The sequence below is a fragment of the Acinonyx jubatus genome, chromosome E2 (assembly GCF_027475565.1).
Source record: "Acinonyx jubatus isolate Ajub_Pintada_27869175 chromosome E2, VMU_Ajub_asm_v1.0, whole genome shotgun sequence".
Taxonomy (NCBI): Eukaryota; Metazoa; Chordata; class Mammalia; order Carnivora; family Felidae; genus Acinonyx; species Acinonyx jubatus.
In genome coordinates this window covers 43,137,046-43,205,079 of record NC_069396.1, presented here as the reverse complement: position 1 = coordinate 43,205,079, position 68,034 = coordinate 43,137,046, and the positions used below count along the sequence as shown (strand labels likewise).

The window sequence follows — 68,034 nt, the reverse complement described above, 5'->3', positions numbered from 1 at the left end:
TAAAAATAGATTGAGAAACAGCAGTGCAGCTGACGTAATACTTTACTACCAGCTCTCCGAAAAGTTTATATGAACTAAAATCTACATGTTGAGTCACACCTCCCCCCCCCCCCCCCCAGCTCCTTCATGGCCAGAAGAATTCAGATCCCTCAGTGAGCAGTGAGGCTTTTGTGAAGAGAGGTAGGGCGAGGAGCACACAGACCGGGTCTTCGTGTTCAGGGCTTTCCTCTTTCCCCCCTGGGCCCTTGCTCTGCCGGAATAGGAAGCCACAGCGAATCAGCACCTAAGACTCCCCTGTGTCCTTGCCACGGACAAAGCTAAAAGCCTTAGATCTCTAATGAACCTGGAAGCCCAAACCACAGAGGCTTAAACACATACATTTTCTCCTTCTCCTGTCGCATGAAGGAAACAGGAGTGCATGAAGGCCACGAGGCTGGTGCAGCTTCTCAGACGCGGTCCTCAACAACCCGGGCTTTAGCTTTCTGCTTCACCATCCCTAGATTTGACTTTTGCTTCATGACCTTAAGAAAAGCATCTACACTTTGAGCAAATAGGAGGTGGAGAGTATAAGGAGTAAAGGACATGTGAGCTGAATGACTGAGTGACTTTATTCTGTAAAACAGGTCCACAGCAAGACTGAGCAGAAGCCATGGAGAGTCCCCGTATCCCCGACACATGCACAGCCTCCCCCATTATCCACATCCCCGACCTGTGTTCCATTTGTTACAATGATGAACCTACGTTGACATATCATCATCGCCCAAATCTATCCCTTTTTGTAACCAAGAAAATGATAGCTTCTCTAGAAGCCCTCCTTAGCAGACTTCTTATTTCTCATTGGCTAGCGCTGTATCTCATGACAACCCCTGGCTGCAAGGGTTTCTGGGAAAGTGAATATTAACTGGGCCTTTTCCCGATCTGACAAAACTGGGTAAAGAGGAAGGGGAGAATGTCAAAATTATAGAAATCTTGAATAGGACATAATAGGGAGGAAAAATACTTCTAAGACTAAAATGTCTGTGATGACATACAGAGGCATATGATTTTACAGATTCAATGCAATCTCTATCAAAATGCCAATAGTATTTCTCATAGAACTAGAACAAATGATCCTAAAATCTGTATGGAACCACAAAAGGCCCCGAAGAGCCAAAGCAACCTTGAGAAAGAACAAAGCTGGAGGTACCACGATCCCATATTTCACAATATACTACAAAGCTATACTAATCAAAACAGCATGACATTGCCACAAAAATAGACACATAGATCGGTGGAACAGGATTGAGTGTCCAGAAATGTATCTATACTTATATGGTCAGTCCCCCTACAGCAGAGGAGGCAAAAATATACAATGAGTAAAAGATAGTTTCTTCAACAAGAGGTGCTGGGAAAACTGGACAGCTACATGCAAAAGAATGAAACTGGACCACTTTTGTACAGCATACACAAAAATAAACTCAAAATGGATTAAAGATCTCAATGTGAGACCTGGAACCATAAAAATCCTAAAGTAAAACCTAGGCAGTAATCTCTTGGACATCACTCTTAGCAACATATTTATGGCTATGTCTCTTCAGGTGAGGGAGAGAAAAGCAAAAATAAACTATTAGAATATTAGAACTACACCAAAATAAAAAGCTTTTGCACAACAAAGGAAACCATCAACAAAACAAAAAGGCAACTTACTGCATGGGTGAAGATATTTGCAAATGATGTATTTGAGAAAAGATTAATATCCACGATACATAAAGAACTTAGACAACTCACCACCAACCAGCCAACCAACCAACCAACCAACCAACAATCTAATTAAAAAATGGGCAGATACCTGAATAGACACTTTTCCAAAGAAGGCATACAGAAGACCAACAGGTACATAAAAAGATGCTCAATATCACTAATCATCAGGGAGATTCAAAACAAAACCACAATGAGATATCACTTCACACCAGTTAGAACGGCTGGTGTTAAAAAGACAAGGAAGTGTTGCGGGAGGATGTGGAGAAAAAGGATCCCCCGTGCACGTTGGTGGGAGTGCACATTGGTGCCACCGCTGTGGAAAACTGTGGAGATTCCTCAAGAAATTATAAATAGAAATATCCTATGATCTAGTATTTCCACTACTGGGTATTTACCCGGAGAAAATGAAAACATTAGTTCAAACAGATATATGCATCCCCTGTGTTTACTGCAGCATTATTTATAATAGCCAAGATAGGGAAGCAACCCAAGTATCCAATGATAGATGAATGGATAAAGACGTGGTATACATGTGCAATGAAATGTTACTCAGGCATAGAAAAGAATGGACCTAGAGGGTGTTATGCCAAGTGAAATAAGTCAGACAGAGAAAAGGAAATGCCACATGATGTCACTTATACGTAGAATCTAAAACAACCAACCAAACAGACTTGTGCAGAGGACAAACGGGGGTTGCTGGAGGGGAGTGAGGTGTGGGGGTGGGTCGGTGAAATAGATGAAAGGATTAAGAGGTACAAACTTCCCCTCATAAACAAGTCATGAAGATGAAAAGTACAGCACAGGGAATATAGTTAATAATATGGTAAAAATGTTGTGCAGTGACGGGTGGTAACTACCCTTACCGTGGGGAGCATTGAGTAGCGTTTAGTTATCAAGTCGCTATGTTGTACACCTGCGACTAATATAACACTGTATGTCAACTATATCTCAATAGTAAATATTTTTTAAAAGCTCCAAAAAAGGTGTGGGAGTTGAGAAAGGACTTTTATAAATTGCTTTTATGGAAGTGTAATTTATATACAATAAAGCCTACTAATCTTAGAGATGCAACTGATAACCGTCAACTTATGTATGTGTTTGTATAACTATCACGTAGGTCAAGATACAGAACATTTTCAATGTCCTATAAGACCCCGTTGTGCCCCTGCTCAGAGAGCAAGCCTCCCGCCTCTGAGATAACCACTACTCCAATTTCTACTGCTAAGACAGGGATGTTAACCGTCATAAATCTCGGAAGGAAAACACGATGGATACAGAGGAACAAAAGGGAGGGAGAAGAAGGCCAAATTAATGGTTGCTTTTGTAATATTACTGCTCTCCTTTGCCTCTTAAATTGTTCTGATTCATTTTGAAAACTTTCCTCTTAAAACGTCATCCAAAACTGAACACAATTTTTAGTTTGTGTGAAGTTGATATAAGCTGAAACTCCAGTCAGTTGGGACTGGATTCTACTGTGTGTAATAGAATAACTCTAAGTAATAGCTGTGTAAATAGGACAGAATTTTATTCCTCTGTCATATAAAAGCAGCCTGGAGATTTGTAGTCCGGGGCACCCAGGATTGTCTTTGACAGCCTCAGGAAGACTTCAAAAAGACCCATTCTCTTCCAGCTGTCTGCCCTACCAATCCTAGAGTAGTAGCCTTTGTCTTCATGGTCCATAATGGAAGCTGAAGCCCCAGCCATCACATCTGTGTTCCTGGAAGCAGAATAAGAGGAAAGGAAGAAGAAACATTCACTTGTTCTCAATTTCTTAGACTTCTTAGAAGTTCCACACAACACTTCTGCTAATAACTCACTGGCAAGCACTTAGTCTAATGACCACACCTGACCGTAAAGAAGGCTGGGAAGCAGCCTTTCAGCTGGGTTGAGCGCACTGGTAAAAATCAGACTTTTTTACTAAATGAAGAAACCAGTAATCTTTTCCAAATTGGAGTTGTACAGCTTTTGCAGATGAGCCCTCTCTCCCCCAATTCTGCAGCCTTTGCATCACGTCCCCAAAGGCCTGACAGATGCCTAAAGAAGAGTACATCTCCGCTTATGCCATCCCGTCGGGCCTTGTTCTCAGGGAAGACCTCAGCACGTGGGAAGGAATGTACCACGCAGAGAATTGCCATCAGCCACACTACTGTCTCTTTCCACGGTCCCTGGGGTTGGATCAATATAATTCGACCAGTTGCAGAGGTCAGTTTTGTCCTGGGAACACAAAATCAGATGCGGGCATTCTATTAGCATCCCAGGCAGCTATCTGTGGGCAAGTCTTACATTATCTATATTTGCATTTGCTTTGACACAAGTGCCATTCATCTCCCAGTGAAAGAACTCAGCCACAGCACTGGGAGACAGGAGCCGGGAGCCCAGCTGCCCACGTGGGGGACAGAGGGAGACCAGCTGGCCGGGAAAGCTGCCCTGCCATATCCTTCCATGTCGGTCCAGCCAAGATCCGTGGGCCACAGAGCATGCTGCTCTGGAAACAGGCAAGACCAGGCAAAGGCAAAGCTTTCCTTTGTCAGAGGCATCTGAGCTGGGCCAGGAGGCAAGGCCTCAGCTGCCTTGAAAGGGTGGAAGCGACAGGTCCGGCAGCATTCGGCCAGGGATGTGAATGAAGTTGCCAGACTCATCATAGATGAAGAGAATTGTGGAATCAGGTGAGGCTCTCTGAGAAAGTCCTGCTTGAGTTAAAAAAAAAAAAAATTAGGATAAGGCACCTCCCTGATTTTGTGTTCCCTTTCCTCACGCTTAACCGACTGAACTTGAACCATTTGCCTTGTTTGTTTGTTTGTTTGTTTATAATTGAAGTATTGTTGACACACAGCGTTACATTAGTTTTGGGTGTAGAGCATAGTGATCGGACAAGTCTAGATGTTCTGCTGTGCTCACCACAGATGCAGCTACCTTCTGTCACCACACAGCGCTGTTACAAGCGCACTGACTGTATTCTCTCTGCCGCACCTTTCATCCCCATGACTTACTCATCCCGCGTCCGGAAGCCTGTATCTCCCACTCCCTTTCACCCATTTTGCCCGTCCCCCCCCCCCCCCCCTTCCCTCTGGCAGCCATCAGTTTGTTCTCCGGATTCATGGACCCGCTTCTGCTTTTTGTTTATTAGTCTCCCATTTGCTTTTTTAAAACATCCGTTGGTGCCTCCTCTCCCGCTCCCTAGTAGAACCATTAGTGGAGTTCCTTGATGGGGTAAAGATTCTACTTGTCCGATTCCCCATCCTGTGTCTCAGGAGGGACTGACTCTTTACTCTCCCTGATTCCTCTCCTCGACGCGTCAGACTTTCCACTTCTACTCTTGCTGGATAAGATGTGTTCTTGCAGGATTTTGAAGTTTCAGAAGTGCCCTCCCGCCACGTGAAGTCGGGAGCTAACGGGCACAACTATCTGTGAGTTGCACCTGCGCCCCGTTCTGTCTTTCTCCCCCAGAGGCCTCTCGGGCTCCCCTGAGAAGGGCGAACTCGGGAAGAGAGGGGGTAGGTGACTCTTGCCTCAGTGGGACCGTTCTGCACAGTGGCCTTTGGCAGCATAGGGTTACAGCCTGTGCGGAGAGCGTCTCTCGTCCAGAGGCCCCGGCCGAGATCTCTCGGCCGGGCCTGCAGGCTCAGAGCGGTTTGGCCAGCCGCACACGCCTGCCGCTGTAGCCAAGGGCTTGGGTCAGCCCTGCTCAACCCCAGGAAGTGAGGTGGGAAAGGCACGTTCCCAGAGCCCCGAAGGAAGGAGTTCTGTGTCAGGACCGCTGTGCTCAGGTCCAGTGCAATTTCCAGCCTGCACCGTGATGTTCCCCCTTCTTGCTTACTCCAGAAAGTGATGGAGCACTTGTAACTGGCAGTGACATTAGAGTGGCTTACCTTGTATCCGCTCATTTTTTTGTTTACTTAAACTCACAAACCCTGGTCCTTTCAATATTACTATGAACCGTTGACCTGCATTTCTTGCCTCTGGTTGCCACACACCAGTGTGTCTCAACACTTTTTTGAGAACCGCTGAGTTAGAGGACCGGATGGGCCAAGACGCTCCTGGCCCGGCTAGGGACGGACCAACCCACCTGGGGCTCCTGTGTGGCCTGGCCCCTGTGTAAGCATCTGCCCGCGTTCACCTCCAGACCCCGTTTGCTTTTCTGCCCTGCTGACGCTCATCACACTGGTCCCAAGAGAGGCACCCTCCACGGAGTCCTCCAGCAGTCTCGGTGCTTCTGTGGCGTGTGCTTTAGCACCCCTCTCCCCTCTCCAGACGCAAACAGTGGGGTAGCTCCCCCGGTGCCCCCCCCCCCCCGGAAGGTGTCGGGGCTTCGGGCAGAGGGCGCAGGCCTGCAAACACCTCCATGGCTGTTCTCTCCTGGGCCGCAGAGCCCTCCCATCCAAGGTGTCAGGTGTCAGAGGGGAAGAGCCCTCGCGGGGCCCTGCTGAGGCAGTGGGGCCCTCTTTGCTTCTCTCCACATCTCTGCCCCTGCGAATCTGATCCATCTCTCCGAATCTACATTCTGACTGTTCTCCCAGGCCCGTTTTTACATCCAGGGTCCACGCAGCCCATACTTTCTCTTTTGGAGGCCTCTTTCAGGTCACCAGCTGACCTTTTCCTCCTGGTCTTTCTTCACCTCCCTTCCTCTCCACCCCCACCCTGGACAATGTCAAGTTTGTCAAGTTCCTGTTCCCTTCCTGGCACGGTCCAACCAGAGCAGTTTCCTCTCTGGTTTTGCATCACTCGGCATTCCCTGGTCAGCAGAGCACATTTTGTAGAAATTGGGAACCGCTGGTTTTCAGGTCCAAGGGCCCCCAGCCTGCCCAGAAAAGTGTTCCGCGGCCACGTGGCCTCACAGAGCCCACCGCTGTTTGGGGGAATCCAGCTCCGCTCTTGCTCCCACACATGTTCTCTGCCACCTCCTCTCTTCTCTCCAGTCATCTCCCTCTGAACTTTGTGGGCCCAGGACAGCCCTAGGCTCCTCGGAAAATCCCAAAAGTCTCTTGGATTAGGCAAGTGAGGGCAGGGTGACGACCAGGTCATGCATCCCATCTCCCCATGAATGGACGGGGATAGAGGAGCAAACAAGACAGACACGGCCCTTGCCTTCGTGGACTTTACCTGGTAGTGGGGGCAAGGAGGACAGAAGAGTATATCCATAAACATCGAAGGTATTTATTGTCATGGCACTTTCCTTGAAGGAGATAAAACAGGATGATGTAATAGAATTACGTCGGATGAGAGGGAGGTGCTGGGAGTGGCAAGGAAGTGTTCCCTGAAGGAGTGGCATTGAGGAGAGGCCTGAAGGAGCTCTCCAGGTGAAGAGCCGGAGGAAGAGCACTCTGGGCAGACAAGGCAGTTTGTGCAAAGGCCCAGGGGCAGCACAGAGCACGGTGTGGTGGAGGAACTGAAAGGAGGCCAGCATGGCTGGGGCAGAACAAGCACGAGGGAAAGGAAGTCAGAGATGTGACTCTGGGCAGGACAAGCCCATCGTGCAGGGCTCTGTAGTCCCAACGGGTAGAGTCAGACTTTATGTTCAAAGTAATAGGAAACCATGGAAGGGTTTTGGGCAGAGAAGTGAAATCTGATTTATGGTTTTTGAAGACCCCCTCTGGTTACCTGTTGGGAGTGCAAAAGTGTCTTGCTCCTGTCTGTCAAAGCTTCACTCTTCCCCTGGCTTTCGGGGAGGTCGGGGAGGCCTCCTGATGCAGGAGCCTCTGTAGGACCTCACATCTCTCTCTTACCCCTCCGTTCTCTCTGTGCAGGCTTCACTGTCCTCCCACACGGGCCCACTTTCCAGATAGTAGGAGCAGAAGGGAAGAGACTGCTCGCTGTGTCTCTTGCCTCACTTCCTTTGCATCATTTTACTTTTAGAATTTTTTTAATGTTTATTTATTTATTTTGAGAGAGAGAGTGGGGGGAGGGGCAGGGAGAGAGGGAGAGAGAATCCTAAGCAGACTCTGCACTGTCAGCACAGAGCCAGATGTGGGGCTTGACCCCATGAACCATGGGATCATGACCTGAGCTGAAATCAAGTCAGATGCTTAACTGACTGAGCCACCCAGATGCCCACTTTGAGAGTTTTCTATAGCTATTCATGACTTTTCTAGATTTGTGTGAATGACACAAACTTCCTCTGCAAGAAAGCGTTGGGAGGGGAGAGTGCTGCTTTTCCCCCTGAGTCTTTTTTCTTTAACTTTTTCTTAATGTTTATTTATTTATTTTGAGAGAGAGAGCACACATGAGCAGGGGAGGGGCAGAGAGAGATGGAAAGAGAGAATCCCAAGCAGGCTCCACACTGTCCGTGCAGAGCCTGATGCGGGGCTTGAACTCATGAAGTGTGAGATCATGACCTGAGCCAAAATCAAGAGTTGGATGTTCAGCTGACTGAGCCACAACCAGATGCCCCTCCCTGAGTTGTCTTGCCTTCATTCCTGCCCGCCCTGGCCCACGCAGAACAGGCCACAGCCTCTGAATGTTACCGAGGAATCTCAATTCTGGAGCAGAAGTCAAGTATCAGGCCACAGTGGTTCCCATGATCCTCAGATCCCTGCTGGTACCTCCTTGCTGTCTGTGGTTGTGTGTATGTGTGTGTGTGTCGGGGGGGGGGAGGGTTGAGTGGGGATGGGGGGCTTCCTAGACCATTCCTCTCCAGGTGTTCAGCCTGGATAAGCAGGAAGAGGAGGGAGAGTTTCTGGTGTGGGAGGAACCAAGTGGGGCAAAGCTGAGTTTCCCTGCTTTCCACCCGCTGGCCTCACTTCCTTCCTCTGTCCCAGCCATCCATCTGATACCGTGTGGCTGACCTGCCCCCTCAGTCTCTCTGAAGAGCAAAGGTTTTGGTTGGGGGCTGTTTGGGGAGACAGGGTGCGGGATGGGATGGAGTAAGTACTTTGAAAAAGCGTATTTCATACACTTTTGCATTTGAAAGACAAAATCAGAAACAGTTGTTTTCATGATACCAGTGAAAGTCAGCTTTGGGGTTATTTTTAGTAAGGGCTGAGGGGTACGGAGAAGACAGGATGGGCATCTCACGCCCAACTCGCAGCAGGGGTCGTCTCCAGGATTCATTCGGGCTAATTCCAGGTTCCTCTCCCTGGTGCCATCCCAGCCTAGCACCCCCTGGTGACCGTCACCAGCCACAGCCCACGTGTGCCAGTGTTTAACACTCAGGTGTGAGAGTCGTATTCATAGTCGTGTGTCGGTGTCCGTCCCTTTGCTCGCTCTGTGTCCTTTGGCAAGTTACCTAGCCTTTAGTTACACCCCTGAAGCCCTCATTTCAGGGGTTAGGAGCGTGGACTGTGGACCCAGCCACGCGGGTTGGAATCCTGGCCCTGCTGTGCGTCGTGTGTGTAACATTGGGCAGGGTTACCTTATCCAGGCCTCAGTTTCTTCATTTGTAGAAGGGGGATAATGATATATTGACCTTTTAGGGATGTCGTGAGGATTGGAAGGGCTGTGTATGTGTATGCGTGCACATGCGTGTGTGCACGTGTGTAAACGTATGCGTGTATGAGCACGTTTGGCACGTGGCAAGCACTTGTAAGTGTTGGCTGCTGTTACTATCATTATTTTATTTTTGGTTAGGTTTAGGCTAAATGATATGTGAGAAAAATGTCAATTTTTTAAAAGAGTTTTTTTAAATATTTATTTTTGAAAGAGAGAGAGAGCAAGTAGGGGAGGTGCAGAGAGAGAGGAAGGCAGAATCCCCAGCAGGCTCCACACTTTGAGCACAGAGCCCAACGCAGGGCTAGAACTCACGAACTGCAAGATCGTGACCTGAGCCAAAACCAAGAGTTAGATGTTTCACCGACTGAGCCACCCAGGTGTGCCCTGAAAAATGTTGGTTTTTTCTTTTAATTAAAAAAAAAAATTTTTTTAACGTTTATTTATTTTTGAGACAGAGAGAGACAGAGCATGAACAGGGGAGGGGCAGAGAGAGAGGGAGACACAGAATCGGAAGCAGGCTCCAGGCTCTGAGCCATCAGCCCAGAGCCCGACGCGGGGCTCGAACTCACGGACCGCGAGATCGTGACCTGAGCTGAAGTCGGACGTTTAACCGACTGAGCCACCCACGCGCCCCAATTTTTTAAAAATCCCGTAAGTAAGTCCTACTGCAGGACGGTTGTGATAGTGCTCTTTGGTAACTAAAGTGAACGTTAGCCTGGTCCCAGCCTTCTGTCCTCTGCTCCGTGTCTCACAAGCTCCTCCCGACTTGCTTTGACCTCATCTTGCTGCTTCCCTCTTCACTGGGTTTCCTATCGTGTGCCTCTTGGCAAAGCAGCTCATTAGGTCTCTGCTGAGGTCTCCACCTTGCCCTCTCATCCTTTCTTCTTCTCTACATGAAGAAGTCTCCTCGTAAAGATTCCAGAGTCTCATAACCTCTCTCCACCTCCAGGAGGGGAAGATGCCCATTACATCCCAGATCAGTGGTCCTCAAAGTGTGGCCCCTATGCCAGCAGGAACTTGTTAGAAATGCACCTGGGAACTTGTTAGAAATGCATGTTCTTGACCACCTACCCTAGACCTGCTCTGTCAGAGACTGTGGGGATGGGACCCTGTGATCTGTGTTTTAACCAGTCCGTCAGGAGATTTTGGTGCATGCCAGGGTTTGAGAGCTGCTGTTACATAGGAGGAGTGGGTCCAGTGGCCGTTTTGGGGTTGTTCAAGTTCACAGTTCGGTTCTGGACAGCTGGTGTTCACATGGAACTATAAGGCTCCGTTGTGGAGACAGGGACCACAGGCAGAAGGGGAGCCGGCTGACCACTCTGAATGCCTTCTGGCCTCGTCCCCTCCAAAACCTCCCAAAAGAGGATGTCAGCCAGGCAGCTGGGAAGGCAGCCTGGATTCCCACGAGGGCTGTGTCCTGATCAGCTGCATGGCTCTGGGGAGTCACGTCACCTCTCTGGGCTTTGTTGTGAGTCGTAGCCCTCCGTGAATAGAGCAGGATTGTTTGGGGGAAGAAACGAGGTCACTTAGGTGAAGACACTTTGCAGAACTGCAGCTATTTCTCTACTGTAAATTGTCACCAGACAACTAAACTCTTTATGGGAGCGATTCTCAACTTTTTTCCAGTGGCCACACATGGGACTGATTATGCTAACATGCTAAACAGACTCCCCAAAACATTCCAGCCGTGACTGCTGCCAATCCCTCTCTTGCCCACGAGAGAGAATGTCGACAGCATCTGAGTCAGAAGTTCCAGCGGGCAGTATTGTGGCCGTGACCTGATCTGTTCCGGCCGCTCCGCCCTGCCCCCATTCCAGCCCAGTTCAGCATGCTGCTGTCTCTCTACCCCTGCACTCTCTCTATGATCTCTCCCTTCCCTGTCTGTCTGTGCCCTGGAGGGGAAGCTCTCGCCCTGTCCCCAGCAGTGTGGCGCTGTCCTGATTCCTTCCGTCCCATGCCACCCACAGTCCTTTCCCAGAGCACATTCAGCCACCTGGGGACCTTGCCTTATTCTGATTTTTTGTTGGGCAGGGGACTGACATTCTCCAAAAGGAAGCCTTCAGGCTCCTTAATGAAGGGGCAGGATTGGAGCTGCCTCAGCCTCCTCTGGTTCTGCTCCGGGGTCAGACTGTCACCAAGATGGGCCGTGTCAACAGCAGAGAATCAATGACTGATCATCACTTCCTTCCTCCTCACAGGTTCCTTGCATGGCAACTCCACCTACAGAAGGCCCCTCTCCTCCTTATTACGGTAGTCTGTCTTCACTGTGCTTTACCCAGACGGGAAGGTCTTTATTTACCCTTTGTTCATCAATAGTTCCTGGTGCACAGGTCACAGGCTTGGTTTTACATTGTTCCAGTAAGAACTTCTCGTTTGCTTAATAATTAGACACACTTGCAGGTTAAACAAACAACTATTTTTTTATTTGCTACCTCTCACCACTGCTTGGCCCAGAAACAGGGAGGAGGAAGCCACACTTAACTTGTCAAAATGACATTGTTAGCTGCCTCAGGTCTTTTATTAGTTTGGTCACAGAGTATTCAGTCTGAAGTACTGTGTTGTTTCTGGGGAGCCCAAATGCCCGGCCCGAGGGGGCATACCAGTGTTCCTCAACTCAAGTGCCTTCCGGAAGATGCCCTTCGTGAGAGCCGGTAGCTTCTCTGTCTTGTTCACCGTCGTGTTTTCTACAGCTTGAGCAAGGCCTGCCCTGGAGTAGGTACCCCATCGATGCAGTTGAGTGAAGGAATGAATGACGGACAAGTGAGGGTGCAGGCCCGTGTCTGTCTCCCTGGACAAGCCTTCCTGAGGCCCTGCAATGAGAGCCTTTTGGGAGAGCTGGCATAGCGGTTTAGAGCATAGGAAACATTTAGAGCAGGAAGTACTCGATAATGTTTCCTGTCCCCCCACCCCCACCCCACCACCACCCCGGAAATTCAGGTAGAGTCCCAAGATCCTGGCATTTAGTCCTTCGGCGTTCTTGCACCACACCCAGCTGCTGTTGGACAAAATTCTCACAGAGAAATGGAAGCCGTCACATTCGTTTGTTGTGGCCCTAGGAGCACAGGGCAGCCCAGTTGTAGGGGCAAGATGCGGGCTGGCACAGCAGCCCATCTCCCACAGGGACAGCCCCGCTCCCACATGCCACATGCCACGAAGCCAGAACCGACGAAGGTGCGGACCGCTGGCCGCAGCCTGACCGTGTCGAGTAGTGGCAGTTGCCACTGCAGGAGGCCGTGGGTGGAGCAGGGCAGGGCCTCGTTCTTCCCGGGAGGTCACACGTGGCCAGGACGTTGGCAGAGGGACCGATGGCACGGACAAGATATAGACGAAGAGGACGGTCGGCCTTCTCGGTGCAGACAGCAGACAGCCCTCTCGCTAGTTGAGGCAGAAAGGAACCTTCTTTTTCAAGGACAGGAGGCGGCTCTTGGAATCCCCCGGGCAGCCGGAGAAGCAGATGTGGAGGTCATGCCGGATTACGCCCTCGGAGCTGCCTGTGTGTGCCGCCACCCTCCCCGGAACGGCTGCGTGCACACCACACCCGCGCCTTCACCCCACAGCTTGGCAGCGCCGTGCCCTCCTGTGCGTGTGAATAGGCCACGTGCCTGTGCCCTAGATTCGAGAAGGCTCCTGCAGAGCAAGTTTCCACTTCTACCTTGGGTGGGCACGGACCCCCAGGAAGGGCGTTCGGTGGTGTTAGATGGCCAGAAAGAGGGATATAAACCCCTGATGGAAAAGATGTAGTCGGGTGTCTTCCTAGAGCCGAGTCTTCCCAGCCTCAACCACGCGGTTTCTGTTCTCTGTTCCCTCAAAGCCCTTGTGAGAGCCTCCCCCAGGGAGCGAGCCGGGACTTTCCTCCCAACTGCTGTCCCTGAGTCCCACACACCAGATACTGACTTTTGAGGAAGCTGGTGGAAACGAAGGAGCGCTGGAACCAGGGGACCAACATAGATTCTGGTCCAGGCGTGGCCACTGACCGGCCGTGTATCCCTGAGGAAGGCATTTAGCCTCTCCGGACTCTCTTAGGGTCATTGCTTCTGAAGAGGGCATAAGAAACCAGCTTCACTGTCTTATAACTCGTGTGATGATACGTGTGGAAGCACTTTTGCAAATGCAGACCACACTTCTCCTGATTTAAGGGATTGTCAACTAGGCATCTGACTTATTGGAACAGAGAAGGCAGTCACCGGCATGCCCAGAGCTATGTCCCATCCCCAGCCCGGGGGCCCTGACTCTCATCTTTGCATGTCAGAATGCAAACGAATTGGTGAAATTGTACAGGTAGCCTTGAATCTGTTCTGATTTGTTTTTAAAATATCATAAAAGATATAATTCTGAAGCACCTATTCTTTATTGTTAACGACAAATCGTGTATCAACTGTTTGTCCTAATGTCTTGCTTCTAGGGGACAGAATGTTGTCCCAGCTGATGAAGCAAAAAAGAGAATTTATTTGCTATGTAATTAAAGAGTCTGGGGCAAAGTGGCTTTGGGAATGGCCAGATCCAGGTGCGTAAATGAAGCTGTCGTCATCTGTCTCCGTGTCTCAGTTCTGGATTCCTACACCAGCTTCTTTCTCAGGCAGGCCCTCTCCGGCCTGAGAGTGCTGGCGAAGATGGCTCCCACAAGCTCCAGGATTACATTTTACCAGCCTAACCACCCCGTGGAAACAGTATGCTTCTTTCCAAATCACTCTAGATTTGACACTCTAGAAGAGACTAGAAATCACTGACTCTGGACGGACTGATCTGGACACGGACCTGTCTGGGTAATGTGTCCTCCCCTTGCGGTTGGGTCGGGGCTGGCCTTTTGCCTCTTGCCCCGTGCCACATGGACTGACAGTGGAAAAGAAGTGGTCGACTCAGGGAAAATTGGACTACTGCTACCAGAAGAAGGAAGAATGGATGCTGGCAAAACCCCAGGTCACCACCCAGGAAGTGGGGCCAGCACAGAGGGGAGGCCTGGTACAGCCTAGGCCGACCGAATACAGGCCTTTTTCTAGTCTGAAGAGGAAGACCGGTTCTGCTTGGTGTCCCCCCCCCCCCCCCGCCCCCCACCTCAACTTACATGATCCTCTGCCACCTTACCTCGAGTCCCTGCTCAGTTTTCTTGGTCTCTTACCATTCTGGCCTCACCCCTACTTTGGGAATGAACTCCTCACCTTACTCCCTGGCTGTGACCCTGTGGTCACTTGGGCCTCTATACATTTCTTTTTCTGGGTCAGATTTCAGAGTGCCTTCTCCTAGGATTGCTAGGTACTTTGAACTAACCTGAGCCCGTTCCCAGGCAGACTGATCTTGGAGATCAGGCTGCCACGGACGTTTACCAACTCGTGGGGGAAGGTGCAGAGGCAGGTACTTCCGTCATCTCAGGGTCCCCTAGGAGCCAAGATCGTTTGAACTTGAACTTGCTGTGGGTCACGAAGAGGAAGGTCAGGAGTTGAGCTATCAGGCCACTCAGCCCTCATTGTTTTCCCCAAAACTCTCGTTGGCCATCTCTAGATCTCATGCGGTGATTATTCTTTCAGATTTTGTTCTGCTTTCATAGTTCAGGAAACCCGTTTTACATCCCTGTCTCTGGGCTGCTTATGCCAAATGAACTTGCGTGTGGCCAGCTTTCTCACGTACTCCCATCCCTGCCCCTGGCTGTGTTCCTTGTTTGGTCAGTTGCCCCTAGTGAGGATCTTGTTGAATCGGTTAGTCTTCAGCCCTGCCTCACAAAACCTCTCTAGAGTCCCCGGACACATGAGCACCCAAGAAGAAAGTGGGGCCTTACACAGCCCATCACGTCTGCAGGCAGCACCTCTGATCGTGTCTCCCCGTGTCCCCGTGCCCTTCCTCTGCACCACCTCTGCCTTCTCACCTCTCGTCTGCATGAGCCATATAGATCCGGGGCAGCCCCGGTTTGCTTGGAAGCCATTGGACACAGACACGTGAATGAGTGGCAGGTTGTGCTTTCCCACTCCACAGGAGCTGCATCTGGTCTTGGCCCAGGGCCCAGGGCCAGCAGGGGCTGCATTCTCATCCTCAGGATTCCAGCGTCTTATCTATCTTCCCTTCACTCCATTGTCCATCTGCGCTCGCCTCCAGCCCCCTTTTCTCCGCAGGCCGGGTGCGCTTTCTGCATAAACTACACAGTGGGGGAAAACCCCTCTCGGCTGCATTAGTTGTGTCGTTTTACCTTTATGCTTTTGTTGAATGGTCACGAGAGTCCGGATTGGGTTAGGAAAGGTGAGGAATGGGGAGACGGGCCACTCTTTTATCCCTAGAGTCCTGGAGAGGCTGTCTGCCCCACAGGGCCCCACAGGGTCCATGTGTATGTTCACGAGGTTACTTTGCAGGTCTCGGGCCTCACCTGAACCCCTTTCTTTGTTGACAGGTAGCACGTGCCTAGCCCTTTCCCTCCCACTCATCACCTTGTGTCCACTCCAGGGCCAGACTCGCTGCAGGGCTGGTCTTGGTGGCTTCTGCTAAAACTGAAAATGCACATTCCATGCTACCCAGTGGTTCTCTGCTTCGAGGAATTTTCCCACATGTGTACGAAGAGGCATGCACAGGGATGTCCAAAGCAGCATTGTTATGCTGGTGAAAAATAGATTGTCCAAGTGTTTATAACTAGTGGAATGGAAAACATGAAACCGCTTTTAAACAGGATGGCATTTTACTCAGCAGACAAAGAAATGAATGAGAGCCCCAAGCTTCAGTGATGAATGTCAGAGGCGTGGGTATCAAAGACATGATTTGGAAGGAAAATAGCAAGTCACAGGATGACCATGTGATATTTGTGGACATAAAAACACACACACACACACAGAAGAGAATACTAAACTGTGTTTGTGGGCTCAGGTACATTTCATGGACATGTCCATGGACCAGAAAGATACACTTCAATTCCAAAATAATATTGCTTCTGGCGAAGAAGAGAGGAAATTCAGTGAGAGAGAAACATAATGGGAACATCAACTTAAAAAATCTGAAGAAATGTGGGGTGCCTGGGTGTTGCAGTCAGTTGAATGTCCAACTTTGGCTCAGGTTATAATCTCATGGGTCATAATCTCATGGTTTGTGGGTTTGAGCCCTGCGTCTGGCTCTGTGCTGAGAGATCAGAGTCTGGAGCCTGCTCTCTCTCTGCCCCTTCCCCATGCACGCACACTCTCATTCCCTCTCTCTCTCTCTCTCTCTCTCTCTCTCTGTCTCTCTCTCTCTCCAAAATAAATAAACATTAAAAAAAAATCTGAAGAAATATTGGCGCACCTGGCTGGTTCAGTCAGAACATGGGACTGTTGATCTTGGGGTTGTAAGTTCGAGCCCCACATTGGGCATAGAGATTGCTTGAAAACAAAATGTTTTAAAATATGAAGAAATATGATTGTTAACAAGCATTTACTCTGCATGATGGGTATATGCATATTTGTTCTGTTTTTAAGTCTTCACACTTAAACTTTTGATTTGAATTTTTAAAATAATTGAAGAAAGACTGATCGCCACTGTGAGCACTTGAGGAATGATGTATCTTTTGGTTGCGAGTGACTGACAACCCAGTTCAAACTGGCTTAAGCTCTTAAAGAGGGAGAATTTTTGGTTTTCAGATCTGAATAACCCCAGAGTATGTCTTGCTTTGGGATTTCAAATGCGTGGACTGCTTTCTTTCTAGTTGACCTCAGCATCTCTCCTCAAAGTGGTCCCAAGGTGAGTTCAGTAGAAGAAGGGGTTCTTTCTCCTAAATGGTTAAAAGAGAAGGGCCCGGCTAACTTTCCTTGGCCTGGGTTGAGTCACATGCTCGGGTGTGAACCATCACTGTGGTCAGATGGGCTCTGCTGATGGCTCGCTCTGGCCCTGGGTCACACCTCTACCCCAGAGTATGAAGGAGGGGGTGAAGCCAGCTGCACCAGACATCACAGTTGGGGGTGGTGTGGGAGCGGTGCTGTCGCCACTGAAGGGGGACGCCAAGAAGGCCAGAGCAACAAATGTCCACCTTGAATTGCCAGCTCACTTTTGAAAAGGGATTGCAGAGCGTGTTGTGATAAAGCTGGAATCTTCGAGTCCAACAAACAGTTTGCCCTTCGCCACTTGCGTCTTATCACTCTGCACCCTTTCCCGGGTAATGGGGCTTCCTCATGGGAGTGATACTGGAAATGCCTGAGTAGGGCTCTCAGTAGACGTCCCGTAAGCCATCAGCTCCCCACCCAAGTCGGGGTGGGGGCGTAGACTCTGCCAAGTGAGCTGGGAGCATCGCAGGTGTTTTGCAAATAGGATGGAGTAGATGGATTGAAAGCACGTTTAATATCATTTTGTCTTTGCCAAATAACACTTACTTAATGTAACGTAAACTACAAACAGTGTGCAGTTTATTGTTGTTACTGTCAAAAAGTCATGCCTTCAGCGATTGTGAGGTGCTCACTAGGGGTGTGGTTTCTTGAGCCCAGCTCGAAGAGAAAGCTGTCCCCTACGTTTACATAAACCAAGTGACCTGACTTCATGCCAAAGTCCCTTTCCAGTGGAAGTTTGCCCTCACCACCCTCAACTTGCAAACCAGAGAGGGCTGAGGAGACTCTGCTAATGGTATCTTCGAGCCTTTGTTTTTCCTCCTTAACACCACACTCCAGGAACCGTGGATCTCCCAGGAGGTGCGACGGGAGTAGCCCTGAACTTAGACTGTATGAACTACCTGTTACCGAGGACCCCGGCGGCCACCAAACTGGGGCTGTTACTGGGGCTTTGTGAAGCACCCCCCCCCCCGCCGCCAAAAATAAAGCACACTCAGTATGTTCATAACTTTTGTCCTGACAAGCTGTCTTTGATCTCTGCTGATGAAAATCAAACGTGCAGGTTTTTTCAGGATGCCATAGGCCAAATATAATTAGTATGGAGATTTCTGGTTTGTCCAACTTTCAAGAGAAGGAACCCTACCTGTATTTTGGATCAGCATACCACCACCTAAGTGCAGATGAAGTGATCCTCATCCACGGAACAAGAAGAAAAACGCCAGTTCAAAGGACCTTTGGAACAAGACTCTTGACTAGCATAAAGTGGCGAGCGCACAGTTCTGTGCAGGGCAGCTGTATCTGACCCATCTAGGCCGGTCTGTTACTCTTTTAGCTCATGACGGGGTGGTTCTGGTTTTTGCATCTCCCATTTAAAACATCAAAAAGCTTTGCATTTGGCCAGGCAGACTTTAAACTCACATCTCCAAAAGTTTAAGTGGCATGAAACTTTATGAAGTTGTGAATCATTCAGTGCCGATACACCAGGAAGCACACTGTTTTTCTGGACGTGCAGTGGCATCCAGCAGAACCCGCGGAGGCCCCCTTGGCACACTAGATCAGCAGTTCTCAAACTTGTTCATCGCAGGAGCCCTTTATACTCTTTAAAATTACTAGGGACCCCAAAGAGCTTTTTAAAGTGTTATGTTCCAGCCATTGACATGTACCACATTAGAAGTTAAAACAGAGGACATTTTACTTTTTTAATGTTTGTTTATTTTTGAGAGAGAGTGTGAGCAGGGGAGGGGCAGAGAGAGAGGGAGACACAGAATTTGAAGCAGTCTTCAGGCTCTCAGCTGTCAGCACAGAGCCCGATATGGAGCTCAAACTCACAAACCGCGAGATCATGACCTGAGCTGGTCAGACGCTTCAGTGACTGAGCCACCTGGGTGCCCCAAAACACAACATTTTAAATATGTATTAATTTATTTAAAAATAATCAGAAAACCATTACATGTTAATATAAAGACATACTTTCATGAAAATAACTATATTTTCAAAAGAAAAAATCCTAGGGAGAAGAGTGGCACTGTTTTACATTTTTGCAGACCTCTTTAGACCTCAAGCTTCACAGAAGGCAGCTCTATTGGCAAAGCTGTTATCCTATCACATGTCAGGTAGCTGCTGAAAAACTCCACTGTGCATTCATTCGTGGAAGGATGGGAGTGAAAAAGGCAATTAGCATCTTAATATAATTATGAAAGTAGTTTGGACTCCTCAGATCCCAGAGAAGTTATGGGATCCTAGGGGTCTATAGACCACACTTTGAAAACTGCCCTATAGGAGTCACATAGTTGAATGCTGTCTAGAACACCAAGGGAAGAAGGAAGAAGGGGAGAGAGGAACCAACTAAGGAACGCTTAACATGTTAAAACGTCTAAAATAACCACTAAAATACTAAACACAGAGTATATGATTTCCAATTCAGTGATATGAGAAACAAATATGAGAATGATATGAGAAATGAAAAGAAATAAAAAAAAACTTAATCCCAAAGGAAGGCAAGAAGAGAGAAAAAAGAAATATAAGAAGGTGAAGAAAATAGCACAAAATAAGATGGTAGGCGTTTCATTTTTTTTTTTTTTCTTAAATGTGTTCACTGTGATAATTCATCTGACTGTTACAATTACTATTAGGCCATTCGCAGTATGAGTGTATATTTCAGTATGTGGGTACACTTCCATGGAAGTGTTTAAAAATAAGATGGGGCAGGGGCACCTGGGATGGTCAGTCAGTTAAGCATCCGACTTTGGCTCAGGCCATGATCTCATAGCTGGTGGGTTTGAGCCCCGCATCGGGCTCTGTGCTGACAGCTCAGAGCCTGGATCTTACTTCCGATTCTGTGTCTCCTTCTCTCTCTGCCCCTTCCCTGCTTGCACTCTTATCTCTCTCTCAAAAATAAATAAACATTAAAATTTTTTTTAATTAAAAAAAATAAGATGGGGCAGAAATAAATCCAAGCATATTGGAAATTATTTTTATATAAGTATAAATGAATAAAACAATACAGGTAAAAGACCAATATGGTTGAATTGTCAGACCATATTACATACTAAACATCCAGCCACTATATATATTGCTTGTAAAAGATGCACCTGACCTAAGGATATAGAAAGTTGGAAAGTAAAAGGATGGACAGTGATGTACTGGGAAAATACTAACCACGAAAACAACTTGGTGTGGCTATATTTATATCAGACCAAATAAATTTTAAGGCAAAAGGAATGACCAACATTTCATTTTAGCAGGAAGACAAAACTACGAGGAGAAGAAGACAAGTTCACCATGACGGAGGAGCAGGTAACACACCTCTCCATGTAACTGGTAGATCAAATAGAGCAAAAGTAAATAATGGTTATAAGGATTCGAACATCACAGATGAACAAATTTGATCTAAGGTGTACAGAGACAACATGCGCCTGACGATTGCAGAATCTATGTTCTTGTCACACCTGGAACGTTAGATTGACAATATTCCAGGCCCAAAAGCAGTTCTCAACAAATTTCAAAGAGTTGGAACCATTCAAACCGTATTCTCTGGCCACAGTGCCATTTGGGTAGGAACAAATAACGAAAGGATCAAGAAGAATTTGTATGCTTGAAAATAAAGAAAATGTCTAAACTTGAGTCAAAGGAAAAAAATCCTGTGGAAATTAGGGCCTATAAGAACTTAAAATAGTGAAAATTATGCAAATGCAGGCTTGTAGCATCCCACTGACACTGTACTTCATAGTCTTACATGCTAGTGATAGGAAAGAACAGAGGTTAAAGATGAACGAATGTCAACTTGAAATATGTTAGAAAGCGAGCAACTGAATGAAAAGACTCCATAAAGTAGGAGGAAGGGAACAATCCAACACTGATGAAATAGAAAGCATAGATAAATACCAGAGAAGGCCTTGGGCTTTTGAAAAGATGAGTTTCAACAGACTTCTGGCAAGATAGATGACGCAAAAAAGAAGACACACATACACAGTGTTGGAGACTGAAAATAGGGCAGAACTACTGAAGAGTATCCTGACCCGAGTTTCTTCACACCAGAGCTGACTCTTCCCTCAAGGACTGTTTCTCTTCTTGCCCGTTTCATAGACTTGAGCCAGCAACCGCTTTGGCTGGGGGGCTAGACCTCCGGGCTCCCATGGCAGGATCCTGTCTGACTCTCCAGACTCCTGCCTGTGCTAGACGTTCAGACCTGGAGCGTGGAGCCCCCCCCACCCCCCCCGCCCCGCCCCGCCAAGTCAGGGCCAAGGATCGAGCAAAAAGCTTTGCACCGGCTGAAGGAATGCTACCATCATATAGCTACTGAATGGGGAGAGAATTCCAAGGATAAAAGGGCTGTGGCTGACCAGGAGGCAGTGCCAGCCACAAATAAGGAAATGTCATAACTGCCAGCAAACAAAACAAAAGCACCGACCCAGTGGATGAGTTGGATTTGAGAGGTCTACTGCTCTTCTGTGCCTTTTAAGCTAGGCACAGGTGAACTCACCCCAGTTCTGTTTCACTGTTCCCCATTTGGAGCCCTCCCCGCAAAATGTTTCCCTGAGCTGGCAGAGTTAGTCTCCTGTGAAGCCGACATTGGCCATATCCAAGCTCTCATCTCCTCTCTCTGCGGCGGCTTCTCCAGCTTTTCTCCTGCAGCGCCCTGCCAACGAGGCAGCCCAGCTCTGCAGACTCCGTAGCCTCCTATCCAAGGCTTTGCGCATAACTGAGGAGGAGAAATAGAAAACCAAGGGGTCGATGCAAGCATTGAGAGCACTGAGCAACACAGTGTACACCCGCCATTTTTCACTTTTTCCCTCTAAGAACCCCACCACGTGAGACACATTGTAGGGCCCAAAGCAGACCAGGAAGTTGAAGAGGGTCACGGCGGCCAGCGCCACCGCTCTCCAGCGCTTCCGCGTCCCCACTTGGGGTCTGGAGAGCATGATACGCACAAAGCGCCAGTAGCAGAAGATGGTGACCAGCATGGGGATGAGGAAGAGGGTGAGACACAGCTCTAGCCGCACAGGAAGCAATATGGCCAGTTGCTCTTGGGTGAAGTTGTCATAGCAGAGAGGGAGGCCGTTGGCTCACCCCCGACCTTGTTGGCTGGTAAGTAATGGACGATGACCACAATGCTGCAGCGTCCGAAGGACAAGAGGCAGGAGATCAGAGAGGCGATCACTCCGTCCACGGGTTGACGGGACAGCTTGTACTGCACGGGGAAAGCCACGCTGCGGTAGCGCTCGATGCTGATGCCCGCCAGGAGCCACGTGCTGTAGTAGATGCTGCTGTAGAAGCCGTAAGCAGTGAGGGCGCAGAGGACATCCCCCAAGGGCCAGAAATCGTAGGCGGCCTCAACCATCTTGAAGGGCAGCAGCAGCAGCAGCAGGAGGTCCGCCAGCGTCAGGCTGAGCAGGAGGATGTGGACGGGCGCAGGGTGAGGCTGGCGGACCCGCCCCACGAAGGCCCGCAGGGCCAGGAGGTTGGCAGGGAGACCAATGAGAAAATACATTACGTAGACAAAGAGAAGTCCCAGGCTGTGGGGACTCGGGGCCATCCTTCCTGAAGAGACAGAAAATGAGGTCAGAATCCTCTCTGACCATGGGCTTCCCAGCCCCAAACCAAGGTGACTCCATTGTCAGCCTCAATGTGTCTCCTCTCCCTGCCTTGCCGAGTGGTTGTGGCTGACCCTTCAAAACTGAGCACTGCTCTGCTTCCTGTGCTTCAGGGAGAAAGAAGGCCTCCTTGCTCCCTTGCACAATTACTTCTGGAAGGAAGAAGAGGAAAAGAAAGGAGAGGAGAGGTGGGGAGGGGAGGGAGGGAGGACAGGACGGAAGAAAGGAAGGATGATTAGTCTCCTAAACGTTGTGATGTCTTAGAAGTTCCCACAGGAAAAGTTCTGAGGTCTCCCAAGTCCCCACTAGAAAGGCCCCTTTGTGAGGGCAGTGAGCTCATCTGTCTTGTTCACCACTGTGTCCTAGGACCTGGGACTGTGCCTGGTGCATAGTAGGTGCTCAACACTATCTGTTGACAAATGAATGGCTGTATGAACAGAGGGGAAGGAAACAGCTGCTTCATTACCTAGAGGGACTAAGCCTGAGGCTGTCCCCGAGTTTCTCCAAATTTTGCTCAGCCTGGTTGTGGTTTCTTTCTTTATATTTGCCTCTTTTCTCTTTCTTTTCCCTCCACAAGTCTTTGGGCTTGAACAGAAGACTCTCAGCTTCACCCCTGCAAATGAGAATTTGGTCAGGCCTGAGGGATGGGCATGTTGAGCCCGAGGTGAGTCCCAGACACCCAGCTTCTTGATTCTACGCTGAGCCCTTCAAAGAAAACCTGTAGGTTTTGGGGCGGGGTGGGGGGAAGGGCTAGGGATGGGAGGGATCTGAGCTGGGCCAGGTCGGCAGGATCCCAGCCCCGGCCATGCCTCCTGTCAGTCACGTGACTGGGAAAATCACTTAGGTCCTCGTATCACAGATAACCATGATTTCTCTAGAAGTACCACAATTCCCAGCCTGCTACCTGCAAATGCACCCTTTCTCGCTGCCTGAAGAAAGCACAAGTATGTGAGTTTTATGTCGATCGAGTATAACGTTTAATCTCTTATTTATCACTAGAAGGGAGACATTTAAAATAAAACTTGAGTCCTCAGCCTGTTACTGCTAGCATGTGACTGGTGTCCCATCTAGGTATCACGTTCCCAGAGCAGAGCATCTGAGGTAGAGGGCCAGGTGAACAGGGTCATTCCTATCTAGTTGGGGCTGAGCTCACTTTTCGTTTTCCCACCCCTCTCACCTGCACCCGGCCGCCACCAGCACCACCAGCTCGCCATTTGACTTGTCCTGGCCCCTTCCCCATCTCTCTGACCTCTCGTCCTATCTCCTCGGAGAGTAAACTCCATACTCTGCCCCCCCTTCATAAGTTTATCTACACTCACTCCTTCCTTCTGTCCCATCCCTTTGTGGGCTTGTGATCCCAATGACCTCTTCCCTGAGCACAAGCAAAGTTGGGTGTCTTGCCTTTTCCTGGAGACAGTCGGATGGCTTTTCAAATTCATTGGGTCTCAGGAGCAGGAAGAACTTTGTCTAACTGGACCACCTTTTTCTCTTCCACAAACACGAGACTTTTATACCTGGATGAGTCACGTGGTCAAAGAGAGGAAGGTCAGTAGCTGAGCTCTTCCCAAGGCAGTTTGACCCTCTGGATCCCCCACCAAATTCTGTCCCCACCAAACTTATTTCTTCCAGAATCCAGATCACAACTCTTCTTTTGGGCTTCCTCCTCTTTCCCCGTTTCAAGTAATCAATTCTGTTTTCCTTTGCATGGGAAATTATTCCAGTTTTGAACATGTGGCCTCTTCCTGCTCCTTCCACTCTTTCTGCACCCTTTCCTTCCCCATCTTTTCTCTCAAGGCCCCTGACATAATCAGTTTCCTGTTCTCTTTCTAGGAGGCTCTTCTGAAACTCATTAGTGTCCTAAGCATTGTCTGACTTCCTCTGGCCCATCAGGTCTCTTCCTTTTTTTATTTTTTTAATTTTTTAAAATATTTATTTATTTTTGAGAGAGAGAGAGAGAGAGAGGCAGACTGCAAGTGGGGGAGGGGCAGAGAGAGAGAGAGAGGGAGACACAGAATCCAAAGCAGGCTCTAGGCTCCGAGCTGTCAGCACAGAGCCCGACGCAGGGCTAGAACTCACAAACTGTGAGATTGTGACCTGAGCCGAAGTTGGATGCTTAAACGACTGAGCCACCCAGGCGCCCCCCAGAAAGCATCTCTTATTGCCTATCACTCCCCACGTTGGTCCCCAAGTGATCTCTCTATGTTCCTGTAGGCTGGCCTTCCCTAACCTACCCCGTACCTGTCCTAAAATGGGCATTCAGGAATTGGTTTTGATGCTTGATACACACGGGCAAAGGGAACATAATTATCTTTCACTCTCTACCAAATTAATTTGTACATGTTGCTGTCTGCATTTGATTGAGCGACAGAAACTTACTGGAAAGGTGAAGAGTGCTGCCACATAAGGCTGCTCTCATCCTAAAATGCCGGGGGGGGGTCCTCCTTTCTCCACCCCTGTCCCCAAGGAGCTGATTCCCCAGTCAGAACAGAGCTGAAGAATCGATTAGCAGGTGCTAGGACCACGGGAGACCACGGGAGTCTGTTAGCCTACCCTTGGGATGTTGGCCTTCCCATGGGATGTTGGGGTGGCGTCTAGGTAAGATTGGCTCTTCCGCAAGGGACTGTTTTGAAGTTTGTCCATAGAAAAAAACCAATGTACAATTCCTTGCATGTCACAGGCACTTGCATAACTGTGGAGTGAAAGGACAAGAGCTGGGGGTGCCCATAAGAGCTTGCCAGCTGACGACACAAGCGACAAGGAGGTCAGAACCTGCACTTTTTGTCTTCCCTTTTATCTCCGTTCTGTCACCCAAGCCAGCAGTGTTGGGACATCCTTGGTGCTCAGGTCCCAGGGTCACTGGGGTAGAAAGGGGAGTGCAGACCAAACTGTTTGAGAGAACCAGCAGGCTCTGTGGACCTCGCACACAGCCGCGTCACGGGGGCGGGCCACGCAGCATCCCTGCTTTCCTTCAGTGAAGCGTTGCCCAGGCTGCTCACGGCTGATTGGCGCGTGGGCTTCCTCCACGTGCCTCACCTTTCACATCACCGCACCCCCCAGTCGTCAGACACCCTGAGCCCTTGCTCCGTGCAGACCCTGCTCTAGGCGCCGCGGACACGGGCGAATGGGACAGACAGTAATCAGGGAAACCATCCCGGGAATTTCAAGTGAAGGAAGGAAGCAGAAAGGGAAATCAAGAGGGAGGCTGGTGTGGGGCTTTTGGGGGAGAGAGCTGTCAGGAAAGGCCTGGGCTAAGCAGGGATGTTCGCACGGAGGAGAGGAGCCAGCCATGGGTAGAGCGTTGCAGGTAGAGGGGACAGCAAGCACCAGAGCCCTGCAGCGGGAACAGACTTGCTGCGTCAGAGGAACCGAAAGGAGGCCAGGGTGGCTGGGTGCAGAAGCCAGGTCAGGCCGCTCAGCCTGTGGGCGGCGGTGAGAGGGCCCAGGAGGGAGTTAGAGAGTGCTGACTGTCATCTGGAGTTGTTCGACCTCAGAGGACAGACAGCTGTCACATCTGCATCATTGATCTTATCTCCCTCTCTTGCTCTTTGGTATGTCCCGATAAGCTGCCCTAGCCAGGCAGAAGCTGACAGCCCCCTTCTTGTTCCTCCTAACACACATCACTGTGTCTTCATCACTGTCCTCTTCAGCATCAGCACCAACAGATTGGGGAAAGGCCAGAGGGGGGTGCTGAACATGAAGTCTCTGGGAAACATTTTAAGAGGCTAAGGAACAATGGTGTCCAGTCACACGCTCAGTGGCATGCGCCACCAGGGGAAGGGAAGGGAAGGGAGGGACATGGGCCCATCCAGGGAGCAGGGTTCAAGGTAGTCATTGCTGTACTTGCTCTTGAGCCAGCCCCCTGGACAGCTCAGCCCACTGCGGTTCAGCTGCACCCCTTGGAGCCACGCAGTCGAAGATGGAGAAACCTCACCTGTTAGGAAATTAAGGTTTTCCGGCCGCCACCCCCTCCGCCGGCTGCTGCCTCTGCGTGCCCTGGCTTCCCACGTCTCGGGAGTGGGGCCCCAGGGTACACAGGTTTGCCACCCCCTCCTTCCAGTTACTCAGACAGAGCTGTGATTCTTCTCTTCCTCTGCCATTTATTCCATAAGCAGACGTCTTCGGCTGTCTCTTCACAATATATCCCCAGTCTCACCACTGACCACACCCTCTGCTGCCACCCTGGTGCAGGCTGTCATCCCCATCGCTCGCCTGTGTCCCTGAACGATCTCCTGTCTGATCCCCCTGCTACTCCTGTTGCCCCTTCAGTCTGTTCTCCACACGGCGGCCAGAATGGTCCTGTTAGAACCTAAGTAGTCACGTCCCTCCTCTACTCAAAACCCCGCGACCTCCCCATCTCTTGTCGATGCCACAGTCCTTACCGTGGCCTGCAGGCTCTACTGTGTTGGCTTCCTGTCCCTGTCACTCTCTGACCTCATGTCCTGCTCCTCTCTCTCCCCTCGTTACTTGGGACACTTCTCTGGAGGGTGCGATTTGCTGACGCCTTTCAGAATGAAAAACCCCATACCATCTGGTCCAACACGCTGACATCTATGAGTTTATTATATGGATGTACTTTCCCGTGTGCATGAAGTATATCCTCACAGTGTTCTTTGTCTGTTTGTTCTGTGATAATAAAAGACTGGGAACAACTTGTATCCGTCAGTAGGGATCTGATCGAGTAAAAGCCATGGAGCACCCAGTCGGTAGACCCGCCATGCACCTGCTACAGGTAACCAGGCAGATCTGCATATGCCAGCGTAGATCAAACTGCGAGATGTATTGTTAAAAGGAAAAAGCATGTCGTAGGAATGGCGCGTTGCGCGAGAGAAGGGGACACACGCCCACACATTGACTCAGCGAGGGTTTCCTGAGCAGCCCCCATGCTACCACCCTCACCAGTGCTGGGGAATCAGCAGCAAACAGGCCTTGCTTCGCGGAGCTGACATTCCGTTGGTGCAAGGCAGTCTGCAGATGGATCGTAGCATAAGCCGGGGGTTGGACTGGGGCCAAGAAGGAAGACAGAGATGGGGGCAGAGGGCGAGTCTGCGAAGGCCTCTCAGAGGAGGTCATGTTTGAGCAGAGACCCGCAAGGGAGAAGAGAATGAGGTGTGAGACTGTTGTGGTGTTCCGGACGCAGGGACGGCAAGCCCCGAGGGAAGCCGGTGTGTTGGGAGAGGCCAGGCAGGCCGGAGCGGCAGCAAGGGGACTGGGAGAGGGCAGAGTTGTGCTAATGAAGTCAGGTGCTCAACAGGCCCGGGACCACGTGGGGCCTCGTGGCTGTGGAGTGACACCTGGAATATGGTGGGCAAAGGTGTGAGGTAAGCTGTTTCACGTTTCCAAAGGATCCTTCTGGATGCCGGGTGAGTGTAGATTGGGGACGGGACACGCATGAGCCGTGGTTTGTCTCTGGAAAGGAGAACTGGGTGTTGGGATGGGAGGGAGACTTTTCTGTGTAGATCCTTTTGTGCTGTTAGATCATGAGATCGAGCCCCATATTGGGCTCTGCACAGACAGCGTGGAGCCTGCTTGGGATTCTCACTCTCCCCCTCTCTCTGCCCCTTCCCCGCTCGCGTGCGCGCGTGTGTGTATGTGTGTGTGTGTGTGTGTGTGCGTGCATGCATGCGCACACTGTCTGTCTCTCTCAAAATAAAAACATTTAAAAAAACCAAAAAACTTTTTTCTGGGTGTGTGTGATCTTAAAAAAAAAAATTAAAAGCAAGAGAAAACATCCACAACTAACATTTACTGAGCATTCTTCACGAGCTGTGCTGTGTGTCACACAAACACCTGTGATTAAGCAGAGATGGTCCTGTACGTGATAGAGTACATCCCACACCACCCAGCCAGAGCCTTCTCTTCTGTTGGGCTGTCCCAGGTGGGAGAGTGGATAGGACCAAGGTAGACATAAAAAAGGAAGAGGACAGAGCTACGGGCCTCCTGGCCATTGGATCCCCACCCATCCCCACCCATACTTGGCATTATCCAGCTTCTGGATTTTTGCCAGTTAAATGGCTATCAAGCAGTGTCTGTTTGCTGTTTTAATGCATCCCCATTTTACTGATTACTAATGGGTTTCACATCACTCAATAGGATGCAGGCTCTCTTAGCCCATAATCACCGTTCTGGACAGCGTCTCAGTGATGGCTCTTAATTGCAGCAACAGAAGCCAACTCTGCTAATTTAGAGATGATATGATAACATGTTGGGTAGCTCAGAGATCTGCCAGGAAGGCTGGAGAACGAAGCTTGGAGAATAAAGGGAGCTGTGCAGTCAGGACCACGTTAAAAGCTATGCCACCCAACCCAGTCCAGTGAGGGCACAGGAGCCCCTCCCCTTCAAACCCACACACGCTGTGGCCCTAGAGTCACATTCTATTTGCCACCACTGCTGCCACCGCCAGGAGCAATTCCCTGCTGCCTTCCTTCTTTGTACCACTTTGTAGCCTCAGATTTGAGTTTGGGCAGCTGAACCTGATGAGCTAAACACAGGAGAGATGCCCAGAAAACAAGGTCCCAGCGTTATCAGCTTCTCTGGTGGGAGCCAGGCTCTGCTTCCCGCCAAGACTAAAGATTCAGACATGGGCAGTTCCCTAAACACGGGAAGGGAGTCAGGTGCTGGGGAACTGAAGGATGCTCAGTGTTCTTACAGCAGGGCCCCTCAGCGGTCAGGACAGCCTAGACCACTTCCATTTTTTGAAGTTCCCAGTCTATGAAGAAAAAAAAAAAGGTGACGATATTCTCAAATGGGGTTGTAATGGTAGAACAGCCTCTTACCATGAAATAAGAAATGGGACTGTACCATTCACAAAATAGCTGTAGGATTTTCTCTGCCTGCTTTTTGACAGTGTGCGGTGAAGTGTAGAACCAGAAATGAGCCATGGGTTTAAAAGCTAGGTCCTGTCAAGATATTTGTGTGACTGTATGTTTAACCTCACCTGGGGATCATGTCCTAAGAGTAAATGGGCCCGGGGCCCGATGCCCTGCAGGCAGGCACCGGGGTGAGCCTGGTATCAGCGGATGGGCCGGGCCTGCCTGGCTCAGAGCACAGGCGCTGCCCTACCTGTTGTGCTGATGCAGAATTCCGAGGAGGTGAATTCTGCACCCTGAGGCCATCCCAAATGGGATATAGCCGCGTTCTGGAAAGAGCGGGACTTGACAGATGCCAGTAAACCCTAACTTCGTTTCTTCCCCCACAACCCTTAGTCCTGTGGTAGCACGACTTCTCGAGGGCCCTGGCTCCTGTGGGTACTCTTAGACGGTAAGAGTCCGGTCTGTGGAATGATCACGTAGCTCCAGCCCGGTGTAATGTCAAAGTTGCCACTTCTGTTCCGGGGAGCACTTCTCCCTCCCGGCTCCGCAATGTCGCCGACTGACAGCCTGCAGAGGAAGGGCCTGGCGCGGTGGGATTTCTCTTTCTTGGCTCCGTCTGGTCTCCTGTGCTCTCCTACTCGTTAGCTACAGCTTTCGGCCCCTCCCCGTGGGCAGAGAGGATGCAGGAGGGGCCGGGAATGTCTAGCTGGCCTGGTACGGTTATGACCTGGGCTGATGCCCTCTGGGCGGGACGTGTCTAGTGCTGACTCGGTCTCCGGTGGAGACCCTTTGCAGGTTCTTGGACCTCCCAGCTGGAACCTTTCTCTGCATCTCCTTTGGATGTGAGTGCCTCCTCCGCCCGGTCACTCAGTCCGGTCTCTGCTCCTGGGCCTCCTCTCTGTGGGACCTCACTGGGCCTCCGGGCTGACTCTTGGGTGGGGTCATTCATGAAATGGCTAGACTGGCTCGCCAGCAGAGGGTCCCCCTTTGGTCCAAGGGGACCGTGGACCTTAATACCATTGTCGGTAGGACAGCAGCTCACCGCCAGTGTGGCCGCTTGTCCTGGTTTGATTTTTCCCAGCAAGCTTCTGGCACCAGCCTTCGCGTCCTCTAAACTTCAGGGACATGTCAAGCCCTGCCGGTGGCTGTCTTTAAGCCCATCTGTTGTGCATTATGTGCGAGCAGGAAGCTCCCCGTCGTCTTCCCGCTGGAGTCAGAACACGGTACACTCGCAGCGTTCCAGAAAGTTTCCAGTGTCTCCTCTTCCACGTCCCAGTTCCTTGTATCTGGCCTAGACGTGGGCCTTGAACCAGGGCTGATAAAACCGGTTTCCAGAGTCCGTGTGGATGGTCTAACGCCTTCCATTGGATGGGGATGTGGTGGCACTTGGCGTCTGTTGATCTTTTTTCTAAGTTACCACGTTAATTTTCATTTTACAATGTATTTTAGTTGCATATGGTTGACACTCAACGTTACATTACTTTCGGATGTACAACGTAGCGATTCCCCAAGTTTGTATATTATTCTGTGTTCACCACAAGTGTAGCTACGGTCTATCCCAATGCATGGCTATTATGACATCATTGACTCTGTTCCTTGTGCTGTGGCTTTTATCCCCACGGCTTATTGATTCCTTAGCTGGAATCCTGTCCCTCCCATTCCCCTTCACCCATTTTGCCCATCCCCCCACCCCTAAGCTAACTTTTTTTTAAAGTAATTCACTGAATATATTGAGTATATACCAGGACTAACCAGGGTAGGGGGTCAGATACTTTGAGTACAGGCCCTTCCATTCTGGATTTTATTTTTTTATTATGTTTTTAATTAATTAATTAATTAATTTTAAATTTACATCCATGTTAGCATATAGTGCAACAATGGTTTCAGGAGTAGATTCCTTAATGCCCCTCACCCATTTAGCCCATCCCCCCCCCCACAACCCCTCCAGTAACCCTCTGTTTGTTCTCTATATTTAAGAGTCTCCTATATTTTCTCCTGCTCTCTGTTTTTACCTTATTTTTCCTTCCCTTCCCCTATGTTCATCTGTTTTATTTCTTAAGTTCCACTTAAGAGTGAAATCATATGATATTTATCTTTCTCTGGCTGACTGACTTTGTGTAGAATAATACACTCTAGCTCCATCCACATTGTTGCAAATGGCAAGATTTCATTCTTTTTGATGACTATATGTATGTGTGTGTGTGTGTGTGTATGTATGTATATATATATGTGTATATCTATCAGATATATATATGTCAAATATATATATATATCTTTCAAATAAATATATATATACACATACACACACAGACACACATATATGTATATACACACAACGCACACACACACACACCACATCTTCTGTATCCATTCATCAGGTGATGGACGTTTGGGCTTTTTCCATAATTTGGCTATTGTTGATAACGCTGCTGTGAACATTTGGGCGCATGTGCCCCTTCGAATCAACATTTTCATATCCTATGGATAAATACCTAGTCATGCCATTGCTGGGTTGTAAGGTAACTCTATTTTTAATATTTTGAGGAACCCCCACACTGCTTTCCAGAACAGCTGCGCCAGTTTGCATTCCCACCAGCAGTGCAAAAGTGTTCTCCTTTCTCCACATCCTCACCAACATCTGTTGTTTCGTGAGTTGTTAATTTTAGCCATTCTGACAAGTGAGAGGTGGTAACTCATTTTGGTTTTGATTTGTATTTCCCTGATGATGAGTGATGTTGAACATCTTTTCATGTGTCTGTTAGCTATCTGGATGTCTTCTTTGCAAAAGTGTCTGTTCATGTCTTTTGGCCGTTTCTTCACTGGATTATTTGTTTTTTGGGTGTTGAGTTTGATAAGTTCTTTATAGATTTTGGCTACTAGCCTTTTATTTATTTACTATGTCATTTGCAAATACCTTCTCCCATTCCATCAGTTGCCTTTTAGTTTTGTTGATTGTTTCCTTTGCTGTGCAGAAGGTTTTGATCTTGATGAGGTCCCAATAGTTCATTTTTGCTTTTGTTTCCCTTGCCTCTGGAGACCTGTCTAGTAAGAAGTTGCTGCACCCGAGGTCAAAGAGGTTTTTGCCTGCTTTCTCCTCTAGGGTTTTGATGGTTTCCTGTCTCACATTTAGGTCTTTCATCCATTTTGAGTTTATTTTTTGTGCATGGTGTAAGCCTAATTAAAATTAAAAGTTTATTTTTTGTGTAAGTAAGAAAGTGGTCCAGGTTCATTCTTCTGCATGTCACTGTCCAGTTTCTCCAACACCATTTGCTGAAGAGACTGTCTTTTTTTCCACTGGATATTCTTTCCTTCTTTGTTGAAGATTAGTTGGCCATACATTTGCAGGTCCATTTCTGGGTTTTCTATTCTGTTCCATTGATCTATGTGTCTGTTTTTGCAAGCATCTGAAACTTCTGTGCCCTATTCTGTGTTCCATCTTGGTCAGAATCAAGGTGGTGAATGTTCCTCCGCTATTTTTTTTTTTTTAATTTTAAAAGCTTACATAATCATGCAAGAATATATCCCTCTTGTCAAAGGATTCAACAATACAGAAGTGAAATGTGAAATGCTACTTCACTTCTCTAATGCACTTCTTCCTTTCTAGGGGTAATCTGTTTATTTATATCCATATATGTACATATAGAAATGTAAAGTTTTAAAAATTGCATAGATGGAGCAATCCTTTGCATATTGCTTTGAAACTTCATTTTTCACTATTTAATATGTCTGATGAACTGTCACATAATTGAAGTTTTCAGTTCTTTTGTAATGACAAAGAGTGCTTCAGTAAATGTCTGTCTGGCTGTCTGTCTGTCTATCTAAATACATGTATTAAAATTTTTTTTAATGTTTATTTACTTTTGAGAGAGAGAAAGAGAGACAGAGAGACAGAGTGCAAGCGGGGGAGGGGCATAGAGAGAGGGGGACAGATTTTGAACCAGGCTTGAAACACGAGATCATGACCTGCATCAAAGTCGGACACTTAATCAACTGAGCCACCCAGGCGCCACTGGTTAGATGGATTTTTAGATATATAATTGATAGAACTCCTGGGTCAAAGAGATGTTCTTTAAAATTTTTGATAGCTATTTATGTATTACCTTCCTGAAAATGTTCAGTAATTTACGTTCCTACCAACCACGTATGAGGGTACCCATTTCTGTGCACCTTCTCCAATAGTGGATATTTTGAATCTTTAATATTTTTTGCTAATAGGATGGGTAAAAATGATGATGTCTTATTGTTTACGATGTATTGCAGTTGATTACAATGTGATGTATTGGTTACATGTGAAGGATTCTTTCTAATTAAGTGATCCGAACCCATTTCGCATCAGTGGGAGGGAATGGGCTATTCAGTAAATTATGTTGGGATAGTTGAGTATACGTTTGAAAGAGTTACAACTTGACAATAAAAGTAAAATCCAGCTATGCTGAAGATCAGATATATCTTTTAAAACTATAGAAGTTGTGTAGGTATTATATAAGATCGTTTTTAAGCCTTGCAATTGAGAAGGCTTTTTTTCTAGCATGACATAAATGTAGAAGTCATGGAAGTAATGATAAACTTTAGTACATAAAAATATAAAGCTATGGGAAAAGTTACTAACAGAGTAAAAGACCCCATCTTTCTGCATATAAAACTGAAAAAGCATTTGTAAATGCAAACATTCAGAGATATGCAAATATCCTGCAAACTAATAAGAAAAAGGCAACTATAGGAAAAAAGATAAATGACTATATTCAATATGCAAATATTTGCTACCTCATTTTTTTTAAGTTTATTTACTTATTTTGAGAGAGAGAGAGCATGCATGCATGCACACGTGCAAGCCAGAATGGGGCAGAGAGAGAGAATCCCAAACAGGTCAGCATGGAGCCTGACATGGGGCTCAAAATCATTAACTGTGAGATCATGACCTGAGCCCAAATCAAAAGTCAGATGCTTAACCAACTGAGCCACCCAGGCACCCTGCTACCTCACTTTTTATAAGAGAAATTAAAAGTAAAATAGTACTGAGGGGATGCTTAATTTTATGTATGAGTGTGGCTGGGCCACAGTGCCCGTGTATTTGGTCAAATGTTATTCTAGATGTTTCTGTGAGGATACTTTTGGATGAGACTTACATTTACATTGGTAGACTTTGAGTGAAGCAGATTTCCCTCCAATCAGTTGAAGACCTGAATAGAAGGCTGGCCTTCCCTGAGCAGGAGGGAGTTCTCCAGCAGACTGCCTTCATATTTCATTTGCCACATTGACTCCTCCTTGTCTCCCAGCCCCAGACTACCTTTGGACTTGAACTGCACCTTTTTGGACCTGAGTCTCCAGCCTGCCAGCCTCCTCCATCAGATTTTGGGCTCCCAAACCACCACAGTCACATGAGCCAATTTCTTAGATAAATCTCTTTCCACGCATACACACATCCTATGGGCTCTTTCTCTGGAGGACCCTGATACACCGAGTTACTGAATTTTAAATGCCAACTTAAAAAAAAGCTACAATGTGATATTTCCCCTTGTTGCAGAGGTATGGAGCCTCCTACAGACGGTTGGCGACAGAGTTGATTCATCTGGGGAAGGTAATTTGTCAATATTTAAAATATCAAATGCATGTACCATGTAATACAGCGGCACCTCTTACAAAATGTATAAATGCACTGACATTTATGGAAAAGGATGTTCCTTGTAGCATTATTTATAACAGTGGAAAATTAGAGATACTTTTTCTTATTCATTCATTTATTTATCAAGTACCAAATGCCTATTCTGTGCTAGATACTGTTTTAGGCACCTGGGTATACAGAACAAATGAAACAGACATGGTGACTGCTGACAAGGGCTTCCCAGCATACAGGGAGGAACCACATACTAAAAAAATGAACAGCCAAATATACAAGTCAAACTGTCCTAGCGCAGTGTGGGATAATGTCAAGTGGTGAGGATTACTTGAGATTGGGTGATCAGGGAAGGCCTCTCTAAAGTGACGTTGGCAAGAGAACCTGAAAGAAGAGGTGACCCGGCCAGGTCAAGCAGAGGAGAAACTGTGTGCAGGGACTGAGAGCTTGGCTGCTCGAGGCCAGGCCAGCAGAGTGATGTCGATGAAAGTAGGATGAGCCCCCAAGGGCTTAGAGACCGGGAGAGGCAGGGACAGATGGCACAGGGCCTGGAAGCCAGGAAGAGAGGATAGGAATGGACAGTGGACAATGACACGATCCAATTATGTTCTTCAAAGGCCCCCCTGGCTGTGATATGAACCAACGAGGATGAGGACAAGTAGAAAAGCCAGGTTGGAAGCTTTTGGAGTCCAGGTGAGAGATCCTAGTTGCTATGCATTGGAGAGAAGCAGGTTTGTGCCAGACACATTCTGGAGATAGACGCAGTAGGACTCGATGATGAATTGCGTGTGGGCAGTAAGGGAGTGGGCGTCAAGAATGGCTGTTGTGCGTTGGTGGGATAGTGGTGCGCATAGTTGCCTTCTAAGAATGGCTTTCTGACCACTGTACCCCTGTCCAAACGGCCGCCAGGGCCACCAGGTGCCACAAGGTGGCGGAGCGCTGAGTCTCTTCTATGGCTGGAAGGAATGCAGAGTGGTACAACCGACAGCAAACAGGTGGAAGGTATCTTTAAAAGTGAAACATTCAACTACCAGATGACTCAGCCATCCCTCTCCTGGATATTTGACCCAGAGAAGTGAAAACTCGAGTCCACACAAAAACCAGTGCGTGAATGTTTCGAGCAGCTCTATCCATGACTGTCCTGAACTGAAAGAACCCAAGTGTCCTTCAGTGGGTGCACGGATAAGCAAATGGTGATGTAGCCAGACAGTGGAACGCACCACTTAGCACTAAAAGGAAACAAACCGTGATGCTCACAGTAACCGGGGCGAATTTCAGAGACCTTTTGCTGAGTGGAAGAAGAAAGTGTCAAAAGGTTAAAGACTGGATGCTTCCATTTATTTTTTTTTTAATTTTTTTTAACGTTTATGTATTTTTGAGACAGAGTGAGACAGAGCATGAACAGGGGAGGAGCAGAGAGAGAGGGAGACACAGAATCCAAAACAGGCTCCAGGCTCTGAGCTGTCAGCACAGAGCCCGACGCGGGGCTCGAACTCACGGACCGTGAGATCATGACCTGAGCCGAAGTCGGACGCTTAACCGACCAAGCCACCCAGGCGCCCCTGGATGCTTCCATTTAGGTGTCGTTTTTGAAGAGATAAATACGATAGACCTGTGGTTGTCGGTGGTTAGGAGCCAGGGGAAGAAGTGACTATAACTGTTGTTTATCTTGATCGTGGTGGTGGTTACAGGAATCCATGAGTGTTAAAATTCACAGAACTGTTTAGTCCTCCCTGAAAAAGTTCCTTTTTATTGTATGATCGTTTAAAAAAAAAAAAAAAAAGAAACCTTTAAAAAAAAAAGATTCCTGGGTTTCTGGCAGGGTTTCTGGCAGGTAGGTGGATGGTGTTGCTGGGGTGGGGGTTCAGATGTGGGGAAGGGAATGAAGAGCTCAGTTCGGACGAGTGAAGTTGAGATGTTCAGAGTTGGGCACACAAGAGTCTGGGGCTGGAGATGGAAATTTGGGAGTCATCAATGGTGAAAGCCGTCGTCATGGATTAGAACACCTGGGGAGAGAGGGTGGAGAGCAAGAGCAAAAGGGGACGGCCTTCCAGAACAATGCCTACCAGAGCATGGGAGTGGGAGGAGGAGCCAGGGTTGAGATAGAGGCCCCCAGGGATTGTGGGAGCTCCTCCGTGGGCACCTCTGCTCTGCCCTGCCTGTGTCCGCCAGAGACCTCCCTTGAGAGGGCGGGGTGGCGGGTAGCTTTAGAGCAGGGCTGCTGGCTGGGGCAGGGACTTGGAAATGCTAAGAACGATTTTAGAAAGTCAGCAGATCTCTGCAGCTGTTTGCCATCGGATCTGGGCAAAGTTATCTCTGAGCTGCACTTGTGGCAAAATGACACTTCCTCCTGCTTCCTCCGTCACCCATTCCCAGTATCTGAACCCTCCTCGGTGTCCACCGCTGCAGGGGCCACACTGGAAGCCTGAGAACCAGATCACAGCCCTCAGGCCTGTTTCTTTTTCACCGCACACAACACTTTAACGTTTCATCGGCTTTAAAAAAAAAAAAGGGTAAGATTTCAAAAAACAGCAGTAACAGCTGGGTTTTCAGCTGGGAGAAGCGGAAGGTATGGCCGCCCTGAGCCCACAGCCCTTCTTGGTGACAAGACAGGAGTTGAGTTCTGACGAGCTGTGCATTCCCCAGTTGCCATAGACCGTGTGGGTCTCCAGCACCCAGATAAGAGCTGGTTGCCACCGATCACATGCTTGCACCATGGTTTCTGCCCTTTCCTGTAACCTGGGTGCCCGTATTACAGCAGTCATGTCTGCAGAAGGGCACAGCAAAAGCAGAGACCTGCGTGGCTTTTTGAAATGTGGGAAGGTTTATCGCCGACGTTATGTACGCATATAATATGAGGTGACACAGAGAGGCGAGGTGGCGTGACTTTTTCTAATCAACTATTTTTAGAGAGGCTAAATTTACACGCAGTAAAAATGCAGCCATTTTAAGCACACAGTTCGAGAGGTTTTGACAAACGTAGAAATCTCTGTAACCCCCTACCCCAGTCAAATTCTAGAACACTTCCATCACTCTCAAATGTCCCTCTGGCATCTTCCCATTCATCCTTCCCCCTTCTCCTCCGTGGCTCCTGGCAACCACTGATCTGCTTTCTCTCAATACAGGGGTTCTGGGACCAATCTGAACAGGGGTGGGGGGGGATGGCTTCCCCCACACCACCAAGCAATTCTCTAGATACCAGCTGGGTGTCTTAGGATGCAACTTAACTCTCCCTAGAGATAGTGTCACATTCCACAGCTCAAGGGGCTCGGTCCTACAAGACTACCCTACCCCCACGCACTCCGCCGCCATGTCAGACACCAATTGCTGGTCCAAGCTGTCACCTGTGCTTCTGACACACTGGCTACAGTTCGAGGTAACCATGACCCCCTTTTTGGGTTCAGTGAATTTGCTAGAGCGGTTCACAGAACTCACAGATACATTTAACATACGAGATCGCCCATCAGTTCTAAAAGGCCATGACCCAGGGACAGCCAGATGGAAGAGACACATAGAGCAAAGCATGAGATGGGGAAGGCGTGTGAAGCTTCCATACCCTCTCCTAGTGCTCCGCTCTCCCTAAATCTCCACATGTTCACCAAGTGGAAGCATTCTGAGCCCCGCTCGTTTGAGTTCATATGGAGGCTTCATTACACGGGTGCGATTGATTCATTGATTACATAGGCCATTGGGACTGATTCAACCTCCAGCGCCTCCCCCTGTCTCCAGAAGTCAGAAGGTCAGGACTGAAAATTCCAACCCTCTAATCCCTCAGTTGGTTCCTCTGGCACCTAGCCCCCACTTTTAGGTGGGGGTCCAAGAGTCATCGCCGCATAACAAAAGACAGCTTTGTTGCTCTCATCGCTTAGGAAATCCCAAAGCTTTTAGGAGCTCTGTGGCAGGAATGGGCCACCGCTGGACAACTATAATCCTTGGCTGAAGACCAAATACATTTTTTATGATAAATCACAGTGTCAGAGTCAGAGGCTGTATGGTCACCTTTGCCAGCAGTGTGTTACTTTTATTGCCTAGGGGTATGCCGTTGCATGGCTACATCAGAGTTTTTACATCCATTCTCTTTTTAAAACAAATTTTTTTTTTAATGTTTATTTTTGAGAGAGAGACAGAGCGCGAGCAGGGGAGGGGCAGAGAGAGACGGAGGCACAGAATTGGAAGCAGGCTCCAGGCTCTGAGCTGTCGGCACAGACCCCAACGCGGGGCTTGAACCCGTGAACCACAAGATCATGACCTGAGCCGAAGTCAGACACTTAACCGACTGAGCCACCCAGGTGGCCCCACATCCTTTCGCTTTTGATGGTCACCTGCACCATTTCCCGAATGGGGCTATTATGATCAAAGCTGCCGTGAATATTTCTGTACAGTCTGCGTTCATGGGGTTGCTCTCATCCTCCTGAGTGACACCTAGGAAGACATCACTGGGTTGTGAGGTCAGAAGTGATGCCTCCAAAGCCCTTGTGCGTCTCTCTTGTCCTGGAGCCCGGCCGGATGCCTCACCAGGCTGGCTGGGGTCCGGTTGGCATGCAACAACAGCAGCGAGCGCTGCCACTACCCCCACCCGAGGCCCAAGCTTGCTGGCCTGTTTGTTCAGTTCGCTCTGCAGTGAACTTTCCTGTTTACATCTTTTCCAGCTGACCTTTTGATTCACAGCATATAATTTGATTGTTTTCCGAAGGATAAACAAACAATGAGTTATTTTGAAGGCGGTTTCTAGGGTGTTGGGAAGAGGAGGTTTGTGCTCTAATCACCAAGAACCACTAGGAAACAATTACCAGAAAGGGGAGGGGGGTGCAGGGACACGGTAAGCAGCAAGCCCCTAATTGTGGGCATAAATTGTTAAGTGGTGAATTAGACATCCAGGAAATCATCTCCTCATCTTCATGTAGCCATTACCTGTGGTACAGTGACTCCACAGGCAGGAAGACTGGGTAGCTCTCCTGTTTCTAAGAACACCGATTGGGGCCAAGTGTCCTTCCACAGGACATCGCTCACGATCCCCATCCCCATTCATTCAACACTCTCTTGTTTCCATGGCAATCTATGTCCCATAATAAGCACGGGAATTTTTTTCTTGGTTATTTTATTTATTTATTTTTATATAATTTATTGTCAAGTTAGCGAATATAGAGTGTACAACAGTGTGCTCTTGGCTTCGGGAGTAGATTCCCGTGATTCATCGCTTACACACAACACCCAGTGCTCATCCCAAGACGTGCCCTCCTCAATGCCCATCACCCATTTCCCCCTCTGCCCCGCACTCCCCCCCCATCAACCTTCAGTTTGTTCTCTGTATTTAAGAGTCTCTTATGGTTTGCCTCCCTCTCTGTTTGAAACTATTTTTTCCCCTTCCCTTCCCCCATGGTCTTCTGTTAAGTTTCTCAAATTCCACATATGAGTGAAAACATAGGCTATCTTTTTCTCTGACTGACTTATGTCGCTTAGCATAATACCCCCCAGTTCCATCCATGTTGTTGCAAATGGCAGAATTACATTCTTTCTCATTGCCAAGTAGTATTCCATTGTATATATAAACCACATCTTCTTTATCCATTCATCAGGTGATGGACATTTGGGTGGGCTCTTTCCATAATTTGGCTGTTGTTGAAAGTGCTGCTATAAACATTGGAGTACACGTGCCCCTATGAGTCAGCACTCCTGTATCCTTTGGATAAATTCCTAGTAGTGCTATTGCTGGGTCATAGGGTAGTTCTATTTTTAATTTTTTGAGGAACCCCCACACTGTTTTCCAGAGCAGCTGCACCAGTTTGCGTTCCCACCAACAGTGCAAAAGTGTTCCCCTTTCTCCATATCCTCGCCAACATCTGTTGTTTCCTGAGTTGTTAATTTTAGCCATTCTGACAAGTGAGAGGTGGTAACTCATTTTGGTTTTGATTTGTATTTCCCTGATGATGAGTGATGTTGAACACCTTTTCATGTGTCTGTTAGCTATCTGGATGTCTTCTTTGCAAAAGTGTCTGTTCATGTCTTTTGGCCATTTCTTCACTGGATTATTTGTTTTTTGGGTGTTGAGTTTGATAAGTTCTTTATAGATTTTGGCTACTAGCCTTTTATTTATTTACTATGTCATTTGCAAATATCTTCTCCCATTCCATCAGTTGCCTTTTAGTTTTGTTGATTGTTTCCTTTGCTGTGCAGAAGGTTTTGATCTTGATGAGGTCCCAATAGTTCATTTTTGCTTTTGTTTCCCTTGCCTCTGGAGACCTGTCTAGTAAGAAGTTGCTGCACCTGATGTCAAAGAGATTGTTGCCTGTTTTCTCCTCTAGGGTTTTGATGGTTTTCTGTCTCACATTTAGGTCTTACATCCAAGCATGGGAATTTTTATCAATAAAAGGAGAGGAGCTTACAGCCTAGACCATCAGTCAGATGCTCCTCAACCTCAAAAAGGGTCCCATCCAGTAGGTGTGTTTTTCATTTTGTAACATGTCCATACAGCCCCAGCCTGTTAGCTGTTTAGAGCCTTCGAATGAGGGGAGTCCAGACATCTTGGTGCCAGAGCTACTGACTGGAGAAATCTCCTTTGAGCCCAGCTAGAATAGGTAGGATAAACACTAGGATTTCATAGCTCCTTCAAAGCAAATAGAATTTAGAGATTCCAGCATCATAAAATAATTTAGAGGAAGAGAAGATGTCACCAAGTGGTGACAGGATATAGGATATAGGATGCTTAGACAGAGGCTTATCCATTACAGTTAAGATGCATTTGGCTGCAAGTTAGCGGCTATCTGGCTAATGGTGAGTCAGCTATAGGAATGTTTATTAACAGTGAGTGTGGAGGTGGGGGTCCCAATTCAGCAAGGCCTTTTTGTCCTTCTCCTCCACCACCTTTAGCTTGTTAGCATTCTTCCTCAAGTTTGTGGCATGATGGCCCCCAAATGGCTGCTGCAATCCCAAGTATCACATCCTCACATAAAAGTTTCCAAACCAGGAAGCGAGAGGGTAGCTCTTCACACATCTATCTCTTTCAGTATGGTTTCCCGGAGACCCCCCAGCAGACCTCTTACTGGCTAAAATCGGGTCATTGTGTGTTCTTCCTGAGAGCTAGAATTTTTCTGGCTAGAATTGGGTCATTGTGTGTTCTGCCTGAGAGCAGTCACCAATAAATGGGAACAAGAATGGTGTGGTCAGTGCCATTTACAAACTGACCCTGGGGCTGGGGGATCTGCAACAGGAGATTCTTGATTTGGTTGTCCAAATTCAGTGAAATGAGTCTAAATTCAGTTAAAATCACCTCCCTTCCAAAAATACCCCACTCCGTCTTCTGTAATATTTACTCTTCCCTCGCTCCACGCTTCCATGGGGGGTGAACTCTGGTTCACCCACTACCCCACTACCCACCACCCATCCCACTACCACCAGGTTTCTCAGACTTCATTTCTTCTATCCCATTCTTTTTCTGGAGTGTGATCTCAGTATCCTCTTCCGAGATCACAGGCTGCCATCTTGGTGCCTTGATCTTCCTCCATCTGGATGGTTTTTCAGAACTGACTTTAAAAGGAAGTCAGAAGACTTTGCAGAGTTTTAGGGGCCACAGATGCCTGTAATAACTTGTTTTTTTTTTTTTGTTTTTTTTTTTTTTAACCAGAGAGGTCATATCAGAGAGAGGAAGGTAAAGAGTTGAGCGCTTTCTCACACTATTTCACTTTACTTGTTTCCTCCATTGCAGACTCTGTGTCCCACTTCTAATTCTCCTCTCCCAGAATTTACAGCCTGGCTTCTTTCACATTCTTTCTTTTATTGCCACTCTGCTTCCTGCTTTTGGATGATTGTTGCAATAATTTTGCAGAATCCCAGGATTCTTGCTCACCCCATCTATTCCTCCCTCCCAACCCGGACCTGGCCTACTTTTTGCACCCCCTCCCAGCATCCACATGAAGCAGATTTACCTCTCCTGCTTTGTATTACAGCTTCCCTTGCCCTGCTGGGCGCATTCACAGGCTGAGAGGTCACTTGCTAAAATACCCAAAGACTCTGGTCACCGGTGATGTATTTAACTCAGGAAAAGGCATCAAGTCACCCTGCCTTCCCGTATACCCAGCTTCCTCTCTGCTTCCTGCTTGCCCCTCTGCCCTCCTCTGATGGGGAATTGGTTTATAAATAGTTTGACTTGTTGTGGCACAAGCCTGTAGCAGGTGAAGTACTCACTGCTTTGTATTGAACTGTCCTGCCTGTATTGACCTGTCCCTGCCAGTTTCTTAATGATTTTGTGAGTAGGTTTCTGGCCACACTTGGAGATTTAAAACTTCTGGCCTCCTCTCTCTGTCCTATAAGCTAAGCCTTAACCTATGGCCCTGGGAACCTGTGGCAGGGATGAGGCAAGTCTACCCTTCCTCCTACCCTTCTGGGTTGTGCTGCCCTAGGGCTTGCTGAAGGGGGAACCCTTCCTTCTAAAAGGGAAAATCTCCTCCTCCATCATGGCCATCAATGAGTTCCTTTTGTAAACCTTTAAAAACCTGTTTGTTTGTTTTTTAAGTTTATTTATTTATTTTGAGAGAGAGAGCACAAGCAAGGGAGGGGCAGAGAGAGAGAGAGGGAGAAAAAGAGAGTCCCAAACAGGCTTTGCACTGTCAGCACAGAGCCCAATGTAGGACTCGAACTCCTAAGCCGTAAGATCGTGACCTGAGCTGAAATCAAGAGTCAGACACTTAACTGACTGAGCTACCAGAAGCCCCTAAAAATTTGTTTTGTTAACTAGCCAAGTTATATTGCTGAGAAACCTTGTTCTCTAAAATCACAGACTGTCAGAAACTTGGCTGTTTGAAATCCTTTCAGTAAGAATGGAGTATCCCTCTGCTGCTAGGAGGATCTGAGCAGCAAAAGCTTTTCAACCCCCAGAGCTTCAGACAACGACTTTTCAGACAAAAATCCTACCTTTATCGTTTATTCGTATTTTCCAACGGAACAGGACCCTGAGTCCGCTTCTCAGCCCAGGCCTGAAATTGACCTCTTTGCATACAGGCCTGCTTAGCTCAGAGCCTGGCAAGCACTGCTTCACTGAAACTTCACCTAAACAGTCCCCTTACCCCAAATTCTACACTAGCCCTGTCTCTTCTCTTGTGAGACGCCCATGCTTCCTCTGGAATGGGGTCTCCTTTGCTCCAGAAGGATAATAAACTTCACCTCACGGGGCTACGGTTGAGTGAGACAGGCTTTATCACTCTGTGGGATGGGTTCTCTAGCTCATGGATTCTCAGCAGGGCCAACATTGCCCCCCAGAGAGGCGAAAATTAGTTCCAAGGAAGCAATGGTTTGTGGCTTTCCAAAGGGCCATGCACACACAGGAGTAGGTATAGAGTGTGTCTGTTGTATTAAAGTTTCACAGGCAGGGAAGAGTAAGGTGCTGAATAGGGAAAAATATCCAAAAAGGCTCCTTGAGAGGACAGAGATACAAAGAAGTTTGAGAAACAGTGCTGTAGCTAAATATTGAGTAGCTTTTGGTGTCCATTGTGAGTCAGGTGCCCAATTACTGGCTCTCTTTTGCAGCTAGAACTGTGTTCTTCTGACCGCTGTCTTGGGAGATCCAAGCTGGCTTGACCTCTTCTGGCATCCCCAGAATTTCCACCTCCCCCTTGGGGGCCCCCCACATGCTTGCTCTGCCAACCGGTGAGAGGGCACGATGCTCGTCACTCACACACGTGCTCCCACGCCCTCTGTCTGCCAGTCTCGTTTCTCTGCTTTAGTCCCAGGATACACCTTCCATTCTTCCCTGAACAGCCCTTTCCCTTGGCTTCTGCAAAATCTGGAAAACACTACCGCAGTCCCCTCACCACCACCCAGACAATGGCCCCAGCGTCTGGTGACCTTTCACCCTCCCCACCCCTAGCCTTTTGCTTATACAGACTGGGGAGGGGGTAGTGCTGGGTGATGGTTGGAAGCAGCAAAGCCCTCTAAGCTGCCTCTTATTCTTCATGATAAACCCTGAGAAAAGGGTCAGGCTCCTATTGTTCATGGCTCTCTCTAGAATGTGGAGTTTCCAACTCCTTTTTGTCCCCAGTTGGGTCCTTGTTACCAGTTTTGGAGTCGCAGGACTCCCTGTCCCCCTTGTTCCCTTTCTGAACCACGTAGACTCATATTTATATTAACTTCTTAGCTTCCACCAGGGACTGAGTTCCTTGGGACAGAAGGTGACTCACAGGTCAGAGAGACAGCTCAGGCCTTCATCTCTGCACCGAGATGATGGCTTTCTCCTTCCACCCGAAACCCAATCCCTCACCCACAGCCAGCCCTCATTCTCCAGCGACCTTAACCCCAGCAAGAAAGCAGACGCTTAATATTAAAAGTCCTTGCCGTTCTCAGCCCAGCCACCTGCACACGGTTCTCAGCCCAGCCACCTGCACACTGTGGGTGCACAACAAATGTTTTTGAACTAAGGCCAAGTGAGTGCCAACACGTGCCCACGTGTCTCTGGTTGCCTTGCTGGGTGAGGAGGCTCTAACCGACTGTTTCTCATGCACCACTCCTCAGGGAGAAAGGCAAACTTACTAAATGGTCACATCTCGCTAAAAATAGCTAAGAGTATGCATCTATCTTTGAAGTCAACTGTGCTGACTAATTTATTTTTTCAAGTGGGTTTCTAATAAAGAATAGGGGAAGAGGACTTAGCAACGAAGAGAGCTGAGCTGCTTTGCATGTAGTTCCAGTTTTCCTCGTGGCCTGTTTACATTTGTCCGGGCCACACTGGCTCACTGGCTCTGGAAGCCAGACTAGGCATCATCCATATGGCATCATACGGATGATACGCAGCTGGAGTCAGGAGAGCAGAGTGGGTGAGGGGCACGGGACTCCAAGTCGGCTAATTCCAGCCTCCAGTCCTGCTTCAGTCACTTACTGGCTGTAGGATCTCAGGTAGAAGGCTTCACCTGCCTAGGCCCATTCCCTCGTGTGTAAAGTGAGTTATTCTCATTTGCTCATTTAATAACAGTACCTGCCACAGGGTTATCGAAGAAGATAATGGGTCAGGCCAAGTCCTTCCCCTAAGTGAGCTGGTATTTTTATGCCTCCAACCTGGATCCTCTCCCGACATCTAGGCATCCTATGGTTTAGCCCTTTCCCGCTGGAGTCTGGGTGTTTTATCCTTCCATCCATCAATCCCACCTGATGCAGATACATCATAAGCAAAAAAAAAAAAAAAAAAAAAAAAAAAGAATAAGGAAAGACCGTTCTCTTTTGCTTGCTACCAAATTTATTGGTAATTTTTCTACTGTAATTTTTCATAAATGTCCCTAAAAGTCTGAATTTACTGAACAATGGGAACCTTCTGTGAGAGCAGGATGCTCCCTGAAGCCTGGCCTGTGTCCCCACTCTCACCCTGCTGGGTAGGAACAGCTCTGAAGGGTGGCTTCTTCCACTGCCTGGCACACCTCTCAGGCCTTCGTCACTGCTGTCGATTCCTCCTCCGTCACCTTAAGGAAAGCCCAGGAGCTGGCCGTGGGGGCTCCCGCTTCTCTGGTGCCCGCCCTCCTCCTGTTTCCCAGGGCTGAATCCCTAGGAGGCAGGGGATGGGAAGCGAGGGCAGTTGGGTGAGACCGAGACCTGGGCTTGGGTGAGCACAGCCTGGTGCTCAGTCACGTCAGTCCCCAGCCCCCTGCTCCCCGGTCCTGCCCGACTTGAGCTACGAGAGCCCCCGCCAGGCCCCTTGGCAGCCCAGCCTGCTCCACAGCCCTCCAGGAGTCTCCCTTCTGTTCTCTACGTTGGACAGCTCCCCCGGCTGCCCCCCTCCTCATTCTTGTCCTTCAGTTGCTTGCTGTCCTCCTGCCTCCAAGGGCCCCAGGCCCCCGTCAGCCTCCTCAGCAGCCCCTGAAAGTCAGCCTGAAACCCAGAGGATGAAAAGTAGTAGACAAGCGGGTCGACGCAGGAGTTCAAGGTGCTGAGGAGCAGCACGTAACTTCTCCACGCCGGGCTTTCACCCTGGATGTAACCCACGACGTGGGACACGTTGTAGGGCCCAAAGCAGACGAGGAAGTTGAGCAGCGTGGCCACCACGAGCCCAACCACCCTCCTCTGCCGCCGGTGGTTGGTGCCTCTGCTGAGCACCCACACCAGGTGGCTGTAGCAGTAGATGGTGATGAGCAGGGGCACCCCAAAAAGGACCACAGCCATCTCCAGCCTGACGGGCAGGAGAATCGCCAGCTGGTCCTTCTGGAACTCCAGGTAGCAGGTGCCATTGGTGGCCTTCCCGGAGAATTCCATCACGTAGACCACGCTGCAGTGAGCGGCAGCCAGGAGCCAGCAGGCCCCGCTGACCAGGCCGGCCTGTCCCGGCCTCGGCCGGGCCTTGTACCACAGCGGGTAGGCCACGCTGAGGAAGCGTTCGATGCTCACAGCTGCCAGGAAGAGGGAGGTGAGGTAGAGGGTGGTGAAGAAGAGGGATCCGGAGAGGGGGCAGAAGATGAAGGGCAGGGGCCAGCGCATGCCGTTGGCCGCCTCCACCATGCGGAAGGGCAGGAAGAGCAGCAGGAGCAGGTCTGAGAGCGTCAGGTTGAGCAAGAGCACGTCCACAGCCACTGGGCGGCGCCGCAGCTTGCCCACGAAGATCACCAGGGCCGCCAGGTTGAGGGGGAGCCCCACGAGGAAGGTGAAGAGGTACACGGAGAAGTAGAGCCAGTGATTGCCGGGGAAGAAGGACCGGTCCGGGCTGGTGTCCATGGTGATGGCCACTGGAGAAAGAGGCGGATGGAGGTGGCAGTCTGGGTGGGGACCTTGGTGCCCCATGCCGACGGCATCTCGACCGTTGGCAGGGAACACTGTCACCGCCCCGACTCCCTCATTGCCCCCCTGATGCTTTCCTCAGCAGCGTCAGCCTGCCTGTCTTCCTGGTCATACCCTGTCGCCTGTCCCTTCCCCGAGAAAAGCAAGCGCCGAGGCTCCCCCTCCAGACCCCCCAGAGCCCCGTGCTCACCTGCTTATTTGAGAACCCAAATGCTTTTGCCCCAGCACCTCGCCGGCTCCTCTAGAGAAATATAGTTAGCTATTTATCTGGCAGAACTGATAAAGACAGATGACCTCATTCACCGTTGGGCAATCGCACAAAAGACGCCTTTTGCTCCATCACCAGCACCGCGCGAGTATGCAAAATGAGGAGCAAATTCCACCGCGGCGTGCTCTCCGGCTGCCTCAGAGGGGATGCTCTACCCAGCCCCGAGCCGACCTCATCTTCCCCTCCCTGATCCTCCACTTGAATTGTATCTGCTTCTCTGGAATGGCGGTCGTCCAACTTGCCTTGTAAGGGCAGGAAGCACGACGCAGTGATGGAGGGCCCGTGCTCCGGAGCCAGAGCCCGGGTGCGATGCCGGCTCCGTCACTAACTCTGGGATTTGGGGCAAGTGACCCAAACTCTCAATCTCTGCTTTCTCGTCTGCAAAGCAGGGATAATCACAGTACCAATTTCGTAGGGTTTTGTTAGATTAAGGCATTGCTACTGCCTGTCGAGTGCTGAGAAGGGAAGCGGGCATGTTATGGTAAGTACTAACAGATATTAGCTGCCAACATCGCAGTCATGGGTGTGGGCTTGTCTCTGGGGTGATGGGAATAACAACAGCACTAATAATGATAATGATGATTGAGGGGGCACGTAATCCGTGGCAGGCACTCTGCTTCTGAGGGCATCGCCAACCTGCCCTTCGCCTCACAGTGGGGAGGTGACTCACTGCTGCAGCCTGTTAAGCATCACCAGCAGGGTTCAAACTGAAGCTCTGTCCAGCTTCAGAGACTTCTTCTTTATGTATTCATTCAAATATTTATGGAACATAATGAGATACCATTCTGTACCCGCTGGGATGGCCATAAGCAAAAAATTAGATAATACCAAGTGGTGGGGAGGATGTGGAGGAATGAGAGTCCTCATACTTTGCTGGTAAAAATATAAAATTGTAGGGTGCCTTTGGGAAGCAGTTTCTTGAAACAGTTCACGTAAATCTGCCAAGTGACCCAGCTCCACTAATAGGTATCTACTTAAGCAATGTTCATAATGGCCCCAAAGTAGAAACATCCCCTGGTGGCCCATCAGCTGGCGAACGGATCCACCACGTGGCATATCCACGCGATGGAATACTCTTTGGCAATAGGAAGGAATGAAACGCCCAGAATATGGGTGAAGCTCAAAAACATTATGCCACGTGAAACAAGCCAGACATAAAAGACCATATATCGTATGTTTCCATTTATATGAATTGTCCAAGATAGGCGACTTTATGGAGACAGAAAGTAGAAAGTCGATTGCCGGTTGCCTGGGGACGTAGGGGGAAATGGAATCAGCTGTAAACGAGCAGGAGGGCTCTTACTGGGGTGACGACCGTGTTCGAACCTGGATTATAGTGATGGTTGCAAGCCTTAGTGAGTGTACTAAAAACCCTTGACGTGTGCACTTGAAATGGGTGAATTTTATGATACGTAAATTTTATCTCAAGTAAGTTGTTAAAAATGGTGAGCAGGGGCGCCTGGGTGGCTCAGTCGGTTAAGCATCCGACTTCGGCTCAGGTCACGATCTCGCGGTCCGTGAGTTTGAGCCCCGCGTCGGGCTCTGTGCTGACAGCTCAGAGCCTGGAGCCTGTTTCCGATTCTGTGTCTCCCTCTCTCTCTGCCCCTCCCCCATTCATGCTGTCTCTCCCTGTCTCAAAAATAAATAAACGTTAAAAAAATTAAAAAAAAAATGGTGAGCAAAACAAAGATGTTGCTGCCGTGGGTCTGGTGGTGGTGAGGTCTAGGGTAGGACAGACTAACAGAGGCAGAGAACCACTGGGGAGGCCCTTCAGGCAAACAGAAAGGCGGGTGCACAGGCTAATCTGCTGGGGGGGTGCCTCTAGAAGGCTTAGGGCTGACGGGGTGGGGGTCACCAGGGTGCTGGGGGGCGGATCACGTGGGGCATCGTGGACCCTCGGGAGGAACTAAATTCCACCGCCAAATGGAGGAGGCACAATTCTCTGGGACAAATGGCCCAGCACCAGTTGGAGCTCCAGAGCGGTGGGAGAGAGCGTCCCTGGCTTTATGGGAAGGGGCAGTGAGGCCGCTTGTGCTCAGGAGTTCGGGCTTCTACTGAAATTCTCTGCTGTCACCGCTGTGCAGGGAATAAACTGGTTTCTTGCTTCTGCGGAGCTCCGGGCAAGTTATGTAACTTCTCTGGTCTGTTTTCATGTAAAACAGATAATGAAATTTTCTTTGGAAGGCTCTTGCGAGCATTCATTTGTTCGGCAGACACTTCCTGAGAACCTGCTGCTACGTGCCAAGCTCCCTTCTAAGGTGCTGGGGGCAGATGAGCAAATGAAATCCCTTGCCCTTGTAGACACTGACGCATAAAAAGAGGTAGCTTGTATAAACCAGCGCGTGCACGCCAGGCATGCAGCTACCCGTTCTGTGGCATAGGCTATGCTCGCGGCGTGATCGCCTTTAGAGGAACAAGTCTGCTTCCCGCATCTTGCCTCATCAGAGCAGGTGCCCAGATGTTTGTCTCCTCCATGACCACTCTCCTCTCCCTGCTCTCACGGGTTCAGGGTGCCACTGTTTGCCTTTGCAAAGTGGACCACAAGGACAGGCGTTCACACCAATACCTCAAGTTCTTTCATATGTCCCCTGACCCTCGGGGGTCCTGCCTTGAAGGATCGCATCATGCGTCCACCCCTTCCTTACTGTAGAGCCTCAGGACAATTCCTTAATCCTGCAAAAATGAAGATGATAATAATACTTGGCTCCGGGACCATAGCCAACTTAAGGGGCGCCTTTGTACAAATTAGGAAAAGGCACCCCACTCCAGGTGGTAGCGCCCTCCACCGAGGCGCCCTGCTTGAGGAGTGGGTGATATCTTTGTTCAAGTTAGAATAACGTGCTTCTTTCTCTGGATGGAAGTAGTCCCATGCCGGGCACATGGATCGGTGAGCACAGCACAGGCTAGACTTTAGTCGATGTTTGTCCGTCTGCCTGGCACTCCCGTGCAGTGAACAACCTGCCCATCTGTACGGCAGCTGCGTAGCCAAACCAAAGGATTGTGTGAGTATGAAATGGGACACCACTTGTAAAGCACTCGCCGTGGTGACTGTCCCATATCAGAGACTCTATTTGTTAGGGACTCTTCGTGGTGTGTATTTTCTCTAGTATTTTCTCTCCCTGCGGAGGCGTCTTTTCCTACCAACTTCCTGTTCACAGTTCCAGTGCTGCCCTCTTGTGAGTGCCAAGCGGCGTAACAGTGTCAGTATCTTGCCTCCTGCCTCTTCTCTTGTTCAGAAACTAAAATATTCTTTCCTAGGGGATGAGTGGGGAACAGCATCCCCCCGAACGTATCATCAGTGTGGCATTTCCTCTAGACTGGAAGAGAATTTCTACAGCATTGGCAGGTGGGCGCGCGGAGAAGAGGGACAGGCAGAGGTGGGGAGTCACGCTGATGTATGCGGAGGCAAGCTTACCTTCCTCCTGTGACCTGGCCCCTGGCCTCCGTCTTCCCTCCCCTGGGATGCGGTCTTCGGCCAGGCTCAGTTCTTCCCATAAGCGGTTCCAAGGGTGCTTCCAGGCAAGGCCGCCCTGCAGTTCCTTCGGCGCAGTCTCCATCAGGGGCCTGCGAGAGCAGCCGGCCTCCCCTGCTCCATGCCCCTTCTCTCCAGCGGCGGCTGCTGCTTCTGGGACGTCCCTCCTTTCGTTCTCGCCACACTTGTCGCCCGGCCGGCACCTCCTCCCAGGTAGCCAGTCACCAACGGGTTGAGCACCACACTCCAGGCACCCGTGATGAGCCCCAGTTTCCGCCAGTGGCCCCCCGTGTCGGGGTGCAGGAAGGCAGCCACGTTGGAGGCGTTGTAAGGCCCTAAGCAGAGCAGCAGTGTGAGCAGAGCCCCGCCGGCCACCCAGGCTGCCCTCAGCTTCCGTCTGTGGCTCAGGCCTGACCGGGCCAGTGCCCGGAGGCAGCCCACGTAACAGAAGGCTGTGATGGTCAGGGGGAGGAAGAAGAGCAGGAGAGAAAGGCTGAGGCGAGCAGGGCCCGCTGAGGCCGGGTCCCAGGCCTCCAGGCAGACCGGAGAGCCGTTCACGGGCGTGTTGATGCCCAGGGAGCTGTTGGTATTGTCTGTCCAGCCTCCTGGAGCCTCCAACCCAAAGACCAGCCCCAGGTGACAGAGGACAAGGGCCCATATGGCCACACACACACCCCAGGAATAACGCGGCCTCCGGGCAGCTTGGTACCCCAAGGGGAAGGCAGCCCCCAGGTAGCGGCCGACACTCAAGGCAGCCAGGAAGCCCCCGCCAGCATAGAGCGGAGCAAAGTGGGCCAGGGCAAAGGCAGGACAGAGCGAGGCCGGCAGAGGCCAGGCGCCCAAGGCCAGGGCCTCCACCGCCTTCAGGGGCAGAGAGGCTGCCAGCAGGAGGTCAGAGCAGCCTAGGTGGAGGGCATAGACAAGGCTGGGGGTGAGGCGGAGCCGGGCATGGGACACGGCGCCCCCAATGGCCAGGGCGTTGAGTGGGAAGCCCAGTGCAAAGGCGGCCACGTAGAGGGCGAAGGAGAGCTGCGGGGGCAGGTCCATGGGGCCAGGGCTGGTCTCCACGCTCCTGACCTCCACTCGCTCCCCAGCCTCGGCTAGGCCTGTGGAGGGGTGGGGGGATCGGGGGCTCCTGGGATCACAGACTGCTAGGGTATTAGAAGCCGTCCTGTGAGATATCAACTGTCTCAATGAGGGAGGCCCACGGAGAGAAGCGGCTCCAGTTAGCAGGTGAGCCCGAGTGAGGAGCGAGGACTGCTAGCCCTCAGTCCTCTGCTTTCTTCCCACCGTATCCTCTCTTAAAACACCATGGAAGCGTGCAGGTCCCATCGGAGGGAGAGCCTCCTGATTTCTGAGACTGGGGAGAGAAAGGGTAGAAAATTAGAGCCGGGTCCCACCGTGTGTGTGTTTTTCCTAGGACTAAGTCTCCTGAGTCCACCCCTCTCCCCTAATTCCCTGGGAAGAGAAGCAGCTGCCCCCCACACCCCCCAGGACCGTGGAGAGCCTGCCCCGCAGACAGTGGAGTGGGGGGGGGGGTTGTCAGGATTTGGGTAAGGTGAAGGCTGTGGTAAAGGGCAGGCGAGGCGGGGCGCCAGGGCAGAGCCAGGGCAAGTCGGGTCCCATCAGTGCCACAGAGAATGACCTTGACCAACCTCAGGGAGCATCCTAAGCAGGTAAACTGGGGGGTCTGGGGAATAACCGCCGTGGGGAGAGGAGCCACAGAAAGAGGGACTCACCTCTTGGTGCTGCCAGATGTCTCTGAGGCTCAGGAGTCCCCCTCGATGGCCTGAGGGAGGGTGTCCAGGATGGGCAGTGAACCGGAAGGGAGAGGAGGGCGGGGCGGCAGGGCCATTAGCTTGAGGCACCAGCAGCCTGGCTGAGCAGCTAATGGGGCATCTCAGGCAGGAGCAGAGGCCAGGAGGTGAGGGTCCAAACAGCTGATGCAGACACAGGAAGGGGACAGCAATGAGGGCTTTTTCTAGGCAGCGTGAGGAGTGTGTAGCTAGTCCCTTAAAGGAGCAGGGTTGTTGGGGTACGACCAGACCACGGCTTGTTCAGACCCGCTGTGGGCACTGGCTTCTCTCCTCCTGGGTGAGCCCGTGGGCAGGCCCCAGCCTTTTGGGCTCACTCGTAGATAAAAACTTTGGTGGCCCACACCGTGTCTGGGGACTGATATGTGGGAAAATGAATTAATCATTTCAAGGTGTTTCCTCTGCCCTCCCTGGACCCACACAGGCTGTGGGCACATTTTGGGAGGAGAGGGCTTCTCTGTTTTCCCTCTCCTCTCCCTTCTGGCTTGATGACTGTAGTTTCTGACCCTTTCTTCTGGCGTTGGCAGGAGCGGGGAGGAGGACAGGCAAGGGACGAGCCTCATTTGGTGGCGCTGAAGTGCTGGGCTGCGGTCCCCACACTGCCTGTCTCTGGGGCACTGGGAGGGACCCTGGGCGGCACTCACTAAGGCCTGGATGGCGTGAGCCTCCCCCTGGCAATCGCCTCCAAAGAAATGATCGAATTCCCTTTCCGGACTTCAGTCACTAACGCCTCCTGTCCATGTCCTACATATGTGGTCCAGCACCTCCCTGGGGGTGTAGAAGAATTTGCCACCTGTTGTTTGTTATTTTGTCTTTGGGAAGCTGACAGAACCAAGGAAAAATCAGAAGGAGGGCCATTTCCTCTCCCATGACAAGCCTTTGGAGAGGAGGAAAGCAGGGCGTGAAGGGAGACATGGGATTATCAAGAGCTCTACTTCGGCCCTGCCCACCTGGCGGTTCAGGTCTCTGCCCGCATCGCCTCTGAGGAGGGCATTCCTCAGACCCTCTCCACATGGGCCCCTCCCCTGCTCCAGGCTCTCTGCCTTCATCTTGTGTTAATTCTAACACTCAAGACCCTGCGACATCAGATTCGCTAGCTCCCCTGCTGGCACGTCGGTCAGTGAGGGTGAAGATGTCTGTCTGCCTCGTCCACTGCTTGTCGCGTACATAGTAGGGGCTCGGTAACTGAACGAGTGACCAGTTGTCTGGGCCCTGGGAGGACAGTGAGGCCCGGGGCTGGGTGGAGGGCCGCCTGGATCCTGGAGTCCCGGCTTCAGAGCTTCCTGGTCACCTGCCATGCACACCTCAGCACCGCCTGGTGACAGCCACATCTCTCAGTCAGCTGGCCACGAAATAGGTTTCCGTCAACCGCCGTACTCGGACGGAATGAGGAGACACCCGCTGGTTGCCAGGGGGCCTGTACAGGCCTCCTCAGGTTCAGGGCCACCTTTAGTCCTTTGAGGGGACCCTGCCCTAAAACCTTTTGGGCACCCTAGATTAGAGATCCCCAAGATTGGGGTGATGTCGTATCTTTTTTGTCCCCCAATAACTGGTCTGTGTTGGATGCATTGACAGGTGCTCAGTAAATATTTGCTGAATAAATGGTTGAATGGTTGAATGATACTGGACCTCATTCTTGATACAGAAACCCTCTCACTTAAATAATTCTTGCAGTCTCTCCTTCCTCCAGAAATGCTAACGGGGCTCACGAGAAATCACACTGGGGACAAAGTGAGTTGATGGGGGAAATCAATGCCTCATTGTGCCGCAACTTCAAGGATGACCAGAACGTGGTCTTTCTCAAGGGCACCTGGGTGGCTCAGTTAAGCATCTGACTCTTGATTTCCCCTCAGGTCATGATCTCAAGGTCGTGAGATTGATCCTGCTTGGGATTCTCTCTCTCTCTCTCTCTCTCTGCCCCTCCCCCCCATTCACACTTTCTCTCTCGCTCGCTCTCTTTCAAAATAAATAAACATTAAAAAAAAAAATCATCTCCTCAGAGAACATTCTGGTATTGAGCGGATGGGAAGGCAGGGCAGGGAAGGAAGGTGGAACTTTTGGAGCACCCACCACAGGCCAGGAGTTTGCATCTTCTTGCTGACTGATTAGACACCTGGTTCTGCTTCTAAAAGAACAGGCAGAGAAAGGTGGGAACTGAGAAGCGGAGGGGAAGCTGGAAGGACCTAACTGGAAAAGTCAGAATTCGTGAACATAATAGGGAACTGGCGGCAGTGACGATAGGTGAAAGAAACGTCGTGAGGTTTCTCAAGGCGACTGGCCTTCGAGAAGTTCTTGGGCAACTGTGGCTGTTGACCGAACTTGGCAGGGTCACTTTTGAGAACAGCTGTGAGTGATGAATTGGCTTCCCCTTCTTACATTCTTCAAGAGATGCAAACAAGATGGGAATTTGGTTTTTTAGGGACTTTTGGCTATTGTGTTAAGTTTCTTACAAGGTGACTCCAGCATACGTCTGATTGTACCTCACTTCCTCTCTCTTTTTTTTAAGTTTGTTTATTTTGGAGAGAGAGAGACAGAGAGAGAGAGAGAGAGCGTGCGCACGACTGGGGGAGGGGCAGAGAGAGAGGGAGACACAGAATCTGAAGCAGGCTCCAGGGTCCAATCCAGCAGCACGGAGCCCTATGCAGGGCTTGGACCCACGAACCGAGAGATCATGACCTGAGCCGAAGTTGGACCCTTAACCGACCGAGCCACCCAGGTGCCCCTTTCACTTCCTCCCTTGAACCGCCTGCACGGTAGGTAGTGGCACCTCCATTTTACAGATGAGGAAACTGAGACTCAGATAAACTTGGTGAACTTGCCCAAGATCACTCAGCTGGGCAAGCAGAAGAGTCAAGACTCAGACTCGCACTTGTCTGCCTGCCGGGCCAGTGTACCGTTTGCAACAAGACAACAGACTCCCCAATCCGCTGATTCGGTCCTAAGGTTACCTTGACTCCTTTGCCTTCTCCCCAGGCCCCATGATGCCCTCTTCATCTCCCCGTCCTCACCCTGACTCCATAGGCACGGGTTCTTTGATGTGGTATCCGAGCTGTTTTTATTGTGCAGCTCTGTGTTTGTGACACGTCTGTCCACACCAGCGTGTGTCTCAGACCACAAGACCCCTGAGGCGTGGGGCTCAGCAGCGTAATCCTCTCCACATGGAATGCCTGGCTGACACGTGGAGGAGCAACCAGCGGGCCAGCAAGTCTTTCTCCCTCATTTCTGTCCCTCCTTCCCTGGGCTTTGCCTCAGAGGCAGACATTAGGCATAGAATTAGTGAGGGGACTTTCAGAGCAGAGGTAAGGGGGCCAAAGGGATGGAGAGGGGAAGAAAAAAGTATAGTAACAAGCCGATCCCAGCAGGGACACGGCCAGCTGGGGATGGGTGGTGGCAGATGGCGGGGGAGGGGTGTGGGGGGGGCGCTGTACGGTGCAGGCTAGGTGTTTAGATGACTTTCTGGGTGGAAAGGAGAGCGGGCCAGGAGCAGGCCTTTGGGAGGGCCAGGGCCCCCAGCGTTGAGAAGGAAGGCTGTCTCTGGGCGACGCACGAGGTTCTGTGCACTGGCTGGGGTTTCAGTAACCGTGCGAGTGTGCCTGCGAGTGTGTGTGGAGGGGAGGCTGGGGCCTGCTGAGCAGCAGGGGCGGGGCCTGGCCCCTGCGGTCCCCTGGCGCCTCGCCTCTGCTTCGGCGGGTTTGGCTCCTCAGTGCTTGAGGGTCACGTATTCCACCATTTCCTGGGCCAGAGGCCGCTCCCCAATCCCAAGATGAACCAGCTCGGAGTAATGTATCCCCTCGTCTTCCGGACTCTCTGGAACCACGTTCTCATAGTCTCCCTGCAAAAGCCACGGGGTGTAAGGTTGGCCTCCCGGTCGCCAGCCCCCCGCCCCCCCCCCCCCCCCCCCCCCCCCCCCCCCGTCTGCATTCCCTGCCTGTCCTCTCCTTGGCTCCACCCGGTGGTCCTCCTGTCCACACACCGGCCGCGGTCTGCGTCTCCGACTGGGAGGCGCTACCCTGGCTCTGACACCTGTGCCTGAGCACCCCTCCCACCAGCAGCCCTGGCCCCCACTGAGGCCACCGAGTCCCTCCCTCCTGGGAGTCACAGCTGAGGCCAGGTCCCCCACCTCCCCCACCCTCACCTCCCACAGCCCCGCCCTCTTACCACTCGATGCTTCTGCACCACGGAGTAAGTGACCGTGTCGTCCCTGTTTGGGGAAGGTCCCTCTGTCTCTGGGGTCCCTGCGTCTCTGAGAGGGAGGGCAGGTGGATGGCCGCAGATGAAGTATTTCGCACGAACTCCCCTCCTACTTCCAGCTCCCTTAGACCCTGAGAGCACCCCAGAGCAGGGCCTGGCTCCCGTGCCGGGCACAAAGAGGGCAGAAAGGACACGAGCCATTCCTCCCTCCCAGGACCCTCACTCAGTACCCAGTTATTGGTGCGTCAGCGTCACTGACAGGAAAGCGCAAAGTCGCGTAACTGATGGCATCTTCCATCACCGGATTGTAGCACCCCAGGGAGTGAGGGTCTTCGGAGAGCGGGGCCCTTCGAACCTGGGAGAGAGACGGGGTCTCGGCTCTCACCACTCCATTCTCCGCCAAGACCCCCTCCCCTGACCTCTGACCCCCACGCCTCCCCACGGTGCTCCTTGCATCCCATCTTCACTTTGTCTCCGCTTGACTTTAAGGTCTGCCCTCCATTTCATCTTTCTCCCATGTCCTACCTTTTTATTCCTCACAAAGAAGCTCTGCCCACTGGAATTTTCCTGGAGCCCCTGCTGGCTCCGTATCTTCTTCCAGCTAAGAAACAAAATCCCGCTCGGTGAGGCTCAGGGGGATGGGAACAGAACCCCGTGGAGTCGGGCATGCGGGGTCGACAGGATGGCTAACGGGAGTCACTCCAGGGAAGGAATCAGGGAGAGACGGGCCTTGGGAGTTGCTCACCTTTTCTGAAGCTTGACTCCCCAGAAGGCCAGGAGGAGGGCGGCCAGGCAGAACCCCACTCCCACGGCCACTCGCCTGCCGATGGTCTCTGGGCTGTCTGGTGGGGGGAAGAGCGACCATGAGTTGGTGACACTGCATCTCTCCGATAACCTCTGGCCTGCAGCATCCGCCTGGAAGGAATCCTCAACCTCTCTGCATGGCCGCTGTCCTTGCCTTCCAGACTCCCCTTCCACACGCAGGGGATGTGATGCAGAGGAAGGGAGAAGCCAGTCCCTGCCTTCTGGGCCCCATGAGGAGGAAAGGGCTGACTCTCCTGGGAAACACCTGTCTTGTGACAGACACCGGTGCACACACAGAGTACGCAGTAAAGGCTACCGCTTGGCCTTACTTATCAGAACGTGAAATCACTTGTTCTTTGACGTAGCAATGCCATGTAGAAATTTATCCTGCCACTGTCCTTCCTGGGAGCCCAGAGCCGGAGACGACACAAGGCCGTAGGGAAGGCACTGAGTGCTTCCATGCATGGGAATACACTGACAAGGCAGCCCTGAAGGAAAGAGGCAGGTCTCCGGGGTGTCTGCAAAGTGGAGACCCCAGAAACAGGTTTTTATACAGTACGCTGCATTTCCAAATAAGTGTTGCTCAGGCTGTCTCCCCTCAGCATCCAGCTTTGCAGGGCATGGTCCTCTAAATTTAAAACCATGGCTCCAAGTTTAATCTGCAAAAGCACAATAAACAAATTAAATATCTTCCCTATTGTTTCCAGACCCTTCAGACACGCTCTACATGCGCGGATAGAGAACAGTCTCCAAGTGGTATTGTTACGTGGGGAAACAAAAGAACATCCAGGGCAATGTGTGGGCTCTCTCACGATTTGCGTGACGAAGGGTGTATAGGCCTAGATCTACTTAAGCGTCTTGTGCGTGTAGAACAGCTCTGTGAAGAGAAGCAACCAGCCGCCGGGAGTGAGGGCCTTCAGGGAGAGGGTCAAGTTCTCAGGGAGAAAGGAGGGCGAGGGGTCTTGCTACCATTTACCCCCTCGTGCTGTTTTAGCTTTACCTTGTCTTAAAAAAAAAAAAAGCTAAAATCCCAAAAGAGAAAAAGAAGCAGCCTATCAAGGGTGAGACAGAGAGAGACAGAGAGGGACCCAGTAAGAGCTCAGGGTGTCTGGAAGGCGGGGGGCAGCCTGAGAGGGAGCCCTCCTAGAGAGAGTCAGGAGTGACGGGGAGAACGGGGGAAGACAGGTGAGTGTGGGGGGCCAAGGGGGGGGGTGCCTGGGAGTGATGCACCAGGTTGCCCCCCAGGACTGGGGCGGGGGAAGGAAGGAGAAAGAGGGGTCAGAGAAGAAGAGGGAAGGAGCCTTACAGTAGACAGTGAGGGTGCTGGGGGTCGACTGGCCCATGCCCAGCCGGTTGATGGCCTGGCACCGATAGGCTCCTGAGTGCTGGACCTTCACGGGATCCAATCTCAGCATCTGATCGTAATGCTGGAGGTTTTGGTTTTTCCAGTCAAACCAGCTATACTGGAAGATGGGAGGGTTGGCGTCACCCTCACATGTCAGGACTGCCTTCTTCCCCTCCATCACTTGGTCCTTTGGGCCGATGGACACACGCAGCCTCCTCGGTGCATCTATAAGGAGAAGCGAAATCAGGATCCAGGTAGCCGGCCACCTGCTCTTCTGTCTGTCGCCAGCTCCAGCCACTCACACAGCACTTGGAGGATCCTGGCCTCAGACATGGTCTGTCCTACGGAGTTGTTGACCAAGCAGTTGTAATTGCCAGCATCTTCTGGAGAGATGGCGTCAAAGGTCAGTTCTCTTCCCTCCTTCAGAAAGATTCCATTTTTCTTCCAGAAGAAGCGGACGTCTCTGGGGCGGCTACTTGAGAAGTTACATCCAAGGAGGACTCGGTGCCCGGAATGAATGTCAGAAGGGGGGCTGATCTGCTGGACCCTGACATCTCTTGGGGCATCTGGAGAGCAAGGGCCTCAAGGGTCAGGCTGACCTCTTGGGCCCCTTTCCCTCTTCTTGTCCCCAGGACTTCCTCTCCCCTGGGCCCCGAGGCCAGACGTTCAGCCCTCAGTTCTCTGTGAAGGTTCTGGCCCAGGCCCCAGTCCCCTCCCCCTTAGAGCCCATACCCCAGCTGGCCCACCTCTCCGATCCCCTTGCCCGCTCACTCACACAGGACATCCAGGCTGACAGAGGGAGCCCACGAACACCACTGGTTGCAGGCTGCACAGGAGATTGGTCTGGCGTCCCAGGAAACTTTCTCAATTATCAGCACCTCGCGTAATGGTTTTTTCCAGGAGCCTTGGAAGTTCCATTCGTATCGGGTAACTTCGGGATTACTGGAATTGTAGTTACAGGACAGGGTCACATTGTCTCCTTCTCGAATCGGTGCGGGGTTTTGAATCACTGTGGTTACCTCCTTGGGAGGATCTGGGAGAAAACCAGAGAGATGGGCGAGGGAAAGTCAGCTGTCCGTCTCTACCTTTCCCGGCGCCTCCCTCTCCCCCACCCCTCCCCCGCATTCACACAGTTCCTAAATTAACCAAAGGAAGCCTTGTGCTTCCCTCTTGCATCTGTGTGAGGACAGAAACCCCGGCCATTTGGCCTGGCCCCGGTTTGAGGCAGGATGATGCTCAGAGCAGAGCTCCAGCAGAGAACGCGTGGTGCGTGGGAGACAGAGGCGCGCTGTTTGCGGGCCTCCGCGTGGGCGGGGGGCACAGAGTCAGTTCGCTGCGGTGCGGGTGTTCACTGGGGGAGAAGCACAGCTCTGGAGCCAGACTGGCAGACGCCGTGACTTGGACCTGAGTGATCGTGGGCCGCGGGACTCAGTTTACTTATCCATCAGGTGGGGTCCTAGGAGTACCTAACCTTGTAGGATCATTGCGAGGACGAAATGAACTGAAGCAGCCAGGGCAGAGCAAATGCTTAGTAAACGCCACTGCCGCTGGGTCACACGCTGTCTAGATGTTTGGGATTGGAGCGTCCCCATCAGAGTATCTGGCTCAGACTCTGACCTCCCAGGGTCCGAGGATCAAACCTATGGATCCTCTCTGTCCTGGGCTCGACTCACTGACACGATTCACTGTGTTAAACAGGGTCCGACCTCCGATGGGGAGGTAACAAGACATTTTGCTCCAGTTCTCCTCCGACACATCAGGCCCCCTCCTGGGGCTCAGCCACTGCCTCGTGATGCCGAGTCTCCGTGTCCCTCATGGGGCCCTGGCATCTTGCTTTCGTTCATTCGACAAACATCTACCGAGCACCTACCGCGAGCCAGACCGTGTTCTGGCGCTGGGTGTACAACGGGGGACGACAGCGAGGCACCCACCCCAGGGGCTTACCCGTTGAGAGACCCCGGCCTCTGCTTGCCACCCATTCGAGGACCCAGGAATCCCCTGTGCTCCATTTCCCTTCCTCCTTCTCCCTCTAGAACCCAGAAGCCCTGTGACTACTCACACTGGACATCTAACTCAGCTTCCCCGCCAACTTGTCCAGTACCAAGGCTGTTTTCGGCCAAGCAGGAATAATACCCAGCGTGCCCGAGGAGGACCGCTGGGATCTGGAAGGTCTTGCTTGTCCTTCCGGGTACTTTTTTCTTATCGTGATACCAGGTGTAATTTGTTGGAGGAGGATTGGCCGGTGACACACAAGTCATCTGTACTTTATTTCCCTCCTTAGCTGGTGAGGGGAGGATCTCAACCCTGGAAGATTCCGGAGCATCTGGAAAAAGCCCGCAGAGGCAGAGGAGGGAGGTGAGCCAGGGCCTCCCTTGCTCACCTCTCAAGGGCCTTGGTTCCACCCCCTGCTAACTCCCTGCCTGCCCCCCTCCCAGCTCCCAGGAGGCTCACAATATACTTGAAGGTCCACTTCTTCCGACTGTCCTGAGCCTATTTCATTGGAGGCCTCACACTGGTACTTCCCACTCATCTCCTTGGTCACAGTGGACAGAGTCAGCGTGAGTGTTTCCTGCTCCCTCAGCAGGGTCCCATCCTTGAGCCAGGCTATATTCTGGTAGCTGGGGTTGCTGCTGAGGACCTGGCACGTCATGGTCACAGACTCTCCCTCTGTTACGATGGCTTCTCTGGGGGTGGCCTCAATCTTCAACTTTGGGGCATCTAGAGGAGCAGGGGGCACAGTGGGAGAGGGGGTGGGACCTCTCAGAGGGTGTATCGTGGTGGGAAGTTGCAGGGCTTTGATTCTGATAAAGCGGCAGTTAAACATAGTGTGTGCGTGTGTGCGGCCACTCGCGTGACCCTCGTCCACGGGGGGTGGGCTGGCCCCAGCATCCAGGTGACTCTCACAGACTCCTAACTTGTCTCTGCTCTACGCACGCCCCCGGCTCTCCAAAGTTCTAGTCACCGGGCAACCAGCAGCCTTCCTAACACTGTCGCTCGGACTTTGTTACTCCCCTGCTTGAAACCATTGTGTGGATTCCACGCTCAGAATACAACCCCAAACCCTGCTGCAGCCCATGAGATCTGCCCTTGGCCCTCCTTTCCTCCCGCTGGGCCCCCTGCTCTGCCGCAGGCACACCGAGCTCCTACCTCGAGGCTCTCGTCCTCGCTCTTTCCTCTTTCTGGAATCTTCTCGCAAATAAACATCTGCGTGCCCCAGTCTTTCCCTTCCCTCAGGTTCACCTTCCTCAGAGAAGCCTCTATCCCTCCCTCCCTCTGCCCTTGCCCGGCTTTATTGGCCCCCACTACACTTATCCCTGCCTACAGTTAAGTTCTCTGTTTCCTTGTTACTCTGTTTCCTGTTTGTCTTCCCCACTGCCATGCCAGCTCCAAGTGGGCAAGAAGTTTGCTCACCGCCAGAACAGGGCCTGGCACCTGGGAGGCACCCAGTAAATATTTATTGGATGAATGAATGAATGAGGCGCGAACAATGATGTGAAACCGCCTCTTACCCCGCCTACCACCTCCCCCTCCCGTGTAACCACGTGATCTCAACTTCATGTCATGGCTCGAGGATATTCAAGTATTTTATTCTGTTAGATAGACCAAAGCAGATGCTAAGATGAATCCGTTCCCTGAAACACTGGGGCTTGATAACGGGGGTGGGGTGGGGGTGGGGGTGTCGGGGGCTGGAGGGGGGGGTGGAGAGCATGCAGCCCTGATGCCTGTTTCCTTCTGTGTAGGTGCCTGGCACCCTTGGTGCCCTCGAGGGCCGGAAGAGAAGAGACAAGACCCTCGTCCTTCCCCGGGGGGCCCTGGGGGACACTCACGCTTCACATCCAGCCCCACGCTTTCCTCGGAGAGTATCCGCTCTGCTCGGGGGTCCCAGAGCTGGCAGGAAAGATTCTTGCCGTGGTGAGTCCACTGCGGCTGGAAGGTGAGCTTGCTCTGTGTGGACACGGTCTTGGTGGTCAGGAGGGTGGAGGTGACAGCAGGCTCCTCCAGGGACCACTTCAGCTGGATCTGGTACCCAGGACAGGAGAAATTCAGCGAGCAGGTCAGAGTGACTTCCTGGGACTCCTGGATTTCTGGAGGGAGCTGGATGTGAGGTGAGAGAGGCGTCTCTGCAAAAGAGTAGGGGGCCGTGCTGGGGGTCTGGGAGAGCAAGGGCCCGTGTGCCAACCTCGCACACCTGCCTTTACAGCCCCAGGTAACCCCTCAGGAGCCCCTCGCCGGTCCCTTCCGCCTCTGCACCTCTCTCCTGGCCGCCTTTCTCTGCTTTGAATCACTTTTGCTCGGCAGAAACACTCTCTCTTGTGAATGCCGCCGCTCCTGAGGAATCCCGTATTGTATTTCATACGTATCTCGTGCCCCCTCCCTGATGTTTGCTCTCTAAACATTTTTGACATGGCTCCCCCATCCCAAATGAATGTTACCAGTTTAGGTCCCCACGCCTTTCTTGGCTTTGCCGACAAGCCTGCGTTTGTAATGGCCTCCACACTGGAGACCTCCAGAGTGGCGCTCCTTCAGTGGGTGCCGTTAGTGGGCCTGTGTGTCTCCAGCTCTCCCCGGGGCTGGGCCACCCTGAGGTGACAGGTCTGAAACCACAGCTCTCACCCCCATGTAGCTGCTTAGACCCCCCCCCCCCCCCGCCACCTTCCCCACCACCACGGAAGACACAGGCTGTGGGGTGGAGGCCCCGGGCCCGTGCTTGATTCATCCCCTACATGTGTCTCATTTAGCCACGAAGGCCTAATTAGAATTAATCACCAACATTAAGGCATTGGGAGATTTTGCTTGAAAATCCACATTTCCATCTTCTCGTCAAAAATCAGGCCACCTGGAACCCAGATTCCGGAATGGGCGGGCATTGAGTGGCAGGTGGGAGGCCCGAGGGGAGACCAGAGCTCTGGCCCCAACCCCAACCCCAGCCCCATTATCTTGTGCTGCCCGCTCACTCACTGGCACCTCCGGCCTGGCTTGCCACCCCGTCCCAGGGGCTGGGTGTTTTCCACCTCCCTTCTTGCCCGAAACCGAGGCAGAGAACCCCATCCCCCAGGGCCTTACCAGAGACGTTGAGGTCTATTTTCTCCATCCATTTGTCATTCTTCGTTGTCACTCTCAGCCCAAGCCAGCCACTGTCATTGACGGACACAGGGTGGATGTGTATGGTGCAGTTGGACTTTTTGTCTCCCAGGAATTGAACCCTTTCCCGGTGAGGCAGAGTCTTCCCAGCCTTCGCGGTATCGTACAGGATGGTCCCACTGAAGTCCTTGCGGGTCTCGTCATAGTGATAGTTGTGGTACAGGGTCAGGTTTTCCAGCATTTGTCTACTCCCTGGAATTTTGTAGTCACAGGGAATCCAGACACAGGCCCCATCCCAGGTGTAGAGGGTGTGGGGGTGCTCAAACTTCCATTGAGATGAGTCAGAGAAGGCCAAGTATTCTGGAACCCACCACAGTGATCAAAAAACATTATTGAGGGGCATAAAGAGCTTTCAAATGAATAAAGAATCCCCTCTAAAGACAGAGAGAGAGAGGAAGGCACACACACACATACCCTGCCTGTCCCCTCCTCCCCAATACTTACTCTTTGCTCCAGAGCTTTCCTCCTCCTCTAGCTCCCACAGACTCCCAGAACCCAAGCCTAGGCCACAGTCCTTACCAAGGAGCAGGAACGAGGGGCCGAGGAGATGCATGGTGCTGTGTCTGGGCAGGAGCCTGGGCCGGGAAGAGTTGTCTTTGAGCCATCTGGTCACTTGCTTCTTTCAGATGGCTTTTCTTGCTCACCCACCAAACTCCAACCCCTCTTCCCTGATCCCAGGAGAACCATGGCTGCTTGCCTTGCAGGCTGTGAATTCTGGATGTTCATGGGGCCTTTTGTGGGTATGTCATGTCTATTCTCTCAGCCTAAGAACTCTGTAAGACTAGCCTGTCTCTCTTTCTAGCCCTCCTTCCTTTCTTCCATCCATCCTTCCATCCATCCTTCTATCCATCCATCCATCCATCCGTTCATCCTTCTATCCATCCATCCATCCATCCATCCATAATTTTACAAACTTCCTGCCCAGCTCTCAGGCTTTGAGTGGCACCAGACTCCTGAGTGCCTTGAATTCCAGGCCTGGGGTAACTTGAAGCTCACCTTGAGGCAACTAGTGAAGGTTCTTATATGGGGGAGAGCCATGATCAAAACTTGATTTTTAAAGACCAGGAGCAAAATAACTCTAAAACTAACAATTAAGTGTGATGCCAGGAGAGCATTTAGAGGGGTCTGGAAGGACTTCGGAGAATGTGGTCCAAGGGTCCCACTCAGATACTCCTGGGGGCTGGGTAGAAAACATAAATCAACCAGGTGGGAACAAAGGTCATGCCTTGGGTAAAGACAATGACTGTCCCAGTCCCAACCAATTGTTGCTAAGTGGGAATGTGAGCTCAGCACTGCCTGATCTTCCAGTGCTTTAAGAGAAATAAGCTGGATTTTCCTGTGAAATGTCCTGCTTTCATCAACAAACAAACAAACAAGCAAACACGGTGCTGGCCAGTCTGCGGGCTGAAGGCAGTCCAAGGGCCCCCAGTTTGCAGCCCTGCGCATCTGTCCCTCTCTGATCAGTGAGTTTGTGTGCCACCTTATTAGACTTTTACATAGAGTTACATTTACATAGAGTTAAATTTAAGCCCCAATTTGCATGACTGGGCCCCTCCGTGCTGGTCCCTCTGGAGTTAGCAGGATGTGTGACAGAGTGTGTCTCCGGTCTCAGGGCAGACCTGCACCCCTCCCACCTGCCCTGCCAACATTTCCCACGCATCAAACACCCCTCACCCCCTGGGGCTGTTTATCTCCTCAGGCTGCATGGCTCATGCCAAATGCTGTTGGGTGGCTGGTACCCGGAGGCGTGGGGGAAGCTAGGCTGCTTGCTGAGTAGGAAGGAGGGGTCTGTCCCCAGGCGTAGTGTCTGTGCTGGCCTGGCCGGGGCTCGGGCTTGGGTTAGGGGTGAGGGGTCTGAACTGGGACAGACTCTCCAGGTAGAAGTGACACCGGCTCTGCAGGTGCTAACAGAGCTACACGCAAAAACACCTTCAAGGCCACGTCCACTTGAGAAAAGCTGGGTGAAGAAGGTAAACAGAATTCTTTACCGTGGGTCTTTCTGGTCCCTTATAATCAGCTGTGTGTGCATCACACATCTGCCGACACGGGGGCCAGAGCACAGTACGGTGCAGTACGTTGCCCATGCTTCTTTAGCCATGGAACCGATTTTACATTTCCCGTGAGAAACTCGGCAGGGCTGCAGGGTCAGCGTTTTGAGGGATGCGCTGCGGGTCCCCTTTGGGTTTCCACAAGAGCTGTGGCAAGGGCTAGATTCCATTCTCTGAGGCAAAGACCAGCCTCCAGTAGCCGGACCGTTGTGCCCCTTGTGCCGCCAGCCGCCAGCCGCACCTTCATGGGGGAATGCCTTGAGAACACCAGGATGAGGGGGAGAGGGCACTTCTCAGAGCAGAGCTACGTGCTCGCCCCCAGCAGCTCCAGGCAGTCGCTGGGACATAAGAAGTGGGACCTTAGACCTGGAATCGGAAGGCTGCTGAGACAGGGTGGGGTGTGGAGGCTGGGGACAATAGGCATTAGGCACAAAGGCTCAGGATAAGGCCATGCCACCCAGACCCATGGTGGCCTGCTCGACATAGGCCTGCTGAGGGCCTTGCAGGATCTCAGAGCCTGCCTCCCTGAGTCCATTCTTCCTTCCTGGGCATCTGGTGACCCATCCTATTCTCAGAAGACTCCACAAGCCCATCAGAGGGCATGCTCAAAGATGGGGGTCTACATCCTGTTGATACATGGGTAAGGGGGGGGTCCCCACTGTGCTCCCAGCCCCAAGAACTGTGCCTGGCACACAGCAGCTGCTCCGTGCCGGCATGCTGAATGCAAAAGAGAGCAAAATAATTTTTACCTGTTTCCTCGTGTCTTCCCTCTTCAGGGACCTTGGCAGCATCTGAGAGTGAAAGGGGAAGCACAGCGAAGGATTTTCACCCTCCTTGGCCCCACCCCCTGCCCCTGTGTGACTCTCAGGGCAACCAAGAGGCATGGTGAAGTAGGGAGGGGGGAAAAGAGGCCATGAGGGCAACTTGGGCTTGGAATCAGCTTGAAAGGAACACTCGAGTACCTACGGTCAGTTTTTAGGTTCGGTGTATGGAGTTTCTACATCAGATAGTTTCAGAGCTAGTCCCTCCACAACTTCCTCTCTATCCAGCTCTCAGGAAATGCTGATAATTTAAGCCAAGCAGATTAGAACCGCCAGCCTGCTGAAAAAGGCACAAGGCAATATGAAAGTGTTGGTAGTTTAGTGACACCATCCAGTTATTCTCATTCCTATTACTTTCTCTCCAAAGGCCAGAATGGTCGGGAAATCTGATCACTTACACTGATGCTCCAGCAGCTCCCGAGGGTTGAGGGAAGAGCTCACAG

At 50.8% G+C, this 68,034-nt stretch overlaps 4 protein-coding genes and 1 long non-coding RNA gene across 10 annotated transcripts; 1 reads left to right on the top strand and 4 right to left on the bottom strand.

Moving 5' to 3' along the window:
* Positions 1–21,172: 21,172 nt before the first annotated feature.
* LOC106974684 (free fatty acid receptor 2-like) lies at positions 21,173–22,552 on the bottom strand. The gene is given in 2 exon segments (XM_015071981.3): positions 21,173–21,982; positions 21,985–22,552. Coding segments are annotated over 2 exon segments (984 nt in total). The 5' UTR covers positions 22,462–22,552; the 3' UTR covers positions 21,173–21,475.
* A 23,590-nt stretch (positions 22,553–46,142) lies between these two features.
* Positions 46,143–51,479, bottom strand: FFAR3 (free fatty acid receptor 3). Its single transcript, XM_015071982.3, is given in 3 exon segments — positions 46,143–46,691; positions 46,694–47,634; positions 51,370–51,479. Coding segments are annotated over 2 exon segments (1,032 nt in total). The 5' UTR covers positions 47,624–47,634; positions 51,370–51,479; the 3' UTR covers positions 46,143–46,589.
* Positions 49,685–52,782, bottom strand: FFAR1 (free fatty acid receptor 1). The gene has a single exon (XM_015071983.3). It carries the CDS (start codon positions 52,471–52,473, stop codon positions 51,511–51,513), a length of 963 nt encoding a protein of 320 aa, XP_014927469.2. The 5' UTR covers positions 52,474–52,782; the 3' UTR covers positions 49,685–51,510.
* A 3,486-nt stretch (positions 52,783–56,268) lies between these two features.
* On the bottom strand, positions 56,269–67,621 carry CD22 (CD22 molecule). Of its 6 annotated transcripts, none has more exons than XM_027044689.2 (14): positions 67,520–67,621; positions 65,242–65,297; positions 64,645–65,022; positions 63,408–63,701; positions 62,032–62,298; positions 61,640–61,903; positions 60,356–60,613; positions 59,883–60,146; positions 59,542–59,805; positions 58,177–58,273; positions 57,957–58,032; positions 57,662–57,786; positions 57,399–57,483; positions 56,269–57,072 (listed from the first exon to the last, which is right to left on the bottom strand). In XM_027044689.2, exons 2-14 carry the CDS (start codon positions 65,273–65,275, stop codon positions 56,941–56,943), a joined length of 2,538 nt encoding a protein of 845 aa, XP_026900490.1. In that variant the 5' UTR covers positions 65,276–65,297; positions 67,520–67,621; the 3' UTR covers positions 56,269–56,940. The 6 variants fall into 6 exon arrangements, with proteins under 6 accessions (XP_026900490.1, XP_026900489.1, XP_026900491.1 ...); XM_027044688.2 differs by having other exon boundaries at positions 65,167–65,297; positions 67,520–67,606; XM_027044690.2 differs by lacking the exon at positions 62,032–62,298 and having other exon boundaries at positions 65,167–65,297; positions 67,520–67,606.
* On the top strand, positions 59,448–64,753 carry LOC113595341 (uncharacterized). Its single transcript, XR_003415837.2, has 4 exons — positions 59,448–60,507; positions 61,862–61,935; positions 62,016–62,138; positions 63,321–64,753. It is a non-coding gene; the product is annotated as an uncharacterized LOC113595341 (long non-coding RNA).
* Positions 67,622–68,034: the final 413 nt, after the last annotated feature.

What these genes read in the sequence shown, in the direction of transcription:
- FFAR1 (XM_015071983.3), bottom strand. Translation starts at nt 52,473, where the DNA reads ATGGACCTGCCCCCGCAGCTCTCCTTCGCCCTCTACGTGGCCGCCTTT.
- CD22 (XM_027044688.2), bottom strand. Translation starts at nt 65,275, where the DNA reads ATGCATCTCCTCGGCCCCTCGTTCCTGCTCCTTGGTAAGGACTGTGGC. An exon ending in TGTCAGCCTGGATGTCCTGT is followed by an intron (nt 60,147 to 60,355) that starts GTGAGTGAGCGG and finishes CTTGCTCTCCAG; the next exon opens with ATGCCCCAAGAGATGTCAGG. An exon ending in GCTGACGCACCAATAACTGG is followed by an intron (nt 57,484 to 57,661) that starts GTACTGAGTGAG and finishes CCTCCCTCTCAG; the next exon opens with AGACGCAGGGACCCCAGAGA.